Raw genomic sequence first — 71,436 nt, 5'->3', positions numbered from 1 at the left:
AACACCCATCCAGATGCTTCCGTACTGTATGTCCAGGTAGGATTTAGCCTTTGAAAGTTTTTATTTACAAAGCGGGAAAGATGAGAACTAAACAATAAAGACAAAAATAAAGACTGAAAAGAATGAAAGGAAAGGTGGTTTACTTTTATCTCTAAAAATTTTGCACTGAGTGAGAAAATCCTTGGCAAGAAGTTGATGTTGCATCCATTTTTTTTGTGTCATGGGTATCTATAACGAGAGGTCTTTTGGGTTAAAATATCACCCTGTCATTTTTCCTTCCACTTGAGGAGCCAGTTAATCCTCATCTGCTTGTGTCTCTGGGGCAGAGGCTTGCGCTGCTTCCCAATGCCTGCAAGGAGTCACTGCTTTCCAGCTAAAGGAGTATGCAGTGAGATGCCTCCACTCATTGAGGGGTTTCTATAGTTTGGAGAAGAGGAGACTGAGGGGTGACCTTATTAGTGTATATAAATATATAAAGGGGAAGTGTCACGAGGATGGAGCCAGGCTCTTCTCAGTGGCAAACAATGACAGGACAAGGGGTAATGGGTGCAAACTGGAACACAAGAGGTTCCACTTAAACTTGAGAAGAAACTTCTTCTCAGTGAGGGTGACGGAACACTGGAACAGGCTGCCCAGGGAGGTTGTGGAGTCTCCTTCTCTGGAGACATTCAAAACCCGCCTGGACACATTCCTATGTAACCTTATTTAGGTGTTCCTGCTCTGGCAGGGGGATTGGACTAGATGATCTTTTGAGGTCCCTTCCAATCTCTAACATACTGTGATACTGTGATCGACTTGGTGCCATGGTCAGTTTAGCAGGGAACCTGACCCTTGCTGATTGCCAGCCTGTTTCTGTGGCTGTGAAAATAGCGGTGGTGCTTCAGTTCTGCCCTTAACTCCACCTTTTCCCTGGTTCAGGTGAAAGTGGCTTCATTTTCTTTGTCAGTACAACATTGCCCAAGCAGCAGGCCACACTCCCATCTTTTCATTGCCAGTGTAAATCTGACCAAGCTGCTTGACCTTTAGCAATCCTATATGTACATGAATGTAACTCTCTTGGTGTTATTCTAAAGGAAATGAAGTGAGCTCACTGTTTCCAGCACTGTGTTGGAAAGCCATCCCAAACTGAAATTGCCATGGAGGTGAGGGTGCAAGCGGCCCTGTGTTAGTTCAACCTCTGCAGCAAGAGACCCCTTTTCCACTGGTGGCACAGATGGGAAGGGGCAGACTCCCTGCTGACTCCGTCTTTCCCTGGTCCCGTTTAGATCCTTGCGACTCCCAGCCATGCCAGCACGGGGGCACGTGTGTCCCAGAGGGACTGGGCAAATACCACTGCCTGTGCCCAGTGAGATACGGAGGAGACAGCCACTGCGGTAGGTGTAAACCTGTGCTCTTCCTCCTTCCCTGTTGGCTGAGTCCTGCCCTTTATGGTGTCTGTCGCATGGCCATAGGGACAACTGGGGATGGGCTGCAACCTTTGGGCTTCTCTCCACAAGACAGGCTGAGTTTATTCTATGATTCTATAAGGGTTGGACCAGATAATCACAGAGGTCCCTTCCTATCTGGTATTCTATGTTTCTATGATTCTCTCATGCTGGTTATGGCTGTGTCAGTCCCAGGGACTGGGTCTCACTGCTCAGAAACCTTATGGATATGGAGAGCACCAGTACTGACAGTCTCACCCTGGTGTGGCTGCCTTTGGGTCTAAATGCAGGTCCCATGTGAGCAGAACAGAGGAACTGGGACAGACACATAGGCACGGCTATTGGTTCTCTTCCTGCACACATGGGGTGAAGAGGGACTCCTGATTTTGGGGGTTCAATGTAAGAAACCCAAGAAGGTCCCGATTTCAGGAAATGCTTTGTACTTGCTTCCCCCACATTCAAAGCTCCCACTTTAAAGTGTCTCAGGATGTTACAAAAAAGGGCCTGGTGCTTGGACTCTCCTTTCTCTGCAAAACTCGAGTGTTTTCCCCAGAGTACTTAGCGAGAGGAGTTGTCATTTTTAATTTGAAGTTTGCCATCCGAAAATTCAGGAATCCCTCCAGACTCCCATGGATATTTCCTGTCTCTAAATCCTCGTGTGGCATCCAACCACGCTCCTGGCACAGTTGTCCTCCAGCTCATGGCATGTCTGACAAACCAGTTTAGGTTACTGGATGCCATGTCCCTGCTCCACACCACAGGGCTTGTCTTGCCCTGTCAATGACAAGTTGATACCTCCCTTTTCAGCACCAAAGGTGAGCCTGGAGTGCAACGTGGATCTCCTTTTCCTGGTGGACAGCTCGTCGGCAGTCACGCTGGAAGGGTTCCTGCGCTACAAGGCATTCCTCAAGAGGTTCCTCCAAGGAGTGATGGGCCAGGACTCGCCAATGAATGTGGGGGTGGCCCAGTACGATAACAATGTTAGGATACCCATTGAAGTGGGGCAACACAAGGATGCAGTCAGTCTCATGAAGAGGATTGATGCTTTGAATTACAATGGAGGAGGAACCCTGACAGGCAGAGCCTTGCAATACATTGCACAGCATGGTTTTAGGAGCACCCCAGCCTTTGCAGACATGCAGGATGATATCCCACGTGTGGTTGTCTTGCTCACTGACTCCAAATCCCAAGATCCAGTGGCAGAAGCTGCCAAGTACGTGAGAGACCAAGACCTCTACTTGATTGCTGTAGGCAGCAGCTTCATGAAAGCAGAGCTGACCGAGGTGACTGGCAATCCAAAGCAGACAATTGTCTACTCTGATCCCCAGGACCTGTTCAACAGGATCCCGGAGCTGCAGAGAAGAATCTGCAGTGTGGACAATCCTGGAGGTAAGACTCATTGTGGGGTGAGTTTGTCAAACCACGAGGAGGTCTTTTGAACTCCACTGGGGACAAGGGAAGGACAGAAGGATGGATGTCCTTGTTTTGTTTGTGTCAGTCACAGATCCAGGGACTAACCTTCCATCCCTGCTTTTTGTGGTGGGTCTGTATCTATCAGTGTGAGAGGGGTATATATCACCCTTCAGTGATCAGCAGTGATGAATTTTGCCCACCATTTTCCCCTTCTGGCCACTTCTTTTGGTCACAAAGGGGTACATACATATCCTGAGGAATCCCATGTTTGCACTCTCTTATCCAGGCTGCCAGGCGCAGTCTCTTGACTTGGCATTTGTGGCGGATGCTTCATCTGGAGTTGGCATGGAGAATTTCCTGCGGCTGAGGGCCTTTATCAGGAGCAGCTGTTCACACTTCAGCATCAACCGGGATGTCACCCAAATCGCCCTTGTGGTCTATGGCAGCAGAGCCCACACCGTGTTCGCTTTGGACACCCACACACACAGTTCTGCTGTTCCGCAAGCCATCGACCAGGTGCCTTTTCTCGGGGGCTCGGGCTCTGCTGGTAGCGCCTTGCTACATGTTTATGGTGATGTGATGACAGTGCAGAAAGGAGCAAGACCTGGCGTCAACAAGGTGGTGGTGCTGCTCACAAGTGGAGGTGGCATGGGGGATGCGGCTGCCCCAGCTCAGCAGCTGAGGCACAATGGCATCTTGGTGTTTGTGGTTGTCATTGGGGATGCACAGAGGGACATGCTGCTGAGGGTTGCTGGGTCTCCCAACTACCTGGTCCACATCTCCTCCTATGAGGACCTGCAGTATTACCAAGACCTTATCATCGAAAGAGTCTGTGAAGGTGAGAGAACATCCCATCCTTGCTCTTTATGCTGGTGCCACCAGGCATTGTTATCATAGGTTTTCTGATGCTTTACCAAGGGAGCTCAATACTTTCTTTTGCCTTTTACACGTGGGCAAACTATGGCATAGAGATCTGATGGCTGTTCAGAGCAATTCTGTAGGAATTGGAACCAACTGGACTGAGTCTTGGAACTCAGTCCACTGGGTGAGACTGGGCTTAGTGTGAGTGGCCCTTTCCAGCCCTGCCAGGCCCAGATTCTGCCTTCCCTGTAAGAAAAAGAAGTTTGTTCTTTTTCTGAGGTTGCTTTAAACCTGTAGAACTTGCTGTGCATTGCATTGCATTGATGTACCCCCTGCAGTGTTATTGAGGGTATTAATGGGACATGTTTCCACAGCCAACAGTGTTGAATGTGAGCGCCTGTGTTCAATGAAAATCAGCTCTTCAGAAAGCATAGCAGCCCTGGTTTGCAGACATTAGTGGTGGCCAAAGTGCTTCTAGTTAAAATGCCGTGCCTTGTTTCTCATTCAGAATAGTCTGAATTTAACATCTAGCTATTTGCTTTTGTTATGTTTTAACTCGTTTATAAGATCAAATGAAGAAGCACGTTGAGCTTCAGCACTATGAAAGGTCCTTTTCATCTCTGGGCATGCCCGTGGCTCCTTCAGGGTTAGAAAGAACTAAAGCACTGTCTCTTCTGGGTGAGGAGCTGGTCCCTTGGCAGGCTTTGAGATGGTTTCTACCTGGAGCTTTTCAACATGCTCCTTTTGCAGTGGTATTTCCATCTGTGTTATTACAAAAACCATGAAATTAACTACAGCGCCACAGATGAAAGGGAAAAGATGGCAAGGTTCAATGAGTCAGGGTAATAACATATCATTTCCTGAGACTGAATTGCTGCTTTCATTTCATGTGCAGGTGATCACTGTTTGCAGTAGATAGGCTGGGACCAAGGATGATGTGGAGATAAACCCTTCATTCAGTCTTCTGCTCCCAAGTCCAAGGCTCAATAACAGAATCATTGTCTGTGAAAGGGCTTAAAAAAATATTTATGACTCATGATAAAAGTATTTAGAAACAGGCCCTGCCTCTGGACACCTGCAATATCGCATTTATTCTGAGGCTCAGCTGAAGAGAGACCATAAAAAAGAGATCTGGGGGCAAGGAGAAAAGATCCTAAGCATTAAATGTCGATGAATCTGATTAATGGAAACACAAACTCTTGAGATCATCAAAGGTTATAATCGCTCAAGTGGAAAAGCTTATTTCAGATGATTCTGTGTTAACAGTAGGCTTGAGTTTCACCTACAGTGAAAGCGGAAGTGTCCATTCCTGGGGATAAAGTGTCAGGCAGTACCTCATCTGAGATGTCCCATGATGACAACGTTGTTGAACCCAGCTTGGCTCCATATAAAATCAACAGGAACTGAAGACTGAGATGTCTCAGATTTAGGATTTGACTGTCAAAAACCTGAATTTCAATGATAATTTTGCCAATCTTAGGCGCAGGTTGAGAGTTGATGTGCATATGTCATTATCTGTACAGGGACAACAAGCACAAAGTGTGGCGAGCTGTAGTAACCTTCCTGATGGATAGAGAATAGAATTAACCTCCTTTCCTTTCCCCTTTTTCCTACGCCTTCTATGCATTTTCTACCACAGAGCAAAGAGCAAGGCTAGCAGCTCCACTCCCTACCCCACATAACTGTTCAGCAGAGGAATTTCACACCCTTACTAACACTGCAGTGGTGCTGCCAGCAGACTGGAAGCAAATCCCTCTGGGATGCTGCTACTTAACCGAAAGTATTTGCAGGAAGGCAGCATAAAACACTGCCAGCCCTGCTGACATCTGGGCTCTGTGGTGTTAAGAGGGTTGGGAAAGCTGTCACATACTTCACATGAACAGGGCTAATAACAACTTGGGCTGCGGTTGCAGGCTTTTCTTTTAAGCCTCCTAGAAAGCAGCACAGAAATGTTTCCTGTGCTGTTTTCCATTCATGCCATTCATGCCTTGCTTCCTGGTTGACTTCTTGTCCTTGCTCCTCACTGGTGGGAGCTCAGGTCCTCTCCAGGGCAAAGTGGGGTTTGAACTCCAGTGGCTTTTGGGGTTGTAAACTGCTTGGAGCAGGGCATATGTCTTGTTCTGTATTGGCAGTGTCTGGATGCGGGGACTTAGAGTGCTTACATGTTCAGCGCAGAGCTCTGAAGATGCTCCACTGTGCTCTTGTTTGATAGGCAGCCTAACGTACTGCCATACTTACAAGATTTAGAATCGTAGAATTAGCTGGGTTGGAAAAGATCTTTAAGATCATCAAGTCCAACTGTTACACCAGCACTGCCAAGTCCACCACTAAACCATGTCATTAGCAGTTGTCATTTATTAGGAATGTTCTCCTCCAGTTTAGAACATCTAGCAAAGCTGTTCTTCCTCCTCTCTATGTTAAACACAGAGGAGTTTGTCTTTTGTGGCAAGACAGGGTTGTGAACTTGCATCCTCTGCCATGTTAATGTGGTTTTCCATTCCCTTTAGCCCTAGGTGACATATTTTGATGTCTGGAATAGATAGTTGCTGATACTTTTGCAGCATTCCCGATGAACATGTGTCCTAGCTGTTAATACTCTGTAGATGCACCTGAGCTTGCTTTCTGCTTGTGTCTGTTGCAGAAGCAAAAAGCCCCGTGAACCTGTGCAAGCCCAACCCATGCATGAACCAGGGCGTATGTGTCCTTGGACCTGCGAGCTACCGGTGTGAGTGCCATGGCTGGGAAGGACCCCACTGTGAGAGCAGTAAGGATCAGCAGATATAGCAACCACAGCAGACACCATCCGGTCTGCCAGCCCCTCTGAAGGGATCCCACATCTCCACCTCTCCCTCAAGCAGAGACGTGGCTGTAACTCTTGGGCAGCTGTGTGGTGATTGGGTCTTGGTGCTGATGTGGCCTCTGTCACAACCCCTCTTTGACTTCCAAGGTGGAAATCTCTGGCTCCTTTTTAATGTACGGAGCTGTCTTTGTTGGAATGTGGGACACCACACCTATTGCTTTCAGTGCTTTCCATGGTGTAAAAGCCTCTCTGTTGCCTTTCCTCTCTATAGCTGGGAGGCAGTGGCCAGGAAATGGTGAGTCTCTGGCCCTCCAGAGGTAGTTGTGTGCCCATAGTGGGAAGTTCTTAGTTAAGTGGATCCAATGTTGTGCTCTTTACCTGAGCCCAGGAGTTCTGACCTCCACCCCACAGCCTCTAACATCTGACAACTTAAGAGGATGCTTCCTGGGTTGTAATGGACTGAGTGTGACCTTATCCTCTGGTCAAAAAACCCTTATCCCACTTCTGCACTTCTCTTCTACAACAGGAGTTCTCCGGGGTGATTCTCCACGATCCCCAGTACTTCCTCCGCACTCCCGTGTGCAGTGGACTCCAAGGGCTTTGCAGCACTTCTCCAGAGCCCCCTGGCACACCAGAAGACACATGGATCATGGACACTGACACAGAGGCACCGAGTGCTCCAGTTCTCCATCCAGGAACACTGCCATTCTTAGGCACAACCTAGCAAGCCACCACTGCCCCTGGCAGTGACTGAGATGCTTCAGCACAGGGACTGTGTCAAGGCCATTCCCAGTTTCTGCACTGCACACTGGGCTTCCCAGTGCTCTCTTTCTTTTGTAATTGCAGTAAATATTTGTGTTTAAGTATTCATTGTTGACATTTTGCATTTCCTCGTTCAGGTTCTAGTGCTGTTGAGTATTATTATTTCTTTAATGGACTTCTTGAGAGATCTTTGAGTTAGTCTAAAAATGCATAGAAGTCTGAGCAACTCTGGAGCTCCTGTTAAAGAAGTATAATGTAGATAATGCACTGGCAGAGGAGTTGCTGGAGTGAATGGCTTGCTACAGGCAGGAAGACAAATAAGAGGAAGGAGAAATGGTTATGATCCTCTATCCTGCTTTGTAAGTTGTCCATGATGCTTTCTTCTCTGACTTTATTTGGAGTGATTGAATATGGTTTAGCTTCATAGTAATTTGTAAGCATTTATAAGGAGAGGTTTGAAAAGCATGGGTTTGGCAAGAGCATTGAGTGGTTTATGCAGCTCCAAAGCAGAGCTGGGACAGGCAGTTTTTCAGTAGATGCATTTTCTCCCACATTTAACCCAGGTCAAATCTAATTACCAGGGCTGCAAATATGCCAAGTAAGGGCAATCCCCAACCATTTGCAAACAAAGATCTGGTCTGTTGTAGGCTCTGGATGGAGCCATAGTTTGTATCATCCCTCTGGTCTTTGACTTTGTTGTCTGCTTTCCGGTTTAACTCCCTGCCCAGCCTCACTGTTATCTGCCGTCCACAGTCTGACTTGGAGGGGACAGGACCAGGACAACATCCTCAGAGGCTTCACATGGGTGCTTGGAGCAGAATATGTCAGAGGGCAAAGAAGCCTGAACCTCTCTTCCTTGATCCCATCTATCCTTTCCTTTCTCCTCCTGCAGGCCACCTCTTTACTCTCTCCTTTACCCATGTATATTTTTCTCTTATTCATTCCTTTTTGCACGTTCCAGGTCAAGCCTCACCTCTTCTTTTTGGTGCTGCTTCCATGGCTTAGAGCTCTGCCACGTTGCTTAGCTCTCCTTTTGGAGCTGGATGGGGAGAACAGCATGCTTGTCCTGGCCTGAACCCGAACAGACAAGCTGAATGGCACTTCAGCCTCCCCTTGCTGTTTAAGCTGATCTTGTCCCTGGCACAGCAGTCTAGAGCACAAGCTGGGTCTCTGGTGTGCTGTGATGGTTCACGTGTCTCCAAAGACAGTTTGGCCACTTGCCTGCATCCTTTGGAGCATCATCCTCACTGGATCACATGATGCTGTAAAATTGCTCCCTAGGGCCTGTGCTTCACACTATTGGGTTGTTCTCTGCTGCCTTTCCCATGGTGTCCATTACCTTGGGAGTGCAGGAGCAGCTCTTGACAGGGCTGAGGCAGAGACATTGACTGTGTTTGCCAGCACTCATGAAAATAGCATCTATTGTTCCTAGAAGAAGAAAAATGCCTTCATCCGGATGTCCTGGCCCCGTGTGTGAACAGTAACATTAGATGTACTAAGCGAGACACAAATTACTCCTCAGGTTTGCTGTCAAGAGAAAAATGGTCTAAAAGCACTCTTGGGGATGAAAGCTGGCACTGAGACAGGAGCAGCACTGTCCTACCTTGTGGGAGAGACAAGGCTACGAGAAAAGAGAATTCCCTCTTTCTTTTCACTGTCACTCAGTAGATTGTCTGTGTCCTAAGGCACAGCAAAATAGAGATTTAGTTGAAGGCTGATATTTGAGGTAGAAACTAATCTATTAATGTTCAGTCGTCACGGGCACTTGTACTCTGTAGGACTGGTCTCCCCTCTCAAACGGAAGCATATTTGCCTTGTCTGGCACACAGCTCTGGAGCTGGGGTGTGCTTTCCTGGCCTCATACACATGCTTCAAGCCTTTTCCTCGTATCTCTGTTGCCTGCAGTATAGTTTCCACAGCTGCTGAGCACTTTGTTTTGTGGCAGCTGTGGTTTGGTGTAACCTTTGTAACTTCTTTTTGCTTTAATACATAGCTGACAAGTACATTTGTACAGTGCATGGGCTTTACTGCGACAAGGGGTGCTTGCCTGGGTCTGAGCTGGGGAAACCTGGAGTTTGTACCATCCTGCTGGTTTTAAGTGCTGATGGATAGACAAACCTCTCTGGGTGATTCACGAACCACAGACTGCAGAATCTCGAGTGGGAGACATTTTAATGCTGGATGGGATACAACTAGCCCTGTGCATCAGTTCTTCAGGTAGAGATGGCATGAGAGATGGGAAACTCACGGAGCAGTTTCAGGAAAGCTGGTTCCTAAACCCAGCCCTTAGCCTCTGAGTGCATCTGGCTGGGGACTCGGTGCCCAAAGTGTCCCAGGAATCCCCATGTGTTAGTGATCTATGATTGATCTGTAGTGATCTGTGATGGGATGTGCTGGGACTGCGACCTTCCTCCTAAACACGAGTGATTGGATGCTTGCTTAGATGTGCTCTTGGCCATGGCAGCACCCACCAGCTCTTCTTTTGGACAGGACAAAGCGCTTTGCGAGGTAAGAAGGTGGTGGGGCATTGAGGGGAGGTGGGAAAGGCCAAGCTGCTAACAAAGAACGGGATATATGGGATGGTCTTGGAGAGTCCTGCTTGATCCCACAGGCAGGCAGGACACTGCTGAACAGTTGTTGAGGCTGTTTGCTTTTCCTTTTTACAAATCTGAGTTGAAGGTCGGGGCTCATTTCTAGGCTCTTTCTCCTGCAAATTTTAATTAAGAAAGAATAAATGGCTTTGGTCTTTGACATGATCCCTTATTAAATTCACTCTCACAGACCGGGATCCAATCAGAAACACTTAATGAGAACTTACCCCATGGGAGCTCATTCCCTTGAGGCTGGCACAGCCACTGAGGAGCTGGGGTTCCTGTGAAGCCAGCGCTAATCCTGTCTGGCACTGGGGGAGCACAGAGGATGCTGTCTGTGCCAGGTTGTCGTTAGATGTCTGGGCTGCTGTTCCTAATGGAGCTGTGAATTACTCTCGCTCTGTAGGATTGCTGGATGAGCCTGTTTCTCCTTTAAGAAACTGGGTTTTAAGTAGGTAGCGTGTAGTTTACCCCCTTTATTTTTACCTTCCCTCACCAAGCAAAATCATGCCTGTTTGTGATGAGTAAATGTGTTTGGTGCCCATACTGTAGAGGTTGCAGCAGGGAAGCTGGACTTTAGACCCTTATATATCACCCTCTCTGATCACCAAGAGCTGAGACCAGGCTGTGAGAGGTCTGCTGATGCTCCCCTTAAAGCCAGCTGGCTTCTTCAGCTTACAAAACTCCTGCAATCTTACTTTGCTCAATAGAAGTAAATGGATTTTATATCTGAGACAACTTATATAAACATATAGGCCAGTTTCTCCATCAATGAGAGGCAGGTTTTTTCCCCCTTTAAAATCTGGCACTTGTGTCTTAGCTGCAAATCAAAGTGCCACCAGCTCACTTGATGTGCTAGGCAGGATCCCCCAGTAGCTGCTGTAGGGTTGCTCCAAGTATGCAAAGCAAGAACTGAAGGTGCTTATGTGAGAAACTTGATAAGAAAAAGCATTTGTAGCAGCAAATTTCCTTCCAGCAGAATATGGGCTTCTGCTTGTGACACCCTGCAGGCCCCATGGTGGCATGGCTGTGTTGCGTAAGGGTGAGAATTACACTGGGAGTAACTAACAAAGCAATAACAGTAAGTATCGTGTCTTAGGCAGTCAGTAGCAGTAGGACCTCTGCCTTCCTGCACAGCTGTATCTTTAGACCCAGTCCTTCAACACCGTATTTGGTAGGATGAGACTGGGGTGAGCAAGCCTTTTAGTCTGAGAGGCAGCTGTGTTTGCTACCAGGATGGTCCACAGCCATCTAAAGGCGGCATTGTGCTAGGGACAGCTAGAGATAATAGAGATGTTACAAAGCACCCGTGAGTGATGCAGTGCTGCTGGGGAAGGACAGGATTGACTGCTGTTTCCCCTTCAGCTCACAGAAACAGCAACCCCAAGTCGAGATGTTCTTTTGGGAATCCCAGGCTTGGAGGCTGGCAGGATGCTAATGGGCTTGTTGGCAGGTTTGTGTTAGTGGTTGGGCTAGGAAAGGCAGGGGAGCAGGATCTTCCCCAGGACTTTGTGCCATAGCTAGGGTGCCTTTCTGCAGGAGTGGTACAGCCACCAAAAGGTATGTTACAGACGTGTCTGGCTTGGTGGCTGTTTTGTAAAGACCGGCCTCAACCACTTCACTAGCGCTTTTCCTTCCTTTCCATCTAAACCCCATCCTGGTTTTCCCTTCAGTGACAGCAGGCACTAAGCCTTGCACACAGTCGCTATCTAGTGGCCAGAGAAAGGTAGCGGATGCAATTTTCTCTGCGGGTTTTATGCGAGAGAGCTGTGCTATGGCGATACAGGCAGGAATCTTTTACATGTATTCATGTAAAGTGGCACGGTTATTGCTATTTTTCAGCGCGTTGGCTGTCCGAAAATGCTTTTTATTGACGGTGTAGCCCCTATAGGTGACTACATTGTTTAAGACATAGTCCACTGTAGCTATAGACTGCATAGCTAAGGAACTTTGTCGTAACCAACAGTATTGTGGGGGTTTTATACTTGGAACTCTACTGGAAAATAGCACAAGAACAAGCCACACGATGAAGAAAAACCACTGCTAACATAATACACTCATCATTTTATTATAAAACCCTCTAAAGCGCCACTTTATAGGTCACAGTTACAACAAAGGAAATGCCTTGAGTTAGGAAAACAATGGGGATGCAGAGGAATTGTTTTATGTTTCTTGTCTGGGGAACGTGTGCTGCTCAGGACTTGCCCATGTTTACTTCCTCCAATGGAGACATCCCAGCAGGACCACTGATGCTGCCTGGGTGGGGAAAGCAGAGCTGCTCTCATCCATCGCTGTCTCAGTACCACTGTGAAATGTCTGGACAACTTCTGGAGGATGACAGCGGGGTGGATGGTGAGGGCATGGTACTACAGAGATACTTAGGGTGTAGAGAGGTCTCCTGCCAGCTCATCATGGGTCAAAACAAAAGCTTCATGGTGTCCATGGCCTCCATCTGTGCTCTGGCAAGGGAAGCCCCCCCGGGTCCTGAACTAGAAGGTTCAGTGGTTTGTGTGCATGAGTTTTTCCTATGTGCAAACCTTGCACAGGGACAAGGGTGATAGATGTACTGCTCTGAGGCCTGGGATTAGCCATTCCTCCATCTGCACCACAGCAGAGAGCTCAAAGTAAGAAGCAGCAGCACTGAGGTCACCCTTATTGCCTTCAGGATACCCTGACCAAGTGCTTCGTTGCACCCCAGCCCCATGGCAGTGGTAAGCAAGCCCAGAGGCCCTGGTCAGCACATCCTCACTCAGCCCAGTGCCACCACCAGCTTGGGGTCACTGCCCTGCAGACCCTCTGGGCTGTTGGGCCTTTGAGTGGAGAAGGAGCATCCCTTTGGAAGTGATCTTGGGCCTGTCAAAGGGTTTCAAGGCTGAGGAAGGTACAACATTTTGCCTGTCTTTACCCCAGCTCTGGGTGCTGCTTGCCGGTGTAGCTGCAGGACCCCAGAGCAACCCAGCCAGGGTACTGGTGTGTACTGGTGCTGCTTTAGCTTTGCAGGGTTAGAAAACGGGTTCAACCCCAGCACCACCAACTCAGTTACTGAGTCTGGGCCCCAGGGCTGGAGCAATGAGAGGAGACACCAAGAGGCGTCCCCAGGCCATCAGACATGATAGCATGTTAGAGAGAGGAGAGGGTGCATGGATTTCTGACAGCCTCTCTACTCTCCTTCAACTTCCAATGTCTCCAAGTTTAGCAGTCCCAAACGTCCAACATCTTTCATTAGAAACCTTGTCCAGGACAGAGATGGGTGGGATGTGTGGGCCAGGGCCCGAAGGCTATATATTAAGTTAAATAATCTGGAAATCAAGGTGACAGCACCAATGTGGCCAGCAGCCCAACCCCTGAAGCTGAACAGGTCAGGCTGGTCAGCCCTGCCTATTGTGAAGGGGCTCCTGAAGACATCCCCATGTCTTCAAAAGCAGATTGTACGTTTGTGGAGACCAGAGAGCATCAGCAAAATGGGGCTCATAGCTGGGGCAGGAGCATGGGGACTGCTTTACCTCCCCTCCCCTGGGAAAGAGCAAGCCCTGAGGGGATAGATACACCAGGATCCAGCTTCCCATATAACAGCTGAGCAGGCCTGGGCCTTTGATGAATTATTAACAAACCTTCAAATAGGATTTCTTTTCCAGAACAAACTCCTCAGGTGAAAGAGGATTAACTGAATCTGCTTGCAGATCTCCATTGCCCAGAGCTCTTGGTGCCACCAGCCTGTACCACATCTTACAGCACGAGAAGGTGAGCAGGGATCTTCCTTGACACTCTGGCAAAGCTGGAGCAGGCTGGTAGGAGTGAACACATGCTGGGGTGAATCAGGACACCAGTTAGGAATCCCTTGAACAGGCTGCTGTGTGCTTCTCATTCATGTCTTGAGCATCACTCAGGTGTGGGTATTGCCATTGACTGAAAGCTGGATGAAATGCAGCTGAGTGATGACTGGCAGCAAGACAGGAGACTTTAGCTGACTGCAGTTTGTCACAACAGGTTGAAAATCACTGGGGTATAAAGAATAGCAGAGGCCTCTTCTGAACCCACTACTGCCACTAATATAGAAACCTTAATGACTCATTGATAAACCTTCAGAGTAGAAATACACAGAACACCCCTATGTACAGCAACATTCTTGTATACATCAACTGGGTTAGGAACTTGATGCAAGGATTGCCACTGGTTGTTATTGTTTTAGCTACATGATTGGGACTTGTCTGGAAAGAGCAAGGTCATTTGGGATAACTCGTATTGGCAGCAGTTGGCTCCGTTGCTGCACTGAGCAGTTGGTGTGATGTGGAGGAGGCGCTTGGTGTGTGGTTGTGTTGCACAACTAAACCTCCACCTAAAGATGATTGAATCCCCTTGGCCAGGAATGGGCAATTCCAGTCTTTAGTCCATCTAAAAAGATGTGCTTCTAACTAGCTCCCTTCTTCTCCCATTCCTGCCAAAGAATAAAGGCAAATTAGTCAAAAGGCAGATCTGGAAAGCCACAATAGTTGTAATGTGCGTGGTCAACCCAAGTGGTTTGGGCTGCAGAATAGGTCAGGGCTCTCTCTCTGTTGAAAGCAATACACACATTTATTCATTTAAATCACAGCTAAGGCAAACCCAGGTGAAAAGACCAGAGGAAAACCAGGCTCCGAGTGGTGCTTTGTCAGGGGTGAGACACTCCACCACCACATCCCACCACTGCCAGGAGGCAAAAGCAGCAGCTTGTACAAATTATCACGTACCTTAGCTTTCTGTAGGACTGTTCCCTTCCCTGTCACCATGACGGATAAAGGCCTGTTTTTTAAGGCTGTTGCTGAATTGACTGGTGAGTTGTCTGCGCTGTTTGCTGGACTGGCACTTTTTGCCTGAATCTACAGTAAAAAGAATAGAAGGGTGATGACCAGCCTACCAACAGAGATTGCTGCCTTTCCTCACCATCTCCTTTCTCACAGTCGCATCCCACTTGCACTGAGGAACATGTATTTCAGTGACATCCAACTTCAAAATACCAGTACGTGTGTGGTGTGTTTGGGCATTGAGGACTCAAGCAGAGATTCAGAGCAGGGCTCAGGCACTGACCATCTCCGTCCCATGGGAACCAAGTTCCCAAGAAGGAACTTGGCTGCCTGAATCTCCCCCAAAACCACTCTGTGGCTCAGCTGAGCACAGAAGGAGCTGGGTCCAAACCTGCATGGCCCAGGAGGGTGTTGTTCAAAGTCCCACGTGGAAATACAATCACTCTCTTGAGCCCCAACCCCCTTTCACCTCCCCATCACTGCTGCTACCTCATTATGTTATTATTATACTATTATTTTACGTCTATATATAGCTAATAATTTACATAACACTTAAGATATAATCTAGACTTTAATATAGGATTACATATTATAATAATTTAATGCTGTTATTAATTATTACTTTATTAAGCAGGCTGAGACAATGGGACTGCTTGGCTGCTGGAAAGCCACTGTGCACCCCAGGGGTATCCCACATACCCGGGGGGCTGCGTTCTCCAGGTGTGTGGTATCCACCGCGGTGCCCAACGTCACGGGGCCAGATTCCGCCTTCTTCAGGTTCTCCTTCACTTCCACCAGGCTCAGCTCCAGGTCCACCCTCCGGCTCTCCTTCCTTTTGCATTCTTCTTCTATCTCCTTCAGCCGCTGCTCCAGGCTCTTGTCTGTGAAGGGAAGGAGGGAGGGGTAACTTGATTCTGGCTGGGAGCTTGCAGAGCTCACGAAGGGAACAGGGACCAGGGCATGTCCTGTATGTTTTACTTGTATCTCCTTATATTCTCTGGGCAACCTGTGCCAGCACCTGACCACCCTCACAGGGAAGAATTCATTCTTAATATCCAATCTAAATCTCCCCTCTGTCAGTTCAAACCAATTCCCCCTTGTCCTATGTCTACATGCCCCTCTCAACACATCACCCCTTGCCCAGCTCTACCTGTGTTACCCCCAAGCATTTCCTTCAGCTCCCGCCTCTCCTTGCGTAGCTGGGTGAGCTGAGCCCGGATTTCATCCTTCTCCTTCTCCAGCCGCTCCTTCTCCTCTGTAAACCGCTTCACCTCCGCTTCTGTTCTGTTCTTGCCCAGCTTGGTTTCCACTGCTGATGCTGCAAAAACATCCCACCAAAACAAGGGGGAAAATCAGGAAGGAAAGCTTTCTTAGGTGCTCAGAAACAAACGAATGAGGGTCTGGGAAGTCACCAGCCAGGAGACTCATCACCCCCTTTTAAAGCTACTGTATAGCAGCATCAAGGGAACCACAGGGCAAAACTCACACTTACAGCACCGCCTCCCTCCAAGCCCCTGCTGCCCCAGTGTCACTCGCTCACCTGGCAGCGGCATCTTGGGCCGGTGTGCGGGTACCAGCTGAGGGCTGCCCGCTGTCCCTGTGCCCAGCGGCACCTCGGGGGCTGGCTGGGGGAAGGCGATGTTCTGCTGCTGTGTCTGGATCTTGACAGCAGGCATCCGCGGCAGCGCCTCGTCGGGCTCTGGTTTCTCTGGCTGTTTCTGGGGCAGAAATGAGGTGGGATGATGTAGGTGGGGAGAACCGGCTCACTGGTTAAGCCTGCACCACACCACAGTCCAGGACCGTACCTGCTCCAAGGTCTCCATCTCCTTACTAAAGGGCTCGGCTTCCTTAGGCACAAGGGCTGGCTCTGCTGTGCAACCTGCTGCAGCCTTGTTGGCAGCCCTTTCTAAAGACGGTGAGCTGAGGGGTGAAGGCTGGCATGACATCTTGCCAGCACAGTGCAGGAAGGACTTCACTGGGGTGAGATCCAGGTATACTCTGTCTTGGTCCCCTTCTGCTTTGCTCTCATTCTTGGGTACTTCTTCCTGCAAAAGGAGAATGTTCCCCTGAAATGGGACCATCTGCTGCAGTATAGGAAACATCTCGCTGCAAAGCAGCAGTATCTGAGGCAATCTGGTGTATTTTCCATAAACCTTAGAGGAATTAAAAACCCATTCTCTATGTCATTCCATATCGGGCTTTTTTGGTGTACTGAAGGAAAGGTCCTCTTGCTCTCCTTCAACAGCACTTTCTAATGGTACCAGCAGCCCCATCCAAGGATCTCACACTGTTGTACATCTAGCAACCCCTGCCAGATTCTTTCCTTGGATAACAGTCCCATCCCCAGCATAGTCCATCTTTTCTGTCCTTACACAAGACTTGTTCTTATAAGCATCAAAGGGAATTTGGATAGACCAGGCTCCAAACAACCAGCCATCAATCACCAAATAATCCATGCTGTTTGCTGATGGAAACTGTGGGATTTTATCCCAGCTGCCTGAGAATCCCTACAGCACCCTGCTGGAAATTTCTCTCCCATTCTCTACTGCCTCCTCTCCAGCACTCACTTTGCCCCATTGCAAAAGCCTGGATTTCCCCAGGGCCAGGAAATTCCCTTTGCTGCTGTTGGAAAACGCTCCCCCTCCACTGCTGGAGACTCCCCCATGGCCAGATGTTTGCCCATGGTGCAGCACGGGGTGATGATGCCTCTTACCACAGGCAGGTCTGGCAGATCCACATCGTCGTACAGCTCCTCCTGCTGCACCTTGCCCTTCGGCAGGTTGTCGATATAGGCATTGGGCTCAGAGTACTTCCTCTGCATTAAGCTGTGAACAAGAAGCAGGACATCCCATCAGGTTGTGCTGCTTTTTGGGGCATCTGAGCATAGTGGTCCTGGGGTCTGGGCAGGGCTGCATGGTCAGATGCAGAAGATGAGAAGGTAGAGCCATGCAGCAATGCGAGCACTGCTGCTGTCACATTTCCCCTTGGCTCTTCCTCACCCACCCTCAGGCACAGCACTGCAGCAGCACTACAGCCCTGTCCCAGTGGCACAGTGAACCACATGTGTGGGTGCCCATGGCCTCATACAGAATGATAGAATGGTTTGGGTTGGAAAGGAGCTTCAAAGCTCATCTAATCCAATTCCCCTGCAACAAGCAATCTTCAGCTAGATCAAGTCCATCAACCAAGTCCACCCCACCAACCCGCCTTTGCAAGAACCACCTAGGCATGTGCCCTAGCCCCATGGCAAGCTGCAGCTCAGGTTAGATATGCCATGGTGAGACAAGTGCTGTCCTGTCCCTCACTGAGCTTCTAAAGACAGTGACGAGCTGTGAATTTACTACCCCTTCCCATGTGGGAGGCAGCCAACCTCCCACAAGCAGAGGCACCCTTGCTCCAGTTGCTTTCCCTCCACCAGCATCCCCATTCCCACCGACGTACAAGAAGGAGTTCTTCGCGGCGCTCACGATGCAGGAAACCCTGTCAGCATCCACGTAATCGTAGGTGAATTCCTCTGGGTCTGTTTTCGAACCTGACTCCGACAAGAGGAGGCCCAGCCAGTGACCCATTTCCTCCGAGGACTTGGCCTATGGGGAGATCAGGCAGTACAGGTTACAACAGCAGTTTCTCTTCACTCCCAAGGCTAATGCTGCTTAGCCCTGCAAAGGGAAGTATGCTGGGCTTGCAAGGGGAAAGATGAATTGCTGGCTATTTATATTAAACGTGAGGCTGCATTGAAAGAAGAAAGAAGTACCCCTCTGTGTAAGAACTGATGTGCAAATTTGGAAGATAAATGAGTGCAGCTCTTTGATTAACTCTAGTTAACCTGCATTTTCTTTTTGATGGTGATCAACTCAGCTGCTTACAAGAGTAAGAGCAGTCTCTGCGGCTGGAGATGCTGGCATGGAGCTGGCTTTGGCAAGGAAAGCATGCGGGGTTTATTTTGCACCAGCAGAGCGCAGCAATGGGATTGCCAAACACGGACATGCAAAGAGACCTGAGCGCACAAGGGAGCCTGCGAGTTCCTTATGGCAGAGCCCAAACCCCTTGCAGGGCTGAGAGGAAAGAGGGGAAGAGAGGAGTTTAAAGCAGGATCAGAGAACATCAAAGACAGCCCGTTGCTTTAACATAGAATAGTTAGGGTTGGAAAGGACCTTAAGATCATCCAGTTCCAACCCCCCTGCCATGGGCAGGGACACCCCACACTAAACCATGTCACCCAAGGCCTCATCCAACCTGGCCTTGAACACCACCAAGGATGGAGCATTCACAACCTCCCTGGGCAACCCATTCCAGTGCCTCACCACCCTTACAGTAAAGAATTTCTTCCTTATATCCAATCTAAACTTCCCCTGTTTAAGTTTGAACCCGTTACCCCTTGTCCTATCACTACAGTCCCTGATGAAGAGTCCCTCCCCAGCATCCTTGTAGGCCCCCTTCAGATACTGGAAGCCTGCTCTGAGGTCTCCACGCAGCCTTCTCTTCTCCAGGCTGAACAGCCCCAACTTTCTCAACCTGTCTCCATACGGGAGGTGCTCCAGTCCCCTGATCATCCTCGTGGCCTCCTCTGGACTTGTTCCAACAGTTCCATGTCCTTTTTATGTTGAGGACACCAGAACTGCACACAATGCTCCAAGTGAGGTCTCACGAGAGCAGAGTAGAGGGGCAGGATCACCTCCTTCGACCTGCTGGTCACGCTCCTTTTGATGCAGCCCAGGATACAGTTGGCTTTCTGGGCTGCGAGCGCACACTGCCAGCTCATGTCATGATCAGTACTAAATGAACACCCTGATATTTTGCACAATGAAGAGTTAAATATGGTGCCTTGTAGCCAGCTATAGCAAATAGCCACATGTACTTGTGGTAGTGAGGGATTTCCACCTGAAGCAAGAAGATGCAGCCATCTTTTGCTTTGATTTAAAGACAGCAGTCAGCACAAAGGGAAATTCAGGGCAAATGAATCCCAAACTGGAAAGTATATTTTAAGCTTCCAATCTGTTTTATTTAGCAGGGACTCAAGCCCCTGAGAAGCCAGCCAGCCTGTACAAAATACACATTCTCCCATTCACAAAACATGAACTTTCCCAGCACCTCTTCTTCACACCTGTAATTAGGCAAGATTCCTCAGACACAGACATACCCTGAACCAGAAGCTAAACAAAAACACCTTCGAACTTCATGGCAGGCCCTCGAAGTCAGTTGTTTAGCTATAAATATTCCACCCACTGGAAAAATACAGGAAATTGCTCACATTGTCCACCTCCTACTATAACCATGCTGTCGTCAGAGAGAACTAAGATTAGAGATAAACAGTCCTGGATGCAGGCAAAGGAAAGTAACAGATGGAGATGAATTCACTTGCACTTTCAGGGGCAGATCTGTGATCAGTTTAGTTTCACAAGCCACGGCTTTAGGACTCCCTGTTTGCAGAAGGTGAAGTTCTCTGTTCCTCCTAACCACAGACTTAAATCCCTAAAGTGGCATTCCTCTCACCTAACATTAGCTATCTGAAATACATCCCATATAACTTAATCATCATACAAGGTTATCCTATAGTCAGTGGAGAGAGATGGGCATCTCTAGAGGACCCCTCATCCCATCCTAAGATGAGTGCCTAAGATGAAGGCTGAATGGTCCTCTGGAGGCACCAGCATCAGACACAGCCTAGACTGACAGCTAGGTTGGACACCTTCTAGGTGACCACAGGCAGATGAACCGAAGTCCCTCGGCTTCAGGTTCTGTTTTCCTGGACTGAGGGCTCCTCTGAAGGACCTCACCAGCATTTAGGCCTCCTGAGACACCCACGCTGACAGCTTAAAGCAGAAATGTCTTGGAGATATGCACCCTACCTCCAGAATGACCCGCTCTTCCCCATTGTGCAGGATGCGGAAGGAGTAGAGATGATCCGGGCTTGGCTCTGGGATAATTTCACAACCTGCCAGGCTCAGGGGCTGCTGAGCCAATTTGCTCCGGTTCTTGTCCTGGTAGAAATGCAGGTGACCATCTTTTATCTGGCACCAACGGGACTTCCACTGGGTGTTCACTAGCACATTCAGGTAACCTGCAAGCAAGCATGGGTTACTTAGGCACATCTACCCCACAGGGAGAGGGAATCCAAACTCACTGTGTGCATGAGGATGTCGGATGGGTAAGTTCTGAGATCACCACACAACACAAAGCCACTGACAATGACAAAGAGCAAAAGCACAAGCTGCCCTATCCATACAGAACAGGATGAAAAGGGTAAAATCCGTTCAAAATGAGACCTTTGTAATTCAGGTTAGGTTTGGAGCAGCAAATTGGCTGCACAGGGTTAGACAAAGTTGGTCCCAGATGGTGAATAACAGCTGACCCTCACAACTCTCCCCCTGCTGACTCCTACACCCTAGGCTAATGCCCAGGATGAGCAGCACAGATGCCTTCTGCGTGCACATCTGGTATTACCTGCCCTTCCTACTGGGTCACCCTGCAAGCTACTGCCCCCCTTGTAAGCCACGCAGTCACCTTAATATGTAAGAGGTACCATAACCTATATGGATTTACTGGTATAGACCAAGCAGACTGTGGCCTCTTTGCCTCAGGACAGCCTGGCACCTGTGTGTTTGAGGAGGAGGATGCCTGGTGCTCATCCTGCCCTGCACACCGAGATCCAGCACTGAGATAAGTCCCTGCAGAGGAGCTCGTGCTGCCACTTACTTGAAGTCTCCAGGGATCTCTCTGGGCTATCCAGGGAGCTGGATTTCTTCCTCCCGAGGTTCATGAGGTTGCTCAGCTTCAGGCCAGATGTGCCCTTCTTTTTAACTACCAGAAAAGAAAATGAAAGAGACATTTGTGTGGCTTTCCTAACCCCCAGCCGTACACGCAGCCTGCTGTCCCTGCTAGCCCACAGTCCAGGGAGACGATGAGCAAGATGGCACCAGTAAACCCAGAGTGATTTGCTGAAGATACTTAATCTATATTGCTTTAAACTTGGGTTAGTTCCGACCAAACACCAGTCACTGCATGAAGGCTGTTTGCACAGGTCTTGCTGTGCAGGTGCAAACCTCCCTTCACTTTCTTATACTACAAAGAATGGAATTGAAAAGAGGGACTTAAGGTGGGGAGGGTGAAAGCTTATGCCCAAAGACCCTCTTCAGCATTTTCCTACCGAGCATCATATCAGTCAGTGCATGGATATAGCTGCGTAATCATCAGGTAATCACGGTGAGAAATCAAGTTGGATGGTTTTAGTCCAGATTTTCCTTTCCCGTACTCTAACAAAATGATGGATTCCTAGTGTAAAGGACTCAGCAGCCAAGTTCCATCTGTTAGGTGACTCCAGCTGAGTCCTCAGCATGGCTTTATCTTCCTCTATCCCTCATATACATAGATGGTGCTACCATCCTTCTAATGGAGCATGCTCTCTTTCAATGTACTTACCTGTCCTATCTTATAGAAGGGGAATATAGATGAATGCCCAAAGCCAGACGCCCTAGCATGAAGGTGTAACTCTCCCACTGGAGACAGCTCAGCATTTCACACTCCAAGTTTCTCTGCAGACATCTCTCAGAGAAATCACTTAGGGTGCATTTATGCCACCTCAAACTGTCCCTGAGTGACTTGCCCAGAGTCACGCAGCATCTCTGTGGTGGGGCAGGAATCACACCCAGGTTTCTCCAGCCCTATCCTAACTCTGTAACTGCTGAGAATTCCCAACATCTGTCACTGCATTATGGAAAACAACGAACGGGAATCAAACGGACAGGTGGAGAATTCACACGCAGCTTTCACCCTGCACCAGGTCAGTTTGAGGTGGCGGTGGCAAACACGAAACCCTTGCACATGCAGGGTCGATGATCCCCGTTCCCCTGCCCTTCCCAGGGTGAGGTTTTACCATCTTTTGTCTCGGCTGTCTCCGGGTGTCCGTCGGTGCTGCTCCCGCTCTCGGAGGCTGCAGAGTACCTCTCAGACACCTCCACCTGCCAACAGCACCAGACACAGGCTCCGCAGATGGACGTGACCCATCCCTCCAGCCAGCACCCACTGCAAGTGCCTTTTCCCCCCTCTTCACAGCAGATGCTTTCACACCTCTCCACTCACTCTGTGCCCTTCCTATTGTTTCTGATCCCATCATCCAGCACATGAACTGCCCTGGCTGGGCTCACCTCTGAGGTGACACAGTGGCACTGTCAGCATCACCCTATGGTATCCTGTCCTGCAGCCTGGCTGGTTGGGGCATCTTCTAGTTCCCATAGGAGGGCATGGGCAGAAGAACTGGCCAGGTACACAAACAGGTCCATTTTGGGTGTTCACCAGAGACTTTAGAAGGGTTCTTTCACCTCCCAATGTTTTGCAACAAGTTGCACCCCCTGAAGAGTGTCACCTAAACTTGGACTAAGACTGGCCCAAGCCCTGGCATCCAAGGATCTATGTCCCTTCCAAAGCTCTGGGGGAGTACGGTTGTCCTGCCGGATGAGATAGTGGCTACTGCCTTGTGTGGAAGACAGTCCATTGCTGAGTCAGTTTTGGGGTAAGATTTGGCAACAAAAGGCTGCAAAGAAAAATTATTATAGCTCCAATGACTCCTTTTCAGCAGAACAGGGGTCTGGCTAGACCCATATCAGTCTTTGCTCAAATAAAATTACTACACCTACAACTATTATTTAAGGCAGGGGGTTGGAACTTTATGATCTTAAGGTCCTCTCTAACTGAAACCATTCTGTGATTCTATGAATAAAGGAACAGATGGAAAAGCTGAAGTGCTAATTCCTTCTGTAAAGACCAGGAGTACCTTTGGGTAACAGAGCCTCTGCGACTCTGGGATGTACTGGTTGCCTTCGCTGCCTCCTTCACACAGCAGCCCGCTGGTCTCCTGGATTACCTGTGCAGAAAAGCAAGCCATAATAGCCTGTGAGAGAGCTGCAGGACTGGGTCAATACTTGTTCCCCACTCAGGACAGGCAGAACCAGCACAGCCTGGGAGACCCACAGTTTATATTGGTGTCAACCCTGGGCATTTCCCTGGTGTTGCAGCAGGCAGCCAGCAGAAACTGATGGATCCAAGTCAGCGGGAAGAGACTGCCAGCAACGGCAGCCCCGGTGCCTTGCAGCCCCAGGCTCCTTCTGCTGCTGTCTGAGGGAAAGGGCCATATCTCCCCCTGTCCTCAGCCAATTCATATTGGGCACCCACCCCAGACATCCCTCCTCCAGCAGCTGGGCTGGGAGGTCCTTCCACAGCCTCTTGCACACAGAAGGCAGCAGGAGCTGCAGGAAGAAGCTATCCCGGGACATGGAAATAAAGCCAGTGTTTGTATACAGGCTTGCAGGGAGGAAGGGAGCCAGAGCACACAAGGACAAGACTGAGATAAGATATAGTATCCCAGCAAAGCCAGGGTGGGAGTATGGAAGGCGCCACTGACCCTGAGCCACTGCTCTGCCTGGTCTTTACTCTGCAGCCCCAGCACAATGACGTCTGCGTTCATAGGGATGATCTTTAGCTTGTGTTCTTTCTTCCTCACTTGCTTTTCCTTGTGAATGACAGTGCAGCCCAGCAAATTGACATCCAGCTGAGGGCTGTGGTCCTTAGAGCTCTTGTAGCACTGGGGAAGGAAGAGGGAGGGCAGGTAAGAGGCTGAAGAGGAGTCTTCCTCTCACTCACTGGCAGAACTCAACCCAAGAAACAGCTCAGTGCAAACACGAATTAAGTTTGCTGAACACAAGAAAGCCCTACAGATCCTACAAGGCTGTGATGTCTGCACAGAGGACATCTCTATATGTATAGAGATACACATACATCTATGTACATGCATATAGAGTCTGAAATACCTCTTGCAGATACTCCTAGAGGGTCAAGTATGTGGTCAGCCAGTGGGATAAACATCCCTCCTCCCTAACCGCCTCAGAAAGTTTCCCCAAAAAAGCACCTCCTTGGGAGTTTGGGATTTTGGTTGCAAATGTGACCTTGTGTCCCCCTCAGCAGCCCCATGTGCACATCCCTTCTGAAAATGAAATGCCCAGACCTCTGGGACATGGGTTTGAAGCACTGCTTCTAGAAGTACTTTGGTTTTGCCAGCTAGTTAGCATGCCCTGAGGTGCCATTTCCCTCCCCAGATCATGAAAATAGAATGTTATAGGCACAGAACAGAAGGATCTACTCACCAGCAGCCTGGTGTCCTTGATAACACACAGCTGTTTTGCCCACTGTCCTAGCCACTTCTTCCTCCACAGGAACGCACAGATGCGGGCATCCTTCATCAGCTCAATGGTGGCCTCCGTGGATGGCCACTGGTGGGTTGCTGACTTGCCTTTGCTGCTCTCTTCTTCATCATAAGATTCATAGGAGCTACTAACGGCTTCACCATCTTCTATAACAAAAGCAAAGCTCTATCATTAAATACATTTCTAGGACAACTCTGAACTTATTGCTTGCCTCAGCCATGCTCACACATGCAAAAGCTTCCAGCGCAGGGATGTGTCTTTTGAGGCTCTCCTACAGGAAAATAATGGATAGGATAATAACCCTTGTAGATCCCTTTTTCTTTCTACCCCAATACCGATTCCATTGCAATGCTTTGTGCCTCATAGCAAACACTCAAAAGACACTTCTCAGTTGCCCACAAATTCAAGAACATTCTCTTAGACATTTCTGATGTTTGCTGCTTTCCCTCCGCCAAAGATGCTTTTCCTACTTCCCACTTCAAGCCAAACACTCACAGTTTTTAAGGCAACAGCAGGACACAATCAGCCCTTGTCCTCTGAATGCCAGAAGTAAAAATGATATTGCAAGGCCATGCAGCAAGCAATGATCTATTGTATTTGATTTGCCATTCCACTTCCCTCTCTGGGCTAACAGGTCTCTCTCTACTCAACATCTAAAGGGCAGCAAGGGGCTTTGAAGGAATACACTGCTGCAGCAGCAAATAAGAGTAATCACACCTTTTATATTCAGTCCTAAATGGATTGCTACATTATTAAGATGTGTTGGTATTTTCAATACCCAGCTCTAATACACTGTAGGATGTTGGAGTTTTCAGCTGATAGGAATAGCTGGTTATTGGCACCAGACCCATCAGAAACAATGAAAATATTTCCACTGACCACAGGGGAATTTGCAAGGCCCTAGTGGGGCTTACAGTATGGCTCTTATTCACCAGATAAGCTCACATAGCAAGATGGTAAGAACTGGGCAGCATCTTATTTTGCATTCTTGTCCCACCAAACAGCATAGAGGAACATTGTTAAGTTTCTCTTACCAGAATTTATCTAGGTTTGACTCTCATTAAATCTTGCTATCTACATAAAAGTCACATTATCAGATTGGTGCAAATTAAAAAGAGGAAAAGCAGCCAGAAAAGAGAAAAAAAGCATTTGGAGCTTCACTGAAGAACATTGCTTAAGTTGGGTTTATTTGTTCTTAAGATGAAGGGAACTGAGATGCTGTAACAAAGCTGCAGCCTTACCTCCAGTGAAATCTCACTCTATAACATCCCTCAAGTGATCAAAGCTGCACCAATTAAACAAGCTTATTAAAAAGCAAATAGCCCCTTTCAAAGTCTCTGAGTGGTGCTGATAGCACACTACTGGCTCACCATCTCCATACCCTCAGTGTGTTGAACTGTCCATCTTTCATGGGAAAACATTACCCCAGTGCACTATCACTATGCAGACCTTGTCCACAAGCACCTTGGGCAGAAATTCAGATGAAGCAAAAGTGTTGAGGTTTCTCATCCCTAGATATACCAAGAAGCCAAACCTCTGCACTGCTAGGGACCTCCTTTATGCCTCAGCAAGGATGCCTAAGGGAACCTCATCTTCTAAACCTTCCTCCTTATCAACATGGGGCAGTTAGCAATATGTCCCCTGGGTGTCTCTGCCGCTACCTTTTTCCTAGGGCAATAATACTTTTCTTCTATGCTTTCAGCAGGATCCCTGGCTGCTGTTTTCTGCATCAGCCACAACTACAAGTGCCTCATGAGATGAACTCTTCTTTACTTGAAGAGCTACAGCCATTGCTTTCCTGGTGACACCACTACGGCCTCACATGAAGGAAAAGTTTTTTCCAGACAGTCTAGTTGGCAAACAGGGACAAACCTTGCTTGGGTGACTTGAGACAACACTGTTGTCACTACTTAGATTCACTCGATCTCAAGTCATACAGTATGTACTTCAGTACCAGATCTCCATTTCCATCTACTGGCAGTTTCAACTAAGACCAGTTTTATCCTCTCATTGCCATGACATCAGTGGCAGCCATATTCTTGGTTATCTTTAATCCACCGTTGCTTTCCTGTTTGTCTTCCTATGACCATGATGCAGGAAGCTCCAACCATCTCGCATACCAGAGCTGCCTCTGCCCAAGCAGAGCATCTTCAACGTTTACTGAACGCTGCTTATCAATACAGCCAGCGCTACCACCTATCAGCTCCACATCAGCGACCAGAACCAGGGGAATAAAGGCTAGGGACGTTCTCTTCACTGTCATTTTAAGCACGGGGAAAGACAAAGAAATGCCACCTTGTGTATTTCCAGCACAGGCAGAGAGAGGGGAGAGGTGGTTACCCATGGCCATGGGTAATGGGCAAAGCCAGGCAGAGGCACCTGATCATCTTTATGAAAACTGAGGGGGTTTTGAGGTTTGGTTTTGTTTGTTTGATTGGTTCTTTGAAAGGCACTTCAGGTTGGGAAAGCATGCCATACCCATTGATATTGTGGCATAAATAACGCCCTCAGTAACCTGCAACCCTGGCCTTGGTCCAGCCGCAGCAAGCCTACCAAAAAGACCTGCACAGTCAAAGGGAAAGAGAAAGGGAGACAAAGGGAGAAAGACAAAGAAAGAACAAGGTCAGTCCAGCTCAGCCCTGTGATTCCCCCTCAGCTGGAGAAGCTGCCCCATCCCTCATGTGGACAGAGGAGCACACCATACAGTGAGACTTCAGACAGAGATGTCTGCAACCCATCCCCTCAAACAAGGCAATTCCCTTTCAAACAGAACCATTGCAATTAAAATCAGCCAGGGCAGATGAGCTGCTTCAGCTGGAACAATGATTGCTCAGTTGGCAGTCACACTGCCCTTGCTTTTTCATTCCCTTTCTTCTCACACCCTCCAATTATGCAAAAGAAGACAAGGACAATAAGAGTTTAACACATCTTGGCCCAAGAGGAAAGGGAAGTAGCAGCACTTGCTGTAAAATGAAAGGCAGAGGCATCCCCAGCAGAGCGGCAGGAATCCTGCTGATGAAAGAGGGACTCCGAGACCCAGCGGACTCATCCTCCTGCTTCGTTTTAATTAGTTCACCCATGGTTTGCTATAGTTCCTTGCAGTCCCACCTCTGACGCTGCACAGATCCTCTATCTCCTCAGCCCATCTGGAGGCTTGCTTTGATGTCCTTTCTTGGCAGTACACCCGCTAATTTTAGTGGTGTTCCTATTTTTGTTTGGTTTCACTACGCCCATTTGTTTGGAGACGCACGGGTGTCTTCCAAGGCTCATGTGTAATTCTGTCAGAAACATGACCAGCAGCTCCCTGGAGCTCCAGCCCCTTCCCTACCCAGCTTGTGGGGACAGGGGGTGAGCACAGATGGGTGAGGCTGTAGCATCTTTAGTCATGGTAAACCCATGCATGTCCAGAATGCTCTTTAGCAACAGCAGTTACACTAAGGTCTCAAGGCAATTGCTGGCAATGAGCACCACTTCACATAGGACAGGTACAGGGTACTACTGCTATCTGGTGAGATAACAGAACAGATGCCCAGAGAAGCTGTGGCTGCCCCATCCCTGGCAGTGCTCAAGGCCAGGTTGGATGGAGCTTGGAGCAACCTGCTCTAGTAGAAGGTGTCCCTGCCCACAGCAGGGGTTGGAACTGGATGATCTCTAAAATTCCTTCCAACCCAAACCATTCTATGGTTCTATAAAGCAAGGTAGGGAAAAGGGATGGGGAGCCAGTTTTGTACTTGCTGAATCAAACAGGCACGACCAAGATCTGCAGGTTTGCCCACATGCCATGAGATTTGAAGCCTGATCTCAAGGCAAATCAGTGTACTAGCAGACTCCCAGCATCACTGCCCAACCTCCCTTCTGCACAGCATGCCTTCACCCTCTCTCGAGCCCCTGCATCCTCCTCCTGCCACATACCCACTGCTTCACATCTTTCCCTGCTACTCTTTCTCACTCAACCCAAGGCACCAAACAGCACAGAGATTCTCAGTGCCATGATGTTGCCTTCCTTCTCACTCAAACCAACTCAAAAACCATCAGCATTATAGCACACCAAGTGTTTTGTGTAGGAGACGGGACCTACTGGGGCTTGCAGAGGGAACCCAGCAGTTGAGTAGCCACAAGAGGCAAAGGCACCACATGCCTTGGTGGCGAGGGACTGCCTGGGTTTGCATGTCCCATCTCTGCTCCCTTCGTGGGCTCCTATCTCTCCTTACAGCTGTGATGATACTGCTCGGTAAAACAGCTATTCATAGCAGCCACAGACTGCCCTTTGGCACCCAGAACTATCTCATTTTGACAGTGCTCCCATGATATGGCTTTCTTCTCTTTTTGCAGGGCTCTGATCTCCTTAGGCATCTGACTGGCCTGGATTTCAGTGGCTGGTGGGTGGATTTGCATCTTAGAGCAGCAGGTTACCAAGGCAAAGCAGAGGTTTAAGCAGGGTGTGTGCTTATCACTCCCGCCAGCCAAGGCTCTGAACGCCACGTGAGTCTATGGAGCTGCCTGGATAACATAACCTGGGTTTCCCTGCATGGATCCATGGCTGTACTCCAGCTAATTCGGTGTATGTCTTTACATGCCATAGCTCTTAGCACATTATCCACTTTCCCAATGTGCAGCAGGGAAAAACAAGTCCATTTATCTTACAGTGCAGGCAACTGGAAACTCCCCGTGAGTACAAGGCTGCAGCAACCTGTGCTGCAGGGCTTCATCCTCCTGCGTGGTTCCCTCCCAGGGAGCTTCAAAGCTCCATGGTGCACACTGGGGATGGTGAGGACTCATAAGTGGCTCAGATACAACAGCCAAGGGTTTAAATCCAAAGCTTTTACACTTAATGCTCACTTCTTTGCTTGCCTTGACTCTCCTTGCTCAGCTTGCCCCATGCCACTCATGTCATGGAATGGTTTAGGTTGGGAAGGGACCTTAAAGCTCATTCCGTCCCAGCCGCCTGCCACAGGCAGGGACACCTTCCACTAGAGCAGGTTGCTCCAAGCCCTTTCCAACCTGGCCTTGAACACTGCCAGGGATGGGGCAGCCACAGCTTCTCTGGGCACCCTGTGTGAAGAAAAACATTACACCCCACTTGCTCAGTCAAGGCTGGTGAGCAGAGGTCTGCTTCTGCAGCAGAACAATACAGTCTGTCTCACCTAGTTTTAAATGGATTGTAAAGCGATGAGAAGATCAGCTCTGCCATCAGATCAAAGGAAGGTAATCTCTCACCAAGGGTGTTTGCCAAAAGGAGGATGCAGGAATACAGCTTAGAAACGTGAGAATCTGGGAACTCAGCCTGTGTGCAGCAGTCTGCTTCCGAAGTGCTTGTGATCTCATAGGGATCCCATAGGGATTGTGGCACTGCTGAGGACATTTGTCAGGAGGTGTCGACCCAGGCAGCAATCAAGTGTGTGCACAGGGAGCCTGCACACTCTCCCCTCATGTGAAGAGTGGCTTTCCAATCAGGTTTACAGACGGTCAAACTGCCACAAAAGCAGAGCTGAATAAATAGCCAATTATAAAGACATCTAACAGACCAACAGAGGCATGGATTTTGAGCCCCAAAGGGACAATTAAAACACCAGGATACAAATGCAAGCCACCACAGCTTCATCACTCACCCCTGAACAGAAACCTGCATTTGGTTGCAGCCTGTGTGCCAGAAAACCATCAAGACAAAGAGAACCCACAATGGTTTATAATGTTTCACAGTGATGTTCTATTAACCCAGACATACTACTTATGTCTACAAGTAATCCAGTAGCCTTCTCTTTCCAACTAGCATTAGATCTGTAGTATCAAGTGTGACCAGTATCAGAAAACAGACTTCCCATACAAGCTGTAAGAAATGTCTGTGCTTTCATTTACTCATTCTCATAAACCTCAAGTCCTCCATGTCCCACATGAACCCTCCCACAGAGTCAGCTGTGATATACCATTTACAGAGACATCGTACGGCTCAGCCTCCTCGTAGTATCCCTCTGGGGACTCGATCTTGGGGACCGGAGGTTGCTTTGTTTCAGGAATCTGCAGAAGAAATAAATAAAAGCAGCATGATTTAAGGTAAAAACAGATCCTTGAGAACAATGGGGCAACCCATTTGCCTTACCATGAACTGGGATTTCTGCCCGCTGCACCAACCCCATCTAAGCTGCTCACTGTAACTGGGGATGATCCTCTCTGCTATGGATTACCTGAACAGGCAACTAGAAGGGTGGGCACTTGGTGCTATCCTGGCTTCACATGGAAAAGTATAGCCTGAGCAGTCGTTGGTCATGTCTCAAGTCTCTGACGGATAGCAAATCAACAGCTAAACCCTCTGCTTCAGGAACTCTATCAGGAATCTTTAATTGTGCTCTTAGCAAAAAATGAAGGAAATGGGTAAACAACACAGATGGAAAATAGGCCTTTGAAAAGAGTCCAAGTGCTGGAAAATCCCTGTGGTGCCTGCCAAACCCCTCCCTAAACACAAGCAAGGGCTGACAGGAAGAACAGGGCCTTGATCCTTTAGAAATATCAACACATGAGAAAGCAGAAGAAAGGAGGGGGAGCTAAGAAACAAGCTTTTTACTTCTCAAGTAATTCACATTGCTGCTGAACATGAGACAGCAGAGCTGGAGGATGAGCACACAGCTTAAGCTGTTCCCAAAACACATGGCATCCCATCTCCCATCATGACCCAACACTAGTGTCTCTCTGTTCACAGTGAGGTGTCCCCTCTCCTTGCCCAGGTCATCTGACACTGGTATGCTCCTCTGGCTCTCAATGCTTCCACTGGCTTCTGTGCAAATCCTGGATAGGATTTCAGTGCATGCAGGGTTAAAGCCCCACTCAATCCTCCCAGGAGGACAAGACAGAAGAGCAGGTCCCTCTCTGCAGACAGCAGTGTTGAAGGTTATGGATCACACATGGTCCTTCATGATTGCCCCTGGTGGCCTGCAGAAGAGGGTCCAGCTGGGCACCAGTACTGCAGAGCAATCTAAGGCAAGGTCAGTCCCTTTGCAGGTCATCATCAGACGCAGTTCAAAGCTGCCCACCCTGCCCTGGGTATTTCCACCAACAGGCACTGCTGCCAAGAAACAGAAAGAAAGCTTTGAAGGGAAAGATTTTGTGGCCAGCAACTGCCCATGGAGCGGGATGCTGCTGAGCCAGTGAGAGCTAGGTACCAAAATCACACATCTCTGCTCCCACATGGGCGAGCTGCCCGTGCCTCTGCCAAACTCACAGACTTCTCAAGTGCCTTGGATGGAAACTCCTTCCTACGTGGGCCTGCCAGATGTGTGAGCAGGCTCTGAGCTCGCTTTCCAGAGCCATGCAGGACACGCTGCCGGAAAACTCTCGCCTCCAAACACTTCAAGGTTTAGGAACTTGTTCTAATGTGTTAAATTAAAGAAAAACAAACCCAGCCACTCCAACGCTTTACTTAATCCTTTCCCTGGCCAGGGAATGTGCCTGCAATAGCCATTTGTGGTGGCCTCCTGCGTCTAACCAGCTCACACTGTGCTACAGCCATAAACAAATTGCCTACACAAAGAAATGCTGTGGGTTTATTTGACATCATCCCACAAATGTCAAGGAAGGATGGAAGGGGAAGGAGCTGCTCCACTTTGTTTCCTACAGACAATGGGAGCCAACAGGGACTAGGTGGGACTGCACCTCAGCTGCCCCAGAAGCTATTCTTTAATCCTCTCTTTCCCTAAAGGCGTGGAGTTGTTTTGTCTCTATCTTAAGTCCAAGAGTATTCACTGCGTTGTTTAACCCAGGCTGGGCTTGCAGAACGTTTGCCTGTTCCATTACAGCACAACAGAGCATGCAAATAAAACCCTCTTGGGCATCTGCATCCGCAGCGTGTGACTTTCTCAGTGGATGGCTGTGGAAAGAGGCAGGGCTGCTAGGGGTGGCACAGAGGAAAGGTCACCAGTGTCTCAGCCACAGCCTGCAGGACCCATTGTTTAAAGGCTGCTTTGGGACAAATCCAAAGGAATTAGTGGGATCCAGGTGGGCCACCCCTATTGGGTTGCCCACGGAATGTTGGTGTCAGTGAATGTCAGGGACAATCTGCTGTGCAGAGATTTATCACCACATTTCTCCTGAGCCTCAAAAGGCAAGTGTAGAGCAGCACCACAGAGTTGCTAACATCATTGCCTTAACATCACTAAACCACAGAAAACTCCAACAGCTAAAACAGGTATATTCTGAGGTCCTCTCCTAACCTGCCCATTGCTGTGTAAGGAATATGTGCTCCCTTCTCCATCAAGTTCTCTCCAGCCTCGCTCCTTGAAGTATGTTCAGATATCTTGGCTGCTAACAGCTCACTGACACTCAGATGCTCACAGTGAGGAGGTATTTGATTGCTTTATCCAAAAGAAGTCGGCTCCAGTGGCGAAAGCAGGTGGGAGAAGGTAGTTCCCAGTTCAAGCCTGGGAGAAGATGGACAGGTTAGGTACCCTTAGCTAAAATCCAGGATTGGTTTTTCCTATTCCCTCACTTAACTTCCTGATTTCGCTATCAGGAGGCTGAGCTGCACCAAGCACCAGCAGAGGTGTCTCGGGGACACCCATCTGCTGCTTCTGCCGCCCTCCTGCCCATCTCCCTGCCACGACCACCATCCCCTCCGGCTTTGAGATGCCCAAAGCCAAGCAGTGATTCCTGCTCTGGTCGCTGCTCCCAGGCAGCTCCAGCTCCATGGCTGTATCCCAGCTGTCTGTGTGGGCAGAGCCCCCCCTGGGCTGGAGCAGCTCCCAGCAGGCAACTGCACTGTGTCCAAGGGTTCATCGGCTGCATCCCATCCTTGTTTTCCCATCTAACTCCAGCTGAGCCACACAGCCCCCTGGGCAGAAGTCCTGGGGCCTCACCCTGCATCCTGCTTCCTGGGAAAGCAGCAGATCCTCCTCTACAGTTGATGGATGCACCACCCTGTCCTCCTCCGTGCCTTCCCTCCTCTTCATGCACGCTCCCTGCCCTTCATTCCTTTCACATCCCGAAATCCCAGCTACAGCGATTCCCACGTCAGATCAACTACTGAGCAGCAACATCCGGGGTCTCGAGGATGACCCGTGTCTCTCTAGGACAGCCGTGCTGGCACAGAGACAAAATCCCACTGGAAGCTCATGGTGCAGAGCTGGACCTTGGCCAGATTTAGAGCTGCCCTACAGAAACACCTACAGTGCCAGTGACGCGTCCTTGCAGACCTGTGGGCCAGCAGAACACCCGGCACGGTCACCAATGCACAGACAACACAAGGCACTTCATCTGGACACAAACCTGATCTTCTCTGCTAATGGCTCACGATGCTGCCTGGGGATTGCACCACCATCCCACAGCTAGAGGATTTCTGGTTTGAATAAGTTCATGACACCAGCCCAGGCACAGCTGCTTTACAGCTCGGGGGAGATTTCCAAAGCATCACCACCTTTGTTTCTATGAACCCCCCCATTCTCTTCCTTCTCTGAGCCTGGACTGCCATGGGATGTGTGCAGGTCTCCCTGGCAGGGAACGCAGCCCATTTTGCGCGGTGCTCCCGCACATGCATGGGAAGCCCAAGGCTCCCACAGCTGCTTGCTCCATCTGTGCATGAGCTTTGGGAACCACAGGGGTTCCTGCATGCGCAGCCACCCTGGAACACAGCCACCCTGCCTGAGCCAACCGCATCCTGACCTGCAGTGCTCATGAAGACAAAATGTACAGCTGGAAACCCATATAGAGGAGAGTGTATTTGAATTAGGGTTGAATATTTCATTATTTTTTAAAATACTAATAAAATTATTATTTTAAAAGTATAAAAAAATATAAGAAATAGTTTCTATTTTTATTTATTTTATCATAAATAAAAGTTCCCCATGACCATTCCCATTACTAACATATGTGGGCAGTGGTCTCTCCATTTAGCCATGCTGCACAATACATAACATAAGTGATGCCTCAGTGTGTTCAGATCCCCAGCCTGAGGGCTGGGCAGTGAAAAGCAAAGGGTTTTCCAAACCTACCTTTGGAGGGGGGAGGTCTGGCAGGCTCTTCTGAGGAGGGGATGAATGCAGTCCCGAGTCTCCATTGGTCAAGGAGTTCCTCTGATCCAACGCTGCAAGCCAGAAACCCAATTACATTGATAACATGTGGCATTTCCCAGCAGAGCACTTGCTATCCGGGGCTGTGCAGGAAAAGGGAGGTGCTATTTGGGTAGGAAGCAGTGACAATTACAGTGCTGCAGGGCCACTGTGTCATTTCAGGCCATAGCCAGGAATGTGGCACTAGGAAACCCAGCAGAAGAGCTGGCCTTTGTTTTTAGGGCATGGTTTTCCTTCTGGAGGGACAACTGAGAAGCACAAACTCCTGGCTGAAGCTTTAAAGGGTACTGAGAAGCAGAATGGGCAGACACTGCACAGTGACTGGAAACCCACATCACTTTAGCCCTCACCAGCTCTGATCCTTGCTGCTGTAAGCAGACAGAACAGCAACTGTGCCCTCCTCTGCCGCCATTCCAGAAAACTGGAGCTAATATCACCCTGCTCCCATGCAAAGGATGCTGCCTAGCTGAGCTGCACAACGGCTCATCAAAGCCAGCCAAGAACAGTGATTTAATTGCTACTGAAGGAAGAGCTGCTCTTGAAGGAGCCCAGGCCAACCATGCGAAAGGGCATATGGCAGCAGAATAGCTCCAGGCGACCCGTGTCTGCCTCTGGAAAGCCAGATTTTCCACGCAGCTGAACCAGCAGTGATTCAGTAGCTGGAGGGTATATTGAAGGCCCAGAAAACTTGTGTTCAGTCGCTCTTCCCCCATCACATAACTCCTGGGTGGCCTCAAATAAGTGCCGAAATCCCACGACCTGCAAGATAGCTCAAAGCAGCAATGCTCAGGAACAAGTGGGAGCAAAGCACAAATAGCTGTAAAATGAAGGACTTGGAAGGCATTGTACTGTGCAGAGGGGAAGTCCCCCTTTACAGAGCATTTCTTGCCAAGTATTTTGGGAGAAATACAGCTGAGGTACCCATATATTGCAAGTCCAGTAAATTAGCCTAGGATTGAGGTCCATAATCAGCAGCAAGTTGATACTCCAGCTCCCTTAGTCACCTGCTGATGCTCCAGCCACATTCTTGCGCACACATAGAAACCACCAAGGCATTGAGCAGTGCCTGGCAGTGGTTAGCACTGCACTCAGAAGACACGGGCAGGAACTTTGCTGCATATTTTCTGGGCTTTAAAAATAGAAGCTGGAAACCACATTACTTTGTTCACGTCTGGGGCTCGGAAGCCACAATGACAGCTCTGCCCTGCCAGGCTGCAGCCAACTCCTGGCTTGATGGCGCAAGAGCCCGAAACACATCTTTTGCAGCAAACTGCTTCCTTTGGCTGTTCCTGGTCATCAGCACTGGGTAACTTCAGTACATCAGGGGGACGTGGAGATCCATGGATCAATAGGCACCAACTCCAAGCAGCTGCTTGTACCCCACAAGTAGGGCTGCTGGATGTCTTGTAAGGTTCAGAGTAAGCTGACAAGGCTATGACTGAGTGATTGTGGGGAGATCTACCTACCAAAATACCCCATTGATTATACTACCAGAGTCATATCTACAGGTTGCTGTTGGAAGTTGTCCTTTTCTATAAAGGACCAAGGAGATGGAACCCTCAAGGCGGACACCTTCTATCAACAGCAGATGCTGAGGCCATTACTGAAGCCCCAATGGGCTACTCTCCAAGAGGGGATTATCTCTGCACTCACACTTGTCCACACAGGGAACTTTTGAGGGGCCTCTTCAGCAGGCAGAAACACAGGTCAACTCACATCCTCCTGTATCAGGCAGAACCTCTCATGCTCAGCTCTACAGAAGAGAAGTCATTGCAGCAGCAAAACCCACTGCCAAACCCTTCATAAGTGGTGGCCATCCGTTCTGGACCCTGCAGCAAACCTAGCAATCATCCCACAGAACCACAGTGCCACGAAAATGCTGTTTGATTTCTGTACCAGCAGTTCCTCCTCCTCCCCCCATCAACCTTGGAGCACGGGATGGAGACCACAGCTTTGGTCCTCACCCTGTTGGAAACCTGCCCACCACCACAGACATGCACCCATGTACTCCAGCTGAGGAGCTGAGTGGGATATGATGGAGCTTTGATTTCCAGGCTCTGTGCAAGTAGAAATGCCCCTTTAGCCTTCATCCTGTCCTGACAGGACCTATGGGAGATGTTATGGGCTCTTCTGTTCTGAGGTTGCAGAGGGCAGCTACTGCTGTGCCCATCATATGAGGACAAGCAACTAAGCATGGAAAAGTCTGTATGGAAAGTCCACACAGCGTGTGTTGTATAACTCTTTCTTTTCCTGCATCAGCACCACAAGTCACAGACTGTTTCCTTAGGGGGGTGGGAGAAAAGCAGCATTTTTTCCTAGGCAAGCACTAACACTTCACAGCTGTCTTCTGATAAAGATGTCTCTCTAAAACATGGAATTTGGAGAACTTAGAAGAGAGAAGGAAGAAAAAAACGACAACCAAACAGCCAAAAGCCTGCTAAAATTTGTATCTGTACTAACTGTGACTTATCTGTGGTCTCTGTTCTTTGTATAAGTGAATGTCTCCCGGTACTTGGGCTAAAAGGACCACACCACCAGGAGCTGTTGATCACTCCCGTTCTTGATTTCCCTGTGCTGACTTCCAGGACATGCCATTTGGCTCACTGAGGAGCCCCATTGACTTGCAGGGCAGAGACTTGCTGTGTTTCTCGAGTAACTGAGATCTAGTAATGATGGTGCCTTCATCACTTGCTGCAGTGAATTCAATTCCCGTGCCATAAAAAGGCCTCTCAAAAGCAGTGTACTATTCAGCTTAAATCCTTACCAATGAAATTGGATGTAGATACAGTGAGCAGTGAAGTATGTTTTTTGCAGAAATAGCATGTTTTAAGGTTTCAAGGCGGGGGGAACTTTAGGAGCTCATGTATTACCACTTGGAAAGTGCTTCACCCTGTGCTGCTGCTACAGCACACTTGAGCATGGCTATGGTGGTGAAGAAACCCTGCAAGGCACAAGAAGTCCTGTTGGCCTCAGGCACAAGTGTGTTCACCATATCCCATTAAAGGCTTTTAGCGAAACAAAGTGCACAGAGCATCAGTAGATAAATGGGCTAAAGGGAGTGACATAATCACTGGGACATCCATATCACACCCCCCATCACCAGTGAAGTACTAGGCCCCTCCATCTGCTAAACCCAAACCTGCAGGTCCCACCACTGACCAGACAGGCACAGATCTCTCCATTCCATTACAGAGGTGGGATCAGGGCTGCACACCCAGCTGCAGCTATGGCTAAGATCCATACATGTGTCTCACTGACTTCAGCGTTTCCAAGTAACTCAGAAGTTTTACTTGGAATAGGGAGGTCATTGAAAATGGAGAGAGTGAAGTGCCAGGTCTCACAGGGAGTGACTGAGTGGGTAGGCTCATGGCCTTGATAGGGAAAAGTCTGAAATAAGAGAACCAACTCTAAAAATAAATTGTCTGAAATTTGCCTCCATGTTCCAGCACAGTGGATCCGTGCAAGCCTTATTTTATCAACCCAGAGGAGAACTTATATAAGGAGATGTTTCTGTTGCTGCTGAGCTGCTGGAGCTACAGGGAGGCTGTGCGATCCTGTCACACAGCATTGCAGCATCACCCAGAGGGCTCCGTCATTGCCACATTGGGGTTGCACATGCCATCTGGGAGGACATCCTGCCGTCAGGGGTATTTGAAGTTCACCTAAATTCAGCTGCAGGTAGTTTAAAAGACAAAACAAACAAACAAAAAACCCACCACAAAACAGTAAAACCAAACCAAACACCTCTATAAGGGGAGCTATCCCAACTCCTGCAGGACCAGCACGTCAGCAGCACTGATGCATCCTTGTGTCTCATCCATTTGGACTGGAAACTTTGCGTAGGGTCAGCCTCAGACTAGGTGTGTATTAAGGAGATGCGTGTCACTAAAAACCTCACTCTTTGCTACTATCAAAACCAGCTTTTGTGATGAGCTTCGAAGAGCAAGAACATTGTAAGACCATTACATTCTTTGCCGTGTTACAAATCCAAAACCTGGGAAATCTGAAGTCAATATTTTATCCAGGTTTAATTTCCTGGCTTCCATACTGCAAAGCTTTCGCATCCCCAGGAGATGAGGATGCTCTGCCCATGTAGATAACAAGGGAACTGGCCTGGTAAGGTTGGGATGACACAGAGCAACAAGCTAAAGAAGACGCATGCTTTCAAGGTCTCAGAGAGGTGAAGCGACTTGCTTTGTGGCCAAAGGAAACATGAGGGCTTCCTTAAATACCTCGGGCACTGAAGCTTTAAGCCTTAGAAGGCAACGTTTTTATCCCAAAATAACGCCTTCCAAAGTGCTTCTTCCAGGAATAACCTCACAGTGTTGGCAAGGACCACTATTTCTAAGGGAATGTCATGAAAATGGCAGTCCTTCCACACCATCAACTGCCTCAACCCTCAGAGCTGACAGAGGGGGCCCCATCGGTAAAGCAAGACTCTAACCGCGTGTGCCTTCATCACCACCATTAGTCATGATGCAACCATTAATCTTCATCTCCCTACCTTTGTCTTGCTTCTCCTGGTCACCCTGCTGTTTATGGATGGTCACTTTGTTCATATAAATATATTCCTCATCACCACCTGCAACCAGAGGGAAAAGTGAGCTCTTTACCCACACTTTGCTTCCAAGTTGCTAAGCTTTTCCGCAAAGACAGATGTGAAAAGTGTCTCTGCTGAATACATTTGGGGAGAACATATTGTTGAGGCAATGTGCAGGATAAAAACTCCAAGCAATAATAAAAAGCAGAAAAATTAAGTGCTTTATAGTCAGGAAATTCCGTAAGTTAAAATTTCTACTTAAACATTAACTTGGCCAAATGGTACATCCTGTGTATCTTATAAAGTGGATTAAATAAACTTAAGTTTTAATAAAGAAAACAGAAAGGATCAGGAATCTTGGGAATCCTTTGCTTGTAAAGCTGGGCGCATAACTATAGTAATTTTACATAAACAATTAGAGGTCACTGCAAAAACAACCTCCGGTTAATTTTCTCCTTCTAATTTTCATGTCCCCCTTTCCCACCAGCCTCCAAGAAAACGCTGCTTCAGGACCCTGCAGCAATCCCCATGAGCCCAGTGCCCCGGTGCTCCCTGCCTGTACCAGTGGACTTGGTGTAGACCCGCAGGAGGTCGGAGAGGAAGCTTTTCTTCAGGACAGCAGTGCTGCTCAAGCTCTCCTTGTCCAGGATGCGCAGAAAATCTTCCAGTTCTGTGAGCAGCTGCTCGAGAGCTACAACAGCAACAGAGACAACGTTTGGCAAAGCAGTTGGGTGGCATTCAAAGAAGACATACATTAATGCTGTCTTTTCCAAGACCATTTGCGTTTTTCCATGCAGGAATAATCTGTATTTCATATACAGCTTGAACCATCCTTTTAGTTTTGAAAAGAAAGTGGGCCCCAAACCCCTCCAACTTCCCTTCGTCTGTTCATACATCAGTAAAATCCTTTATAATTACCTGTTTTTCTTCTTACAGGACTTTTTGCTCAAGGTGGGAAAGCCTGGAGGGATTTTGAGTACTGGGGCTGAGATTACACAAAAACAGCTAGCAAGATCTTGAGTCTCAGTAAACATTCAAACCCCATTTGGATTGGGATCTACCAAAGACACTGCTTTTTTCTTCCTCTTTCCAAGTCTCCTCCTTATTTCTCTTTCTGTAATGATTTGAAAATGTTTATGTGTGCCTCCGAAAAAGAGACAAAAAACCCACCTCAAAACCTCGATAATTCAGTAACTTCTCAAGACGCCTTGCTTGGCTAGTGACAACAGAGATCATTGTACCACGTGGAACTGAGGACCCAAGACTGAGCGACATCTCAACCAACCTTAAGGAAAACCAGCCCTACCAAAGACATCCCTACGTACCCACACCAAGCCACTCCCCAGCACGGGCAGAGGCTAAGCCAGGCTAATAAGTTTGTTTTCCTCCTTAGGAGGTGCTGCTCAGCTCCACCACCCACAAATCACCCCTCTGACAGTGCTCACACTGAAGCAACAGGCGTTTAATTGCTTGCTTTTGTTCACACTGAAGTTTATCACAGGCTAATTAGCAGCAGTGGCAGGAGCCAGTTCCAGGGAGGAAATAACAGAGTATTATGTGGAAAGAGGAAGTGCTGTGCAGGAATGACAGCGTGTGGGAAAAGCACGGAAACCCCAGCCAGGGCTGTTCCTCCCCTTTGGAGACACCCCTGCTTCCCCACTCCACTGCTCCCTGATGCTAAGGAGCTGCGGGGAAGATGGGTTGAAGCTTGGGTTTGCCACTGCCAGGCTGCAAACCAGGCTGTGCCTCCTCAGCACGCCACCAAGGAACGTGACTTATGGATAACTGAGCTGGGGCAATGCTCCACTCTCTTTACTTACAGCATTTCCATGCCATGTGCTCCCACGGTACCCCTATGAGTTCACATCAATGAACTAGGAAAGTGTTAATAGCTTGGTTTCATAGTGCAACGCATCTGAAGCATGTGTGGTTTAAGTGCTACCACTTCCAAGGTCACAAAGAACATTTGTTTAAGAGCAGGAGAAAGCCATCACCTTCATACTTCCCTGTCTTTAGCCACCAGTGACCCTTCCTCAGGTGTATACATGTTAGAAGGTTGATAAATAAAGAAAAAAAATGACCCTGTAAAGTTTTATGTTGCTTAGCCATTGGCTGAAAACCAGGCTACTGCTCTCAAACTGTATTAATCTTCACTAGCTTGACTGTAGAACAATAATGACTCCAGATCGATCAATAATGGCTCAAGCAGAACCTACTAAGTAGTAGTCCCTCACACTTCATTTTATACCCCTTACACCCAACTAATTCTCATCTGGTCTGATTTAGAACAAGTAGAGAATGGGAAATGCCTGTATCATGCTGCATTAACTCGATTGTTTTTGCTAGCTGCTGTTTTGCTCAGAGAAAGCAAAAATCACTTCAAGAAACAACAGCTGTTTTCATAACCTGTAAGGAAATTGGTACTATGTGTTGACAGCAATATCAGATGGCACTGATAATCATTAAACAATGAACCGGGAGCATTTGGTGTCAAACCCACGCATAACCAGCTTCTCTCAAGCTTCAAGGTCCCTGCTGCTTCTAAGTTTAAGGAATCTCCACTGGGGTAAATGACAGCCCTGCTGTAGTCATTCATCTGCTTCAATGGCCCACTTCAGACAATGTCAATGGAGGTCAGTTTCTGCTGGTCAGGCCTGATGGACAGGACATTTGTGTCAGGGATGGTACCAGAAGAATGTAGCTGTTGGGGTGTTGGTTGACAAGAAACTCAACATGAGCCATCAGTGTACACTCGCAGCCCAGAAACCAGCCATGTTCTGGGCTGCATCAAAAGGAGTCAAGGAAGGGGATTCTCCCCCTACATTGCACTCTTGTGAAACCCCCCTGCAGTCCTAACCCAGCTTTGGGGCAACAATGCAGGAAGGATGTGGAGCTGTTGGAGCGAGGACAGAGGAGGCCATGGAGATGCTGTGAGGGCTGGAGCAGCTCTGCTCTGGAGCCAGGCTGAGAGAGCTGGGCTGGGTCAGCCTGGAGAAGAGAAAGGTCCTTGAGGGGAGACCTTAGAGCAGCTCCAGTGCCTAAAGGGGCTGCAGGAAACCTGGAGAGGGGCTTTGGACAAGGGCCTGTAGGGACAGGACAAGGGGAATGGCTTTAACCTGCCAGAGGGGAGACTGAGATGAGCTCTTAGGCAGAAGCTCTTCCCTGTGAGGGTGCTGAGGCGCTGGCACAGGGTGCCCAGAGAAGCTGTGGCTGCCCCATCCCTGGCAGTGTTCAAGGCCAGGTTGGACACAGGGGCTTGGAGCAACCTGCTCTAGGGGAAGGTGTCCCTGCCTGTGGCAGGGGGTTGGAACTGGATGAGCTTTAAGGTCCTTTCCAACCCAAACCAGTCTGGGGTTCTGTGACTTTAAAGTTTCCATGTATTAAAAAAAATAAATGTAATTATTATCTGAAGCAGGTCAGCTCCAACAAATGCCCACATGGATGTCACAATATGGGGTTTGCAGGAAAGGGGGTACAATTAAGGGGGTCTAATTCCCATTCTCTCCTCCACCCCCACAACTACACAAAATGACTTTAGTCTTTTCCCAAGCACCCACAGCTAACACACACACACAGGGCTTTGCACTTATGAATAGCACAGCCTATACAGTAGGTTACATTTTCCAGCCCACCAAAGCTGAATTCAGGCTTCTATTGACTCAAAGCAACTCATTTAGGATGTGATCCTTGGGCCACAGAGGTCAGCGGAAAGACTCTGTCAGACTTCAATGGATTTGGACTTCAGGGGCTTGAGAGATTCATTTTGCTCTTCTTCAGCAAGAAATGCATAGAAGCAGATGGTTTATATGCTAAGTATCTCTTTGATCTCAGCTGGACATTCCCAATCCAAACCTGATACCTGCAAAAATAAACTGCTGTTGAAATGAATGTGACCATTCATCCTCTCATAGCTGAAGAACAAGCCAATACTCAGAGCGTGATGAATGTGAGAAGTAAGAATTAACATCATGAGGGTCTGTGAGATCCTCCGTGCAAGCAAGTATTGCAGCAGGGCCCAGAACGTCAATACAATTAAAGACAGTTAAGAGCTTATGTACACCAAATCATCTCAGGATTTTGAATGCTGGAAACCTACTATGTTGTAGTGATGATGTATGGAACATGCTCATGGTAAAACCAGTTTGGTGGTTATCCAAAGCAGCCTGAAACAAGTGTGTCTTGTTATCTCAGCAGTTTAGAAATGAGAGCACACAAAGAGATGATTCCTGTAGCGCAGTTTGCAGGGTGATAGTTACAGGTGCAAGGAACATGTTTACAAAATCAAATGGCTATGAGCACCAGAATGAGAGATCAGAAGTAGACAGAAGCCCAAGTCTCAAGACAGTGCAGCTCTCAGAGATACTTCTGAGAAGCCTTCCACAGCTACATTGCTATTCTCAACTCTCATAGCACTTCTTTGTGAACCCCCCAGTACAGTGGGACTCCAGCAATCTTTCCAGCACCATCTCAAGTAAATACTTCCATAGGGCTTGCAAAAATTCAGCCTAATTCATGGAAAAGAGGAGATTACCTCTGAGGTTAAGATTGGCCCAGAAGAATTAAGAGACTTGGCCAAGGTCACTGTGAATGCCTCTACTGAATCCAGCCCTCTCAAGTCCCAGGATATGACCTACTCCATCTCCTCAAAAAGCATGACCACAGATATGGGGTACCATTAGATATCACAGCATAGTTCATATCATGCTGCTCTTCTACAGGGGCACAGGCATCAGTTACCAGATAAAACCCACAAGGATTTCACAATACACTATGGGGAGAGCTGTAAGAGCATCATAGTCAATGCAAAACCTGACTTATTTGCACCTGCAGTGAGTGGATAATCATCTCTGAAAGGACTGAACTTTAAAGTGTATAGAAATGCCACATCTTTACTGATGTAATAAGGACTTATAGAATGGGCTTACAAAGAGAACCACCAGCTCCTCCTGCATGCACTTAAATGCATGGTGAGAGATGTTCTCCCTCCTTTTACTTCAAGACAACACAACTCCTTTTACAGACACTCCCAGGCATCCCTCTGACCACAGCACACTCTCTCTGTCTGAAGACTGTGACTTTGGTCTCAGCAATAAGCGAAGAATTGCTTGAAACATGACTGCTCTATTTCAAGGGCAATTCAGTAGCAGTAGAACGGAACTGAAAAGGGCTTCTTTTGGCAGGAGTCTATGGCCTTTCTTTGCAGACAGAGAGGCTCTTGCATTGCAGCAGTGTCTATCCTAGTTCATGGGAAGCTAGAGCCAAAAATGCAGCAGCTTGCAAAGCCCCCATTGAGGAAGCACATTCCTTGTGAAAGAGCTGCCAATTTTGCCTGACACCAAGGTCACTGAAAGGTAAATGACCATTAAACTAGATTATAAAAGCCATTCCTACCAATAACCACTGATCTTTGTCATTGCGCTACAATAACAACCTATGTCTACATCTAATTACTTCATGCCTTGGCCTTATGAGGAAATGGAAAGAGAGGCTCAGAATGAACTTCCATTCAAGTGTTTAAGTAACCACTGGGCAGGATTATATTAGATCATTTAATCTAAATTCAATTATTTATTCTACCAAGGTGGAGGGGCCCCAGCCACCAGACAAGGAACTGTAATAAGATACATACTGAACGACAAACTCTTTCCTCTACTGAGAGGTGAAAGATAAGGAGTAGCATTTGCTAACAGGAAACTAAGGCATAGAGAGATTAAGCGATTTGTCCAAGGATATGGGTGTATTCTCCAGCAGATCAGGAATACAGTCTAGCTTTCCTGTGCCCCAGCCTGCAGATCTCACTCCCAAACCACCCTTCCTTGGATCCTGAAGAGCTGGGAGACTTCCCACCTTCCTGTCGAAAGCAGGATCTCAGGTTGGTACTTTTGGCTTCACCACTTATGGAAAGGGCTGGGCTAAGCTGTTGGCAATGAGCACAGATCCAGGCACCCAGCAAATACCTGCAGCTTGTGGCATGCCAAGACTTTCGCTTCAAAACCCTTGGGAAATCCAGAGACAGTGGAACTGATGCCAGCGTCGTGATTCATGCATGCATCAGGCCACAGGAGCAGGGAGGCTCCTGAGGGGCACCGAGGTACCTGCACATCCCTGACTGCCTCCTCGGTGCAGTACATCCCACGGCATCCCTTTCAGCCCCCATTTCCCGCTGGCCAGCCCTGGTTGCCAGCACAAGGATTCCCTAGAGGCTTCTTTGGCAGAAAGCAGCTCCTTTCTTGCCCTGGTTTCTTTTCCCCTTTGCTGTACAAAATCAATAAGGCAGCTGACGAGCGTGCAGAGAGGACAGGCGGGTACAGAGACAGCATTCAGGCTGCTGAATAGCGGGTGCTGTCAGCAGAGCAGGAGGACCCAGCCCAGGCCTCCTTGGCTCATTTGGAGTCTTACAGTAACAGTCGGCCTTTGCAAGTGGGAAAAGTCACCCATGATGACAGCTAGAGAAGGCCATTCTCTCCAGCTGTGAGGAAAGGCAGATGTGTGGATGGTGACAGCTGGAACAGCTGGATGACCCCTACACGGGGCCACCTTCCAAACCAGCAGAGTGGATCCTTTCTCAAGCAAACCAGCCCTCCTCGTCATGCCAGCTTCAGGGTGTTGAACAAGAGCAGTGAAGCAAAGGGTAAAGCAACGCTTTGGCCCTTCTGCAGTGGTTGTGGCTCCTCTGCCCTGCTCTGGATGCTGCTGGCTTCAGCACACATGGGCAATGTAATGCAAGAAAGGTTATATGGTGAACAGCTTGTCCAGTACAGCACCAGGAATAAGCAACGCCTCTGTCGAACCCCAGAAGGCTGCTCCTCTGAAAAGCATCACCCTGAAGCCCCACCAGCATTCACCCAGGGTGATGAGCAGAAGAAAGCACACAAGTGCACAGTAAAGTTTACCAGCTCGGTTTTGACAATCAGAAACCAGGCTTTACTTCCCACACTTGCACCTGCAATGACTGGGTAGTCATTGTAGTCATTGTAGTCCCCAAAAATGGGCAGGCTTCCTTGTAGCTTTTCATGGGAAAATGAACAAAATCCCCAGCCCATTGTTGTCCGGCTGAAAGTGCTCCACTTTTTCCACAAAAAAAAATAACTAAGTCTATAAATACTTGCAGACAGAAGAAATCTCCCCACAGCAAAATGAGAAGCGCTGTGTTTATCAAAGAAAGAAATTAAAACCACCACCAAGTTTCTGGTAAACAGTGAACTTCCTCACTGGGGAATCACTGCTGGATTAAACAAGATAAAAGGCAAAATTCACAAGCCTGAGACAAGATAAAATCACCCACAATAAGAAAACTGTAAACTTGGAGAACTCCTATCATAGATCCCCTATTAAGCCAGACAAGTGCCAGACAGTTATGACCACTGTCACAAAGCAGTCTGATTTTCAGGCTCAAAAGGAAGAAAGAAGAGAAAAAAATCCACCCAGACTGCTTCTATTAATGCACCTACAGCCCAGCATCGCCTGGCTTCACACCCATGTTGGGAGCATTAAGCTCCTCTTTGTTGCAAAGCATGAATCATGGAAGGAGAGAGGCAAACAATGTGTCTCGCTGGTTGTGGGCTGTGAACTGTGCAGATGAACCCAAGCAGCTCTGCGTGGGCTGCTCTGGAAGCTCGAACAAGACCCGTATTGAGAAGCAGCAGCTCTAACCTAAGAACTCTGAACTTTAACAGAACAGCAGCAGAAAGTGCACACAAAGCTTTTTCTCCAGTTAGCTGAGCAAACAACAGGCTTCTCTTCCCTCCTGGAAGGTGGGAAACTGCATCCAAGAAAAATTAAGGAAAAAAAAAAAGAGATAGAAGAGAAGCAAAACATGAAAATCACTGAGTTTTTACTGAGCTATCTTGTATTTTAGTGCCGTGTCGCTTTATTATATGCAATAGAGAGTATAAGCATGAAACTTCAGGGGTAACACAGTGATGTCTTTCTTTGCAAAGGGTCTCAGTTTTCCCATGACAGAGCAACTGGTGAGTCATTGGAGGTCTCACACTGCCAAAAAACTGTTGGACGCCTCTTTGTACCATGCCATGTTAGCAGACTGCCCATCAAATCAGAAGATCCCCAAAGCTTTACTAGGCTGTGGGCTGCAGGTCTGTGCTTAGGTGGCTAGTGGTGGATGTACCATCAGCAAACGGGGACTTATCACAAAGTGCCATGGAAAACCATGCTGGGACCTGGGGTTGATCAGAATGTCACCCTGGAAGTGCTGCATCTTCAGTGCGTTGGAGAACCAGGTCACACATCAGTTGTGTAACATGGTAATGCCAGTTGGGACAGAACCCAGCTAGGAAAACATCAGGGAAGCAACTAAAGAAACATCAGCTCAGTAGCCAAGACAGTAAGTAAGGACTGACTCAAATCAGGATAGCTGTCAACTAGAAAACCGTGGACTAAGTCAGGCAGGGCAGGCTGTTAAAGAGGGTACACTTTCTAAGGTAAATGTCCCCAAGCAGGGCCTATTGGGATCCCTTCTCAGCAGGGAGGAAAACAGTCTTAAATCGTACAACACAGAAAGCACATTTGCTGCCAAGCCCCTGCTGAATCCCACAGTGTTGTGACACACACATGATTTCCTCTCAAGACTGATTCCCTTCTCTCCCCATGGTCCTTTCTGCTTATTTTCCCCCTTACTCTTTCAGTTTTCAGTAAGATTGGTGGCTGGTTTTGGTTTCTTTCTGTCTTGCGAAGTCTTGCTCTCCTCTCCATCATTCTGTGTGGTTGACTTCACTGCACGGGTTGGTGACCGCCTGACCTGCAACTTAAAGTACATCCGTTGTTTGCTATCTCGTGTAATGCACAGCTATATCCAGGAAGGGGCTACTCAAGAGGCGTCCGATCAAGCAGAACAGCTGTTTTCAAGGAAAAGAAACATGCAAAAACCTCAACTACATGACAAACACATGGGGCTCTACTGCTGGAACCCAGCACAAGGAGGCATCCCACAGCCGCCTGCTCAGCCCAGTCTTGTTCTCCTCTGCTTTAATAAGGCCTTTGATCCAAGAAGGTGACCACATGTGCTCCTGCACCTCAGCTCAGGTCTTTGCCAAGGCCTCTGGGTTAAGAAGCATGGTTGTAGTAAAAACCCTGTGCTAGACTTGGCATCATCCTTGTTCATCACTCTGCATGGTTACATCTAGAGGAAAGTACATTTCCATCCCTCTTTGCATGACAGAATAGTGGGCACATGGCTGCCCTAATGCCTACCAGAGCCAGCCACCACAAGAGCCCCTCTTTCCCATGGAAAAAGGAAGCCTGGGATACCACATTCGCAAAACAGCAACAAGGAAAATGCAAGGTCCTGATGAGATTAACTATCACAATGACTGTGAAGGACAGCTTTCAAACAACACCCCACATTTGTACCACTTCAATACAAATAACGGAGGTTAACTGCCAAAAACGTCTGGAGATGGATTTCTCTCTTGCAGGCAAGACAAATTAAAGGAAGCTGTCAGATACACAGAGGGTTGTGTTGCTTTCAAGAGAAGACATGCACACTCACATACACATGCACACACCCTCTGAAGGCCTCATATCAAAGCATTTTCCCACCATTCTCTGTTGATTTAATGGCATCATTCTACAATGAACAATAGAAACATAACAGAAGGGGAAAGCAATTCTGTCTGAGAAAGCAAAAGCAAGAGCTCTGGGGTCAGAGAGAAAGACACACAGCCCTGCAGGCCCCAGTCTTTTCCTCGTTGTTTCCTCTGCAGCAAGGGCTCATCTAGCCATGCCACCCACAACAGCCAGGGCTGGGCCTTCATTCCTACCACCGAAAAGCAGCATGACGACTCAAGGCTATTGCACTAGTTCAGGGGAAAAACAGGTTTTAAAGTATCCTGAAGTATATGAGGGCAGGCTGGCAGAGCCTACAGAAACATTGTTATTGATTGCTAGATTTCTTCCTTAATAATCTTGCTCAATTCCTTGTCCAAACATTGCACACAGTCCTCATCCATCCTCTTCAGGGTGACCTGGGAGCCTAAATGCCAGGAGGGAGCCCATGAGGTGCTGAGGTGCATGTGAGGGGCATATGCAGCTGAGGTGCTGAGCACTGTTGATGCAGCAATGTGCAAACCAGAGACTTTTTCTGGAAATTGACAGTCATCAGTAGATAAATACACTCAAAAAATAAGAACAAAAAACCCCAAACACCACTCCCCCCAAATTCCCCAACCTACAGACATCACCAGGGACAAACACTCAATCCCCTTCCTCACAACAAGATTCAAAGCAAACCAACATTCATTAACCTTCAGTTCAGGGTTAAGAGGTGTGGAAAGGAAAGGTTTAGGAGTGACTATTCCAGAGGTCAACTCACAAACCCACTCCTGCCATGAGTCACCGGTACTCAGTGAGTATCTCCCAGCAGTGCTCCAACATCTGCCTCCACAGGAGGCCATAAGCTCCCACCCACCCTCCCACATGGATGGGGATGCCAGAAGGTGACCCGAGGACAGCGCTGGATGTCTGCACTCTTACATTCAAGAGATGCCACCTTTATTCCTCTCCCACACCTCCAATTTGATGTTTCATTGAAGGCAGGGGGGACGAGCAGCCTCCCCAGGAGCAAGCAGCTCCCCTGTTTGTTACACATTGCCAAGCAGCTGGGAACCACATGAGCTGTTTCAAGACACATGTGCCCTGTGGGGAAACACTAATGTTGTCCTAATGCTGCAGTGATGCTCCAGAGAAACAGAGGCTTTGCCCTGCTTCACAGCACAATCATCACTTCCATCGCTCAACAGGTTTTCAAATGCCATTCAAGTTTTTGGTTAGATATGTCATGTGTTATTAATCCACCTTGTCCAAGAAACTCCCAAGTATGTTTTCTTAGTACAACCTTTTAGTCCAATAATAATAAAAAACGATACCTATTGGTTGCCTTGGGGAAACACGTGTCACTCATAGGGAAGAGCCTCAGAAAAGAGTTTCTCCCAAGCCAACAATTCATGCAATGGCTGCATGCACATTACTCTTCTAACATAGGTCCCACTCACCATGTGAAAGAAACGTGTCCTTCTAAGACAGTAGTTGGAGGAAAAATGGTGATACAATGCTTCTAAGCCAGGAGCACACTGGGATAAGTGATGCAGCAATATGCAAACCCGTGTGGAACCAGTGAAGATAAAGGGTCAGGATGCTGGGACCATGGAGACTACTGGAGCTTCACACCACTGCATGAGGAGATACAATGTGAACTCCCCTTGGTCTCTCTACAGATCCAGGCCCCACATAGTGTGATAATCACTCAAGGAGCATGGATCAGAGAAGCCATGGACATTTACCTACTGAGATAAGCAACTTCTGCAGTGGCCTACATAACAGATGGCTCTTGGTTTGATAGTGATAGATCTGCCCCACTGCCCACAGCTGCATGGGGAAATCTCTTACAAGGTATGGTAGAGGCAAGCACCAAAAGAGCTGCCAAGGCTGAGAAACAAACCTTGGTTTACCATCAAGGTCACAAGAGAAGCCATCACCTGCACCTTGAGCTTGTGTCTCATCACCAAGCACCAGCAACTCAAACTCAGAGATTTACAGGTGGGAAAGAGAAGGATCAGGACAAAACAACCACACGGCACCTTTGCCTCCTTCCCCAGCAGGGCCCCGCAGGAGCCCAGGGGGGCTGAGGCAGCCGAGGACCAGGACAAAGACTGATGTTTCTTTTTTTCCATGTGAATTGGAAGACTTCTCCATTTCTATCCTGACTGTGAGGCATGGGAAATGAAAGACAGCCCTCAAACCAGCAAAACAACCATTTAACGGATAAAAGATTGTCTTACTTTGTCTGTCTTGCACTTTGTTTACATGAATGAGAGCCAGTTATCCAGGCTGGGAACAATCCTCTGAATTAAATCTCTGAAACCCATTACATAAATATGCCAAAGGTATCACTAATCCTATCACAGATTTAAGGGTTAGATCATTATTTTCATTTACCATTTCAGCAGAAAATCTGTGACAAGAAACTGCTGATGAATGAGTTCAAGCCCTTCCAGCAAATTCAGCTTCCTTGGAGCTTTTCTAAACTCACATTTGACTCTTTCATCTCCTTTTTAACAGTCTTTGGAGGCATCCTTGTTTGGCTGTAATTTACCCAGCCTGGCATTTCTGTTTTCTCAGCATTACACACTAATGAACACTAATGCCATCCTCAGTAACAGAGGATTCCTTCCCACCTGGGTTTATTTGGGTAGCAATGGCTCATGCGTGGATCCCTGCGGTTAGGGCAGCTCATGCTGTCCTCACTCAAAACCACATTGCCATGTTTTCCATACAGACGGTAAACATAATAAAGTTAAGTGTTGGCACTAATAAATTAATAGCTTTTAATGAAAGTAATAACTTGAAGGAACTCTCTATTTACTCACTGCCAGTCCACCGCTCTGCCTCCAGCACTGGAAGCAATTCAGTCGAGGACATGATTAGCATCTTGCAAGCAGGAACTGTCCTTGAGATAGCTTTCTTGTGCTCATAGGCATAAAGAGATGCACATCCTCACAACTGCTGGCTAGCTAGCAAGGAAAAAGGCAGCTATAGCCAAGCCTTCCAGTTTGCAGAGAAGGAACTGAAGACTTCTGGCCATCCAAGTTGCCAACAGCCCAGGGAAGAAGAGAGAACAGAGATGTTGCTTTGCCTGCCTTGGATATTGCTCAAGGAGGAATCATAGGCTGCCACTGCAAACATCTACTCAACCTGTTGACTCTCCTGCTCTTAAGCTCCAGCCCCCAAGGCAAAGCCAAGGCAGCCAGGGAGCACAAAGCCACAAGAGCCTTTCAATCTTCTGGGGTTAGGAAAATACATGAGGATTGTTTCTGTTGTGGTTTGTTGCAATTTCATTTGTTTTATTGCTATCTGCTTGCCCTGGCTTTCTACGAAGCAGACAAGGAAAGCAGGTGAAGGAAAGACAAATTACTAGGAAAACACTCCCCATCTGTAGAGCTGGGCATATCTTGTTGCAGAATTCACTGAAAACAAAAATGTTAATTTATTGAGATAAAAGTAATTTTGATTTCACCCAGTTGTTTCAAGGATGGGGAGGAGGGATAAAGATATAAGGAGATGGTAAGAAAAGGCTGGATCCCCAAAGGCAGGGCAGTTTCCCTCTCGCCTTTACCTCCGGTTGGGGTTGAGATCCCTCCCCTAATTGAAGTGACTTGAATTCATCTTCTCTGGAGGCTGCTTCATCCATTTATGTTACTACAGATGGGAAGGAGCATGGGCTCCTCCACCCAAAGAGCCGCACCTCAAACAGCAACTGGGGTCTAACCACTATGAGTCTTTCTGACCCATTGAAAAGCTTCTACTTATTGTCCTCCATCACTTGAGTTTGGTTAAAAAGAAACAATCTTTGTGTGCCCCAAACCAACGTCAGGCGGTCATCCCAGGGCAGTAATTGCATCACACTGGCACCAATGGGAGTTTGCTGCCTCCCAACAGTTCCCTGTGTGAAAAACTACCCAAGGGAAAAAAAGTGCTTGGCCTGGTAGCCAGATGGATGGGTAGGGAGAAGCCATAAGCTCCAACTCAGCCTTTGGCAGGGACATCTGCTAGAGCCACCTGAGTAAGATGCTGGACAGGTCACAGGCATAAGAGCTGCCCAGCTCTTCAGGGCTGCTCAAGGCATCAAACTCCCCAGCTCCTCCATGGCATTCAAGAATCACACAATTAAATTTCCTCTCCATTTTTAATAACATCTGACTGAGATTTCCAGGTGGGACATGCCAACTGATGCTTCTGCAAATCCCTCCTCTTGGAGGGCAAGGAAAGGGCAGGAAACCATTTTAGAGATGTGCAAGAGAAACTGGATCTATAAGAGCCTTCCAGAAACAAAACAACACATAATTTCCCCACCCGCAGTTATCCATCCTCATCCAGAATTCTTCAGAAGCAAGGCTCCATCATGTTTTACCCACATCCTCTGTATGCCTGTCTAAGCGTATCATCTCAAAAGGACATTTGAGGATGTGTTTCATGTTAGTATAAAGCAGCAGAAGACAAGTTGAATCACTGATGCAAGCCAAGACACCTCAGTGAGGACCAGTGAGCCTGCCGCTAGGTAGGGCAGGCAGATGTAGTGGGGGATAAAGGAGAGACTGGGAAAAAGGTCAGTCAAGACATCTTATATACTTATGCAGCTTATGCTGCAGCATCTCCCCCTCATGCTGAGCAGGCACCATACAGAGACCATGCTCAGGTCCTGGAACCTGATCTTGAAACAGCACCAGGCTCACAAGCTCTGCCCCTTTGCTAGTGTAAGTATCTCTGTCAAACTGCAGAGTCAACTCCTGCAGCACTTGATAAATTGGTCCTGCAAGCCTGGGGAAGGCTACTGTGCAGTTAAACACTTGAGAAGTTCACTTTCTTCAACATCCACCCTTCATCACAGCCAGCCCTTTAGGTCAAAGCGCAAAACTTCAGCAATGGGGCTGATTGCCAAGGCTTTGGCAAAGATACACACCCAGCACTGACTGATGCTCAGGCTCCTGCTTCACCAATGCATGTTTTTCCTCTTAACACACTTCACTGCATTTAGACCTCAGCCATCAAATTTGCTGCCCTATTTTAGGAGGCTGCAGGAACTTGCTCTCCTGGCTGACACAAGGCACATTACCTTTTCTTGCATGAGTCAGCCGCCAGCAACAGGAGAGAGGTTCTTTGTAATTGCAAAGGAATTAAGTGATTTTGAAGCAGGGGAGTGTTTTGGAGACAGCAGGAGCACTTCAAAAAAGGCTGCATTATGAAAAGCAAACTTCAAAAGGAGAAGTGACAAGGCTAGAGTGTTTGTGGTGCCTGAGGAAGTAATTAGAATTTAAAAGGGACACCGATCGGGCAAGTACACTAGGCTAAGGAAGATGAACTGCTGCCAAAAAAGTTTCTTTAACTTTTCCAGTGTAGCGTGCACCAGAAATGCAGTTTCATGAATATCGGTCTTAAAACAATTTTAGAGAAAACCCTTGCATTTGTTGAAAGCATGAGAAAGATGCCACCGTCAAAAACTAGATGCCTCTTGCTTCCATTTCTCTTTTCAGCTTGTTAATAGCTGCCTTGCTTTCATCATTCCCCAACATGAGAGGGTTTCTGCAAACCCCTCAGAGATAAGGCATTTCTTAGAGGACTGGGTTTGTATATGGCACAGTTCATCTTGCTTCGGCCCAGGGTGGGGCTGTTTTGAAGCAAAGGCTTCCAGGGTCCATAAGCACTGATGTTTGACCTGCCAGCAAGTGACCTGCAGGGTGAGGAGCACTGCTCCAGCTGGAGAGGTATGATGTTAGTCAGAGATTGAGCTGAATGCAAAACTTCCATGATCACTGCTGGATCTCTGCTGCTTTGAGATCTCTGCTGTGTCACAGGAGCCTTTGAACTGGTGATTCAAACAAACATGAGGCTGCAACAGCAGAACTGCAGCTGAAAGTGTTGTTCTGGTTTCCATCAGCAAGCTGAAGCAGCTCATGACAAACTCAGGGCTTAGCCCCTTCCACCAGGAGGTCCCAACACCTCCTTGGAAAGCAAAAGCCAGAGATAAAGGTCTGCAGTAAAACCTAAGACCAAAAGATTTGCAGCTTTGGTGTGAAGCCAAAGTTCAACCAGGGCCATTTCTTCTCATCCTCTGTTCCCTACCTGAAGGCATTAATGCCCATTTTCTTGATCCTTTTCCCTACAGCAGACTCTTTTGGTCAGTGATTCATATCCAGACAGCGACTGAGACACTAAAATGAGTCAACAGCCCTTGGAAAGCAAACAAGGCTCATGTTGTGTTGTCTCACCGGGTGCAGGTGAGGTGGTGAGTCAGGCTGGAGGAATGAGCTGGAGCAGCAGCACCTGGCAAAGGCCGTCCCTCTGGACCACTCTCCCAGCTCAGTGGGTCACTGCAGTTAAGGCACTTGAGCTCCTTATCTGTCAAGTGTGCAACTAAAAACTCGCCAAGAGTTTGGCAAGCTTAAACAGGCTTCCAGTAACACTCTGAGGAAGCTTACAGGATATGTCATAACATAAAGTAGTTACTGAAAATCATCTCAGCGTCCAAATGGTCCTTGTGGATTTAGTTCAAGCTGTGTTGGAACTCATCTACTTCAGGCTTGTGGATGCAACCATAATCTCAATAGAATGGCAGTTTTCACCCTATGTCATTTATCCCCACAGGTGACACAGGGCCTCTCTTCCCCAAGCTCCTGACATGATTTTGAGAGAGACTTAGCAATCTTTGTGCAAATGCAGCTACTCCTGAACGAGGACTCATAACAAGAAGGTGAACTCAGGGAGCCACGTTGCAGGACCGGCAAGAGCATCTTGCTACAGCAGATACCACTTCAGAATTTGTTCCAGGAGGTATCAGTGGTACCATCAGCCTGACCCACACACAAGCAACCACCTGGGTATTTGGATTGTAAAATCATAGAATCAATTAGGCTGGAAAAGACCTTTAAGATCATCAAGTCTATAGGTGCCGGGACACACTGCTTCCCATGCTGATCCCTTAGTCACTGGCTGGAAATGAGTGTTTCTTAACTATGTCAGTTCAACAGGATGGCCAGGTCTACCTGGAGCTTTGGCAACAAACTGGCAGTTGGAAAACTGGGTATGAAATAAATTGGGTTACATATAAAAGGAGCATTCCTTTGAGAGTACAGAAATGCTGTGAGTATACATAAAGATCATATTGCTGTGCAATCACCACATATATCTACCAGAGCTGCACCTTCATCTGTCTATACCAGATAAAGATCCTATACAGCCCCACTGAAGCTTACAAAATCAGCTTTAATTTAAGCACAGAAGAGGATGCCCTCTTGTCAGAAAACTCCAGTTTTATGCAGGCACAAACAGTGCAGAAATGTCCCCTTGCATGACAGATGTTTCATCCAGATGTCCAGCTCTGAGGAACTCAAAACACCAGAGAAAAACCCAGATGAAAGTGAAACAAATGCAAGCTGTACTTCATTAAAACGGGAACCACAAACCACTCCACTTTAACGGGAAGCTCAAACTTTGGGATTTTGTTTGTTTTTAAGAAAAGGAAGGCAGAAGCCACCACTTTTCAATAGCCAACAATTCCACCGGGCCACCCCAGCAGGATGGGAGGGTCTGAGGACCAAAACCAAGCTCAGATTGTGCAGCACCACAGGCAACTCCTCTGCATACCAAACACCAGTCCCTCTAGAGCTGCTTTCTTCCATTTTCTCCCATTTAAGTCATTCCCCTACATATACATGTATACATTCTACTAGTGTTCCTGGGGGTGGGAGCCCCATCAAGACAGAGGCAGTGATCTCCAAGGCTCAGGCCTGATGACCTGTGTTTTCTGGCCTTGTTGCAGATGGATAGCCACAAGACCAAAAACCAACACTGAAAAACAAACATCGCTTGAACCAAGAGTCACAAGGCAACCCTAAACTTCTGTTTGAAAATATCCAGGCAGGATGTCTTGCTGAGCCGACACATCTGGTTTCCAGAAGGACTTCAGATGGCAGCTGCACTGAACAAAAGCTTTTCAGGATGCCCATGGAAAGAGGGAAACAAGGAGCCTGGGAGACACTGCTGCAGACATACAGCAAAGGGAAGACTTGGAGCTGAAGAGCCCCAAGGGAGACACCCCCATGGCTATCCCCACTCAGCACAGCTGCTAGTCTTGGATGTAACCTGAAGTCCTTTAGCCCCTGCATGTACCAAGTACAGTAGGGGAGTGATCTAAAGGCTGTATTCCCCTTAATCCATCACTAATAAATGAATTTTTTAGCAACTCAGGACAGCAGACATTTACAAAACACTGTACTATTGCAACTGACCTATTTATGGCCCTGGCTCAACTAAAGAAGTCAAGCATGAGGTTAACTCCATCCCTTGACGCACCTCCTGGCACACACAACTCACTTTTAAGCAAGTCTGTGATGGGATCTGAGCCCATGCTCAGGCTGGGGGAGGGACATCTCAGCAGTAAAGCAGGCAGGAGCCTGCTCCTGTACTTTCCCAACTGGCAGCTTAAAACCTCCCAAAGCATCCCAAACAGTGAGCAGAAAGGAGAGGAGCTCCCAAGATGTCCACTGTGCTCATTCCTAACACGTTTCACCTTCTAATAAAGGCAGGGAGCAAGACAGATTTTCAATAGAATAAAAATCCCTTTTCTTTCCCTCATTACATTAGTTGTGGAAGCATCCACCAAAACCTGGCTGGTACCCACACCAACACAGCCCTGCCTGCATGCTTCCCACTCAGACATCCCTCTGCAAAGAGGGGAGAGGCAGGCAAGCAGGATGCATTTTGTCTCTTGCTTACCTGATAAAAAAATAGATCATAAAAAGGTTGGTTTCCAGGTCCTCACTGTAATCCAAGCAGTATTAACACAGAGAAGGCAAATGCATCATGGACCCAGGGGACCTGGAAACACCCAGCCATTCCCAAAATAGGAGCAGGACCAAGACCCCCATTCCCGGCACTTGGCTCTCCCAGGCAAGCGCTGGGTCAGAAGGTGCATTCCTCTGACTAAAATACTATGAGAAAAAGCGATGGAGCAGCAGCCCCATCGCAGCCCCTGAAGAAACCAAGAGAGCTGCACTGGCCCCTGTCACCTCCGGGACAGTGCGGGAATGATGGGCCCATGGGAAAGGGGCTGCTTCTCATGATGCCCCTGCAGAGTGCCTGGCACTGATTGCAGCCCTATGGGATGCTGCAGTGCTGAGAGGTTCTGCTGAGATGCTGTTGGCTGTGTCAGGGAGATGGGAGATACGCAGCAGCACTCATTAAAAATAAGAACTTAAAAGAAACCCACCAAAACCAATCTCCACCCTGAAATCAGCACAAAACCCGAGGGCAATCAGCTCATTGCCATAGAAACAGGTTTAGTGTTATGGCAGGCAGACAACTTGGTCCTGTAGCCCAGGGTCCTTCTGGTAACCTTGGGAAAGTCATCAGCTCTTAATTACAAATCTAAGGGAACATTGGATATTAGTGTCTGTACTGCCACGTTACATCTTGGCTCTGGCTAAGGCTTCCCTTGGCTCCCAAGGTGCTGGAAGACAAACATGTATTTTCTTTTCATTTCAAGATAGCTGAAAGCCACAGCCTGAGCTATGATGAGAACTGTGTGTGATCAGCAATAAATGAATAAGACATCCTCAAACAAACAAACAGAAATCCCCAGCCCCAAATCCCAGACCAGGACCCTGGGGAGCCAGAGGGATGCAGTAGCGGTGGAAACCATTGGGCCAACAAGCCTGAATCGATACCTGGCACTCCACAGATCCACTGCAGCATCAGGAGCCCACCCGCAAAACAGGGCTCAGAGGTTGAGGACTCCAATTTGGGGTCTCAGCATAGGGTGTTTTAGGTCTCAGCATGGCACACAATAGGATAGTGAGTCTTTGCCTGTGCTCCTTATAGAGGGTCTTCTTCCCCAGCCTTGTTGAGGCTTGCCTTTCAAGGTGTTACCTGCAAGACCATACTGCTCCACATCAGCTGCTGTACAACTCCCCTAAGCCCAAGGAGCCTATAACATACCTGCTTTCTATTTATTGCAAGCGTGCAGATTGATTCTGCCTAGCCATAAGGCACAGTGCAGACTTCGTGCTTTGAGGCATGGCAGATTTAGGTTACATTCAGTTAGCAAAGCCTTTTTTAAAAGCTAGGCTAATAGAGTGACTCTGTGGCCCAAGCAGCGTGTCCCACAGGCTGCACTCACAGGAGTCCTTTCCTTTATTCACTTCCCATTTCCTGCCCTTTTGCTTCAGAAGCAAACTCCCTGCTCTCATAGTGTGGGTGGGATATATGGAGAGGAAAGGAGCACTCCCTCCCTACTGTACTTCTCATCTTCCACCCATCACCATACAGTATCAGGACCACAAGTTATTTCACCCAGCCCTTTCTAGGAAGGGGGAAGCTTGCAAACCCAGCCCTTCTGCTGAAAAGCAGCTTTACCACAGAAAGCATGGAAAGAGATAACAGCACCCGCAAGCAAGGCTGGACATGCAGTTTCCACAATAAATCAATGCAATAGCACAGGGGGAAGTGCCTCCCCATGGTAAATGGCATCCCCAGGCAACTTTGCTCATTAGGAGATCAGCCGCCAGAGCAGGTGGAGAAAGACCCAGCAGAATAACTCAAACCTCCCTGCTCGGATTTTCCTGTTCCAGGAGGAAAGGGGATGGGGGGATGCAGACAGGCTGCATGCCCACCACAGCAATCTACCCTGCTCCAAAGCAGCCCCTGGTGCTCCCTCTCACCTACTCTTGTGTGAACAAGATCAAAGTTACATCGCTGCAGCTAATGCAAGGAGCAGCTGAAACAGCCAGAGCTGCACAAGCAGCCTCCCATCACCTTGGGGACTGTGGGGTGAGAGCAACCAGCTCTCATATCCTTACTGCGAGCATCACAAATCTTCAAAGCTCTTCCCTGTGCAAGTCTGTTTCCAGGTTTTAGCTCACACAAGAGGTTTCCCAGGGAAAAGGAAGCAAGTTTAGCCCAGCAGTTTGATGCCTTATCAATGGTTTTCTTGAACCAGCTGCTGTTGATCACCTCACAGCTGAAACCCAGCAACCTGAGTCAGCAACCGAGCCTGAGGACAGGGAAAGCACATGGGGGGAAACACACCAGCTCTGACCAAGATCTTATGTGCATCAGTGCCTCCTCCCAGCCCCTGCAGTGTTCCAGGCTTTCTGGTTTTCAAATACACAGGCAGCCCCAGATGACTCAGCCATTGCTTCCCCTCAGGATTTACAGCTGGGATACAGGCAGCAGTGCAGGGGAAGGTAGAGGGAGTGGTTTTATACCCTGTGGAAACAATGCCATTTGTTTTGCTGGGCAGCCTTGTACCCTCCAACAGGAACAGTTCCCCTGGAGAGGCAAAGCCAAGCACGGGAGCCATGCAGCATCCTCAGTGAGCTGCATTGCAAGGTGCATCCTGCGCCAAGCTACAGTAGACGTGTGGGATCCTGCCTGACCAAGCGCTCCAGCAGCTTTCCACCAGCACAGCTTTGGGTGTCAAGGCGCTGACTCAATATGCTGTAATTTAAAACACAACTAATCTCTCCAGTTATGAAAATAATCAGTTATGCTCAGGACTTACTCCCTTTCCTTCTTCCCCTGAAAAATCAGGGATTACCCAGCCTTTCGCCTTTGGCTCCAGAACTGCTTTGCTGGAGGGCTGGAAACCTTGACAGTGGTCACACTTAAGGAGTAACAGATGTTCCTTTTCACTGGAAGTCCCTCCTGCCCAGCTGAACTCCAGTACGTGTAGGAGACTCAATCCTCTAGTGAAGAACCTCCCAGAGACACTTCCAACCCCTTAAGAGGGCAGCTAAGGAGGATCAGCACTGCAAACACCACATTTGGTTGGGCTGGAGGGCAACCTGGCCGGCAGCTCTGCCCACATCAACCACAGCTGGCCAGAGGTGGGAGCTCACCTTTGATTCCCAGCAAAGGAACAGGAAAGAGCAGCTTGGGGGTGCCTGGGGAGTGACTGACCTGCCAAGAGAGACTCTGTGCTGAACCAACCAAATAAAGAAGAGCGTATTCCCTCCAGTCAAACAGAAGAGCTGATGAAACCACCTTTCTGCATGACACATTTAGCAGTGCTTCGAGGAAATCAGGGAGGCAGCAAACACATTAGCAGGGAAAAGCCTCCTTTTCCAGCCCTGACAGTACACTGTCAACGCTCGAGATTTTCATCTGCAGAATAGCTTAAGGGCCACAAGTTCACAGATACCTGGAGTGTGCCAAAAGCAGATCCAGTGCAATGGGGTGGGTGTTCATCCATGCAGCTGTGTCATGTGCTATAGGAACACAGGCTCTGCTCCAGGAAGCTAAAACTCCCTTGACCAGATTGTGCCTCTATGGAGCTGCATTATAGGATGGCTTGCACACTCCTATTTAAATGTTCCTTCTCTGTTGCTAAGGGTGTACCTAGCACAAGCAGCTGCTAGGGCTGGAGTAATGCATGCTCCATCCCAGATCCCTACTACTCACAGAAATCCCTTCAAAGGGACTGTGCTGACAACTGAGAGGTTTCACTGTTCCCATGGGAGGGGGGGGCAGGCATCTCTGGAGAGTGTCTAATCCGAGTCTCTGCCTGGAGCAGGGTCAGCTGCAGCACATTACTCAGAGCAACCTGTTCTAGTTTATGATAAAAAGCTTTATCCTTACATTGAAACAGATTTTTCCTGTATTCTGCTTCCTGCTCACTGCCTCCTGTCCTTTCAAGACACCACTGAGGAAAGCCTATCTTCTCTACACCCCCTGCACTGGGCATTTATACATATGGATGAGATCTCTTCGGACTGATGCTTCGCTAGGCTGGATGGTCCCAGCTCTCTCAGCCTTTCCTCCTGTGACAGATGCTCCAGTCCATCATCTTCATAGCCCTTCCCTGAGCCAGCTCCAGTACGTTCACCTTTCCTGCACCAGGGAGGCCAGCATCAGAGCCAGCTTCCCTCATGCTGTCTCACAGGGGATGAATAAAGGGTGAAAACACAACCTTCCTTGACCTGCTGGCAAGACAGCCCCAGGAGCTGTTGCCTGTTGCTACCATAGCACATTGCTGGCTTGTGCTCAACTTGGCGTCTACCAGGACTCCCAAGTGTTCATCTGCAAAGCTGCTTTCCAGCTGTTTGGTCCCAGCATGTACAAGGTGCCTGAGGTTTTTCCTCCCCAGGGGCAGGACTTTGCCCTTCTTTCTTGAACTTCAGGAGATCCCTGTTGGCTCATTCCTTCAGGCTACTGAGGTCCTTCCTAACAGCAGCACATCGACCACTCCTCGCAGTGTTCTGCTATCTGCAAAAGACACACTGTACCCCCTCAGCTGGGTCACTAACAAAGACATGGACCAGTACTGGCCCCACTATCGACCCCTGGGGCACACCACTAGTGACTGACCTCCAGTTGGATTTCTGTCTCCAGTCACAACCCATTGAGCATGGCAGTTCAACCAGTTTTCACCTCACCATCCACCCTCTGGCTTGCGCTTCATCAGTTTGCCCAGGAGGATGTCATGGGAATGTGTTGAAACCCATAAAGAAAGTCAGTAAACATCCCACTGCTCGCCCTTCAGCCACCAAGCCAGTTATCAGAGCTTTACACACATCAAGGCTGTAAGATGATAGGGTGTAATAAATAAAACCAACATTTTCCCAAGCTGTCTACTCATCAGAAGCTAAACATAAGTAGTAAGGTATGTTTGGGGTTCTTTATATAGTTATTTAGAGTGAGTAACATTGCATGTCTGTGGGTTGCTTGTGTTTCTGGTTAGGATGAAAATACAGAGATAAGAATACTTGTATATCACCAGACGGACGGAATCTGCTTCCCTCACCTGTATTTCTAGATGCCACCTTAAATCAAACAACAGATGCAATAGATAGATGTTGTGTTGGCTCATTTTAATCAGCATTCACCTGCATTCAGTTTACAGCAGAAACATTGGCACTGCATCAAGTTACAACACACCGTTTTGGCAGCATCTGAACGCCTCCTACTAGTGCATCACACTTTCTCTCTCGGCCTTTCTTTTCATAGGTTTAGAAGAACTTCTTGTTCAGAAATTCTCTATAGTGTGTATAAAAGAAACCATACAAATAGGTTGATGCTGCTTTGTTAACGTCTTGGTCTTCTGGCTTCTCACAGCCTGAACTTCATCCCAAGGGAACAATTCACTATCTTGAAGGAACATTGATTTCAGTTTCGTCAATAGACAGCGTTGCTACAAGCAGGCTGGCCTATTCCAACCAGAAGAAGGAAGTCTACCTCGAGAACTCTTACTGTACTGTCAGCACTTGCACTCTTTATCTTGTTTTAAAAGATACACACACAAGCAGCTTTGGACAGAGGATGCGTATACAGAACTCTCACAAAAGGAGCTAAAATACAGCTTACAGAGTCTTCAATTACTCCCTGCAGGCAAGCGCCCTCCCCACACACCCAGGAGTTCAGGCAGAACACAAACCACAACCTTTTTCTTCTCCAGCCCCAAATTCAGCCAGTTCTTTACTTATCTACAAGCCCACCCCTTGGACCATAATATCCCAATCTGGGCACACATTTAAGCTGGACAAGGCTGTCCCTGTGTCTGAGCATCACCACTGCACCCTAAGCCAGGAAACATCCAGTTTTCCATCCAGAGACAGGCTTTAAGGCTGCAGCAACCACACTGCTTTTCAATTTACAGCAAACAAAATACTTGCTTTACAGCAGTCAAACCAAATACTTCCTAGAAACTTTTCTCCATGCTGTGGGTGGGAAGGGAGTGGAGAAAAACAAATCAGAACGGTTTACTCAGGGTAAAAAGAAAAAAGAAGGAAAAAAAACCAACCCTGAAAACACTGAAAAAAGACATTTTCTGGAGCAAAGTTGTTTTGACAGAAATCTTCTGTCTTCCCCTCCTTGTTTAACCCAGCCTGCTAGAACTAGAGTCTAACTTCCTTGAAGTCAATGGGAGATTTTCCCCAATATAGTGACAATTGAGACTGAAATAACACAAATTATGAATACAATCAGTAAAAAAGAAAAACAACTTTAAGAACCAGGGGTTTAGGTTGAATATCGTATTTCAAACATAGACATCAACAGCATGAGGGCCTTGGAGGGCTTGGACAGCTCCAGCCAACAGGCAGAGCCCAAGAGGTCCCGTGGAAACAGAGAGTAAATTCCCCAGATTGAGTTTATTTGTTGGCAAAGACAGAACAAATCCCTTCTGATTTATTTGTGCTTTGAAAGAGACATTCAACAGCTTCCCAACATTAAGGCACTTTCACCCTTAGGTCCAAAAAGGGGCTTAAAGCTACTTATGCCCAGTTACTGTACATTTCCACAACAGCACAGAGCCTTGGCACGCTTCTCAACCAGCTGGTGAGCCTCAAATCCACCAGAATGTGAGGAATAAAACATTTTTCCTCCCAAATTTCTGAGCAGCTGTTTCTCAGGAAAGGCACTGGCCAACTTTTGACGGATCTGCATAGTTGCAGGGCAGGAAGTAGATGCGATCACTTCAACATTGCACACAAAGCCAAGGGTGTCTTCACCTCTCCAGCACCATTTTAGGCATGATTATTCCATAGCACAGAAAATGTTTCTTGAGTTAATCAGGACAGGCTTGCTAGAAATGCAGAAGATGTGTCTAAGGACTGAAGATAACTCTGCTCTCTCTGTGTTGCAGCCCCCTCCATATCATTTCCATGAGTTCACTTTGGGAAACATCAAGGTTATCTCAGGGACCCAAAAACCTCCCACACCCATAGAGCTAGCAAGACCCCTGTGCTCCTCTTTCCTTTTCCCTGCCTTTGGCTGCACGGTTTCAGTGCTCCCTTGCACTTGTGACAGTATCCATCACACCCTGCACTGAGCCACATCAGCCCTAAGTTGAAGATATATGCAGCATGACACATTTGATGTTTGTGTGGTGGTTTGTTGTGTTCGGGGTTTCTCTCAGAACTGGCTCAGAGGTGGGCTGACAGAGCAGGCACAGCACAAGCAGCTGAAGAGCTTGGCTAGGGCTAGAGCTCCCTTTCCAGTGGGTGTGAGGTGTTCAGCAGCTCAGGTCCTCTGCTGTGAGGTGTGATGACACCCTCAGAGACCTCACACTCACTTCACCCACTCCCTTCAGGCTCTCACCGCGTTGGAAACTGTTGAAGGTCAGACTCTCCCATCCCTTTCTCTCCCATCACTGCCCCCCCACCTCTGGCATCTCTGCTAATGCGAAGCCACCCACACTCTCCATGTGACAGCTCCATCCACTAACGTTTAACAGCTGACATTCTTCCCTAATTTGTTGATTCAGAGCCATGTTTTCTTACACAGTAACACTCCAGAGCATCAAAACTATTTAATGTGGGGAAAAGCCCATTGCTTCCCACCAGAAGGTCCCTTCTAGTTATTATGTGCCTGATGCTCATCACTAAAATGCACCTTCGATAAATCACAGCGCAGTGCCCTGATCACTACGTCAGCGTACAACAGTCTTCCTGAAGCCAGAATGCGAACGTCTCACTAAACCATTACATGCTGTGTCCTGCCCATTATCCTCACTTACAAACCAGAAACAAACACAAAAATACCCCCCCAGAAACATACACCACACGCTGGAAAACCCCCAAACCTCCTCCTGGTTCTCACATCAGCAGCAAGGAGACTTGGCTGGATTGTCAGGGCCAAAGTGCCCAGTAACCAGTGGCCAAAGGGGGACTGCTCCAAGTTGTTCTGAACCCAAGCAGCTCCTCCAGGAGGGAGGCTCTGTGTCACAGTGTACTTCTCTGCTGCCAATTCCCCTGCACTAGCCAGGACACACACATCTGTGTCTAGAACTGTGTGTTGCTGCCGCTCTTTCTCAAGGACAATCCTTCAGTTACATCAACTAGACTATGCTCACCTCAAAAAAGTGTGCCCTGGTGTTTCCTGCACAGCTGCCAGGCTAATGATGGCTTGTTTCCAGCGAGAAGCTCCCAGACTGCTGCTGCTACCAAGCCCTGCACAGCAGAGAACCCAGCACAGGACCTTGCTGAGTGCCTCACCTGCATGCCCTCCTCCAGGACACCTAGTACCACTGCAGGGGATGTGCTGCTGCTCTGCATCCTTTCCCCACCATAGGATCACAGTCATGCCATAAGGCTGCTAGGAAGGTCTTAGGGCACTTTTGCAACATTATCAGTGTGCAACACTACTGGGATCTCCATGCTCTGGGCACAGGGGACACTCCTTCCCACTGGTGCCAAGTCTACAGCTGGAGGTTTGGGAAGGAAATCATAGAATGGTTTGGGTTGGAAAGGACCTCAAAATCATTCAGTTCCAAACCCCTGCCAGGGGCTGGGATGCCCCCCACTAAACCATGTCACCCAAGGCTCTGTCCATCCTGGCCTTGAACACTGCCAGGGATGGAGCATTCACAACTTCTTTGGGCAACCCATTCCAGTGCCTCACCACCCTCACAGTAAAAAACTTCCTCCTTAGATCTAACTGAACTTCCCCTGTTTGAACAGTTTGAACCCTACGTGGGCTGGGGCTTTCCAAGGCTGCTGAGCCACTGTAGCCTTACCTGGAGGGACAAGCAAGTAAACTGCAGTTCAAAAGGCTCAGACAGATGGAAATAAAGGGATAAGTTTCACCTCAAACAACCAGCATGAAGTAGATGTTTATCAATCTCTTACCATTTGCCATCCTCTACAGATTCAGACCCCAGATCAGTTTCAGGTTAGCGGAAACCCCATCTACTTCAGCTGGGTTTGAATCAAGCCCCTCCTAGGTAAAAAAATGACCCAACAAGTTAATGTTAATGGAGCACGCATGGAGCTTCCACTCCCATTAGCAGGTCTCTCCGAGAGGACACAGTTTTCCATCCATGCATTAAGCCAGTCCAATACTGACATCAGCTCATTTCCATTGATCCTGATTACATAATAGTGACTTAATTCTCCATAGAATTGAATTTTCCATATGTTTGGATCTTTTGCCGTTGCTACATGACTTCCTTGTTCCCTGCTGGATTTATCATCTTTTTGCCTTATACTTAAAAATCACGGTTTTCTCTGCAAGCACAGATTTCTATAGACTTGCTTTGGTTTTATGATAAAGCATTTATCACATCGATTTCCTTCCATCTAAAAGAGACTTCATGACTCTGCAGCATTGGACACACCTATAGCTTTGAGGATCGCCACCAATTCTGGACTGAAGTTGCATTTTATAACTATAAAATAAAAGCAGTTAATAACTGTTTTGGCACCCAAGTATTCAGGTATATTTACTACTCATTCAAAAACACCCATTTTATGAGATATGTAAGTTGTCCAAAACTCCCAACTGATTGTAAAGGTTATAGTTTTATAGCTGTAGATGAATATTCTCACTCTGTGTCCACCCAATAGTCAGGACTGTTCCTGTCATGAGGTAGAACTATCACAAGCTCTCAGCGGCTTCACTCGGTAACGCTCATAACACTTCCTGTCAGGTCCTTTTGACTGTTTCCTGGAGGACTGGAGCCCACATTTCCAAGCTCTTTGCTAACTAACAGGGCTACTCACAAGAAAATGCTTTTCCTTTAACACTCACGTAGTGCCACCGGATAAAGCCATTAATTTTTCATCCTCCTGCTTGATAGCAAAGGCAGTGCTATGCACATGAGCCAGCAGTAAACTGAAGCATGGGCATAATGCAAAGCATCACCAGAAAGTAGGAGTACATCTGTACTGCCATGCTATAGACTGCTGAAGGTTGTTTGGGATCAACCAGAACTGCAGTGCATTTTTAGTCCATCAGCCTCTCGCTTGTGTGTCATGGTCAGTTTTGTTCTGTCTTAATCTTGACACAAACAAACATGATCCCCTTCACAGCCCAGCAATACCCTTTCTTTTCAGCTTCACTGAACTTTTTTCCACCTTTATGCTAACTTTAATCCAAGAAATCTCACAAACCTCTATCAGACTCAGTGGAGCTATACACATACTTGGAAGATAGCAGATCTTCAGCACTTGTGTAGATTATGGTTTACGAGATCAATTACGACATTGATCCCATCTGAGAATACTAGTTAAAGAACATGCTAAATTCACCTAATGCTTTCCTTCCCATCCTCCTTCCCTATCTTACTTATATTCCCACCTACCTCCCAAGTTTCAGGAGTCCATGCATTGGCAATCAGTACAACTCCCGGCAGAGCAAGGCTCAGATTTCTTGCCAAACCAGCACTTTGTTCAGCAGGAATCCAAGAGCTGCCCTGATAAATAACTCGAGAAAGTTGTAGGAAAGGCTACAGCATCTACAGCTGCATGAGCAGCATCCAGCCCCTAGCAATGACGGAGTGGACATGAAGGAGGAGAGCACAAGTGGCAGCCGAGCATGGCTTGCACAGCCTGGAGAAGGGCTGGGGGGCTTAAAGCAGCCCTCAAACACCTACCAGGACACTACGAGAAGACCCAGCTTCCCAGAGGCACATGGTGGGAGAACAAGAAGAGGAATCAAGTGAAACAGGGAGGTGCCAATTGGATACATAGGGGGAGAAATTTCTCCATGAAGATTTGTTGTGGCAGGTCTGTCCTCTGAGGTTCGCAAGGCTTGACAGGACAAGTCCCCAGACAACCTTGTCTGAGTTCAATGTTGGCCCTGCTCTGAGCAGGAGACTGTGGTGGAGACTTCTCAAGTCCTTTTGGAGCCAAACAGCAAAGCATCATTGAAATACATTCAAAACTATTTGATTGAACAGACTGGGATTTAAGGGAAAGACATAAACTGAAAGAAGGATTCTTGGGCAGAAGTAGTTTTCTCCGTGGCAGGGGAGCCACTGCTGAAGACTATTTGTAAAACCTCAATGCAACCATCTGCTCCCCAAGCCTTCATAGAAACACCCTCCCTCTGTCTCTGCAGGACTTTGAAATGGTGATAGTTCCTGGAAATGCATCAGCAAAACAAGCCACAATGATGGAATGTACAACGGGAAGTTGGAAAAGGAAGAGAAGGATTTATTGACATCTGGGAGCTCTCAACCCTCTCTGCTGTAGAACAGGCAGCAGCTGCCTTCTCCCTTCCACATTCCCCATGGTGAAAGCACCTGCGAGTGTGTTCCTTTCTCCTGGAGGAAGGGATGCCATCCATCAGCCCCACTCTGTACCAGCATGAGGTCAGTACCTGGCCACCTCTCACCACCAGCAGCTCTTGAACCAGCTCCAGGCACAGCCTCTGCACTCACACATGCACAAGCCTGACCAGTCTCACAGTGATATGGCTGTGACAATCATGAGAGCCAGGATGGTTTCGATTTAGTGACAGCATGCAATGTGGGTAGCTGCATCTTCTGTGCATCCCCTGGTACAGACACACTCTCTCGAGTTCCCACATCACAGCACTGGCTGTTCTTTGGTATCAGTAAAAATGCTTGGGGTTTGTCTTGCCAAGAAATGAAATTATTTTATTCTTCCATTCTATATATATCTAATACTAATAATGTGTTGCCTTTATACATAGAATTCCAGACTGGTTTGGACTGGAAGGGATGTTAAAGCTCATCTCATTCCAGCCCTCTGCCACAGGCAGGGACACCTTCCACTAGAGCAGGTTGCTCCAAGCTCCTTCCATCCTGGCCTTGAACACTGCCAGGGATGGGGCAGCCACAGCTTCCCTGGGCACCCTGTGCCAGCGCCTCAGCACCCTCACACAGAAGAGCTTCTTCCCAAAACTTAAAGCCAATCATTTTGATTCAGCTGTTTTCAAATCCAATGTTCCAGAAAGTATGCATCTTCTGGTGTTCTCCCTATTTAAACGTGAAATATTCCCAATAAGGTGACTTGCCTCAGTTCTCTTGGGGATTATTCCGTGGTCTGGGACATCTCATTACTCTTGCGGATATGATGATGGAGCTCTAACTGGAAATCTAAAGGATCTTTTCTGTATCCAATTTCACCACCTCTGTACCTGCGTAGCTTGGGCTAACTAATCAGTCTACTCTTTTGTAACAAATTCTGTGACCAGCACTACAACAGGGAAGTTCCTGCTGCCAGGCGTCTCTGAAGGATCTGCACATCCTTGACATCCCAAGTTAGTCCATTCATAGTTCTTTGCTACCCGATGGACTGTTCCCTCTCCCCGGCACATTGCTCCAGCTCTCGGTGCTGCCCAGTCTGCCAGCAAGCCAAGCCAGAGAAGTAACCTGGTGAAAAGCTAGTAGCTGTCTGCTGGTGAGGAGAATGGGTACCAGAGATGGCGCAGGCAAGGAGATGCGACATCTTCCCTGTGTGTGGGCAAGGCTGAGGCCTGGGACATCCTTCTCAGCAGGAGTAAACTGTTAGATAGCAGGATGCTTCACAAAGTGACTGTGCCCAAGAAGTCTCCATCACCTACTGCATGCACAGAAATGTTCTGAGGCCCTCCGCAGGTAGACATTACCCATTTGTTCTTAGCCTATAGAGGCCAGCAGCACAGAACAAAACCTAGGTCAGTGGCTGGATGTACAATAAAGCTGCAGAAATAAAGAACACCATTGGCACTCTCCTTCCATACTGGGAATTGCCAACAGCCTGCTGGTCCGTGCCAGATGCGTTTCAGCACATCCCCAGGATGCTGGCCATGCAGCACACCAACCCAACCGCACAGCTCAGTGCGCACGCGTGCTGCGGCAGCACGGGGACCCAGGCTGGCTCCAGCTGTGTTTATTTGGCCAGCTGCAGTGCCACAAAACACAGCTGCATTGATCTGCGGCCGGACACCTGGCTGCAGATGAAAGCAGATCAGTAGCAAGGAGCTGGCCATCCCTGCTCCATGCAACGGGAGCTGACCCGGTGACCGAGTGGGGTCTGACCGCATCTGTCTTCTCATCCACAGCGCTGTGAGCGGTGACAAAGGGGACGCATTGAGTCAGCACACATGGGTTATGGAGCCTGACCTGCGGTCAGGAGATCGCAGTTTTCATCCTGGTCCCACCTCTGGCTTGAGCTGTGCTGCAGGAAGTCTTTCCCCTTCCTTATTTGTCCATTATTCCTTGATAGAAATGATGTTCCCCCTCAGTCCTTTCTGGCTTCAGGAAGACTCTTGGCAACCAAGATCAGAAGTTGTTTTTTCTCTTTAGAAAAGCCTCCACACTTCATTTCAGATGTTATGGTTTTCATTTTCACATAATATACACTATGACTGACGTGTCAAAGCCATCATAGCCTAAAGCTTTGGGTTTTATTTCTAAACTCACTATAAAGAGTTGTTCCCTGCTACCGACTGAGTCATCTCCTCTAGATCAAAGCTTCTCCTGCTCAAATTGAAACAAAACAGTTTGGCATTTGGCTCTTTCATCTAGAAGCCAGCTCTGTCTGTACTAAGCAGCAGCTCCCTTTACATATTCAGAATGGAATATTTCACTTCCTTCTGTCTGTACTATGGCAGGGCACGCCTGCACATTTGGGAATGACAGACCAAAAGTAAATGTATGAATGAGGGGAGGCAATCCTACAGGCAAGGACTGAGAGAAAATCTGAAACTCCAACCCAGAATCTGAGATCAGCAAAGCTCTCAGCAGCACAATTTCACCAGCAGCTGAAGAGGCTTCAGCCCAAA

At 48.0% G+C, this 71,436-nt stretch overlaps 2 protein-coding genes across 2 annotated transcripts in view; one reads left to right on the top strand and one right to left on the bottom strand.

Moving 5' to 3' along the window:
- VWA2 (von Willebrand factor A domain containing 2) overlaps positions 1 to 7,221 on the top strand; it is a 19,204-nt gene extending 11,983 nt beyond the window's left edge. The window contains exons 8-13 of the mRNA XM_080620887.1: positions 1 to 36; positions 1,266 to 1,373; positions 2,232 to 2,813; positions 3,124 to 3,675; positions 6,340 to 6,462; positions 7,025 to 7,221. The exon at positions 1 to 36 is cut by the window's left edge and continues 20 nt beyond it. Coding sequence (XP_080477013.1) covers positions 1 to 36; positions 1,266 to 1,373; positions 2,232 to 2,813; positions 3,124 to 3,675; positions 6,340 to 6,462; positions 7,025 to 7,158 — 1,535 coding nt within the window. The 3' untranslated portion in view covers positions 7,159 to 7,221. The remainder of the gene's footprint in view (positions 37 to 1,265; positions 1,374 to 2,231; positions 2,814 to 3,123; positions 3,676 to 6,339; positions 6,463 to 7,024) is intronic.
- Positions 7,222 to 14,259: 7,038 nt separating this feature from the next.
- AFAP1L2 (actin filament associated protein 1 like 2) lies at positions 14,260 to 40,199 on the bottom strand (the record flags this gene model as incomplete). The annotated part of the gene is made up of 19 exons (XM_080621130.1): positions 14,260 to 14,286; positions 14,579 to 14,707; positions 15,332 to 15,513; positions 15,783 to 15,950; positions 16,173 to 16,350; positions 16,438 to 16,677; positions 17,346 to 17,457; positions 18,074 to 18,219; positions 20,482 to 20,693; positions 21,329 to 21,433; positions 22,506 to 22,590; positions 23,403 to 23,492; positions 24,030 to 24,209; positions 24,769 to 24,974; positions 27,307 to 27,390; positions 30,753 to 30,843; positions 34,803 to 34,894; positions 39,385 to 39,462; positions 39,983 to 40,199. The coding sequence occupies 19 exons, from the start codon at positions 40,197 to 40,199 to the stop codon at positions 14,260 to 14,262; spliced, it is 2,622 nt and encodes an 873-aa protein (XP_080477256.1).
- Between the last annotated feature and the right edge of the window lie 31,237 nt (positions 40,200 to 71,436).

Source organism: Psittacula echo, assembly GCF_963264785.1.
Source record: "Psittacula echo genome assembly, chromosome: 6".
Taxonomy (NCBI): Eukaryota; Metazoa; Chordata; class Aves; order Psittaciformes; family Psittacidae; genus Psittacula; species Psittacula echo.
The sequence above is the reverse complement of the archived record's forward strand: the minus strand, read 5'-3'. Positions and strand labels throughout refer to the sequence as shown.